Source organism: Pristis pectinata, chromosome 21 (genome assembly GCF_009764475.1).
Source record: "Pristis pectinata isolate sPriPec2 chromosome 21, sPriPec2.1.pri, whole genome shotgun sequence".
NCBI lineage: Eukaryota > Metazoa > Chordata > Chondrichthyes > Rhinopristiformes > Pristidae > Pristis > Pristis pectinata.
Window position 1 is genome coordinate 10,343,180 of NC_067425.1, and position 67,153 is coordinate 10,410,332.

The 67,153-nt window shown below is 39.8% G+C and overlaps 1 protein-coding gene across 1 annotated transcript; it reads left to right on the forward strand.

Annotated features, from left to right (window-relative positions):
• Nucleotides 1–21,562: 21,562 nt before the first annotated feature.
• On the forward strand, nt 21,563–56,324 carry LOC127581533 (spermatogenesis-associated protein 22). Its single transcript, XM_052036022.1, has 8 exons — nt 21,563–21,648; nt 24,404–24,535; nt 25,020–25,179; nt 33,858–33,959; nt 37,031–37,132; nt 40,644–40,941; nt 44,544–44,673; nt 56,245–56,324. Exons 1-8 carry the CDS (start codon nt 21,606–21,608, stop codon nt 56,322–56,324), a joined length of 1,047 nt encoding a protein of 348 aa, XP_051891982.1. The 5' UTR covers nt 21,563–21,605.
• The last annotated feature ends 10,829 nt before the right edge of the window (nt 56,325–67,153 follow it).

Here is a 67,153-nt window from a genome sequence, read left to right on the forward strand (position 1 = left end):
ATGGTGTGCAAGTGGAGGATAAGATGTATGTTTGTGATGGTGGATGGGGTGATAATCAAGCTGCATTGTGTGGGTAATGCTAAGCTTCTAGAGTGTTGCTGAAAATCCAACCATTTAGACAAGTGAAGAGTTTCCATCACATTCCTAACTTTTGCCTTGCTGGGGGGTGGGAAAGGCTTTAAGAGAGTGACTCAGTGCAGAATACTTTGCTTCTGATCTGCTTTTTGTAGCAGTATTTAAGTGGCTGGTCCAGTTAAGTTTTTGATCATTGGTGACTCCTACAATGTGGATTGTGATGAATCTAGCAATGGTTATGCTGTTGACTGTCAAGGTGAGCTGAGTAGACTCTCACTTACTGGAGAGAATCATTGGTTGGGATTTGTATGCCTTTTGACTTGCCAATTGCCAGAATCAGAATCAGGTTTATTATCACTGACAGATGTTGTGAAATTTGTTGTTTTGTGGCAGCAGTACAGTGCAAGACATAAAAATAAATATAAATCACAAAAGTAAATAATATGAGAGGAATAACAAAGTAGTGTTCATGGACCGTTCAGAAACCTGATGGCGGAGGGGATGAAGTTGTTTCTGAAACGTTGAGTTGCCACTTATAAGCCCAAGTTTGAATGTTGTCAATATCTTGTTGCATAATTGCTTTATTGTCTAAGGAGTTGGGAGTGCAGCCAAACAGAGAACAAACATCATCAGACATCTGCACTTCTAACACATGATGGACGAAAGTCATTGATGCAGCTGCTGGAGATAGCTGAGCCTGGGATGATGTCCTATCTGCAGAGAATCAAATGACTCCAACAATCACAACCACCCTCCTCTTTATTAGATATGACCCTATCAGTGGAAAATTTTCCAATGATTCCTACCTACCAGGGCTCCTTGCTACCACATTTATTCAAATGCTGTTCTGATTTCAAGGGCAGTTATTCTCACCTCACATCTGGAGTTCAGCTCTTTGGACCATGTTTGGATCAAGACTGTAATGAATTTGGAAGTTAGTAATCATCTAGGCAATATTGATTATTAATTGCCTCTTGTTAGCACTGTTGACAATCCCTCCCATTGCTTTGCTGATGATTGAGCATGGACTGAAAAGGTGCCAATTGACATTCACTGGTACTAACATCACTGAGCCTCCCGCTATTGACATCTTGGGGATACCATTGACCAGAAACTCAATTGCACCAGCCACGTAAATATTGTGACTACAAAAACAAGTCAGATATCCAGTGGTGAGTGACTCCTCTCCTGATGCTCAAAAGCTTTTCCAGCATTGACAAGGCACAAATCAGGGGAGTGATGGAATACTATCTGCTTGCCTGGGTGGATGCAGCTCCAGCAACACTCGAGAATTTAAACACCATTCAGGGCACAGATGCTCACTTGATTGGTAACCCATCCACCAATCTTATCCTCCACAACCAACTCAATGTGGCTTCAGTGTGTACAAAGTGCACTATAATTATTTGCGTTGGCTGTTCTGACAACACCTCCCAAACATGCAATCTCGACATCAAAAAGGGCTAAGGTAGCAGGTGCATGGGAACACCACTGTCTGAGAGATCCCCTCCAAGTCACGCACCATCCTGATTTGAAAATGTATTGCAGTTCTTTTATCATGAAATCCTGGAACTTCCAACCCAACAGCATTGTAGCAGTACTTTCACCAAAGGCAGTTTCAAGATGGCAGCTCATCACTACCCAGACCTGTAAGAGATGCAGGCTTACAATCTTTAACTTCAAAGAAAATATAAGTGGGCAACATTTTTAAAATATCTTTTGCTTCAAAACTAATATACTATTTGTTGTATTATTGAAATGAAAAATTACCCAAACATCCCCAAAGACTACCTGAACTTTTCTTCTTTCTTAGAATTATTTGCTTCGCAGTCCTTCCACAAGTGACTGTGAATTCTTAGCTTGATCCCGAGAGAGGCAAAAAGTTTCCATTTCAGGTTTGTGGTGCGGCAGCTGACTTGCTACCCCAGTTGATTAAAGTCATAAACATCTGCATTCACCTGTATATCAGACATTGGCATTGTAAGCTATTTAATAAAATGCTCTGCAATAATGTAAAGAATAACATAATATAAAATGTTTCCACTCGAGAATTACAATAGCCTTCTTTTTATTTGCTTTTCTTTAATGAACTGGATTAATTAAATTTCTGACCAGCAGGCATTTAAATGCTGGACAAGGTTCTGCAGCTACAATGACCCACTTCCCACTTGTTTACTGTCAAAACAACTCAATTTTTCTATTAGTTACCCTGCAATGTTTGGTACATAATAACATGGGGAATTAATTGCTTCATATTAAATGGAACTATATATGCCTTAAACACAATGAAAATATATTACATTGAATACACAAATAAGCATAAAATGAGTTTAAATAATCTTTAAAAATACTAATTGTTCACAAAATATAGTATTATGCCATCAAAATCAATGACTTCATAATTAGCTTTGGTGAAGTTGGACTAATTCAGGATAATTTCTAGGCTGTAGACAAATTGGTCATGTTCAGGAATCTTTTCCCCAAGAGAATGACAGTGCATGTACCTGCCATTAACTCTATTGAAAAGCACTTGAATCAATGCAGCAATTTACCAGAAAATCTCCATAGTGCTCCCCATTCAATAAATTGTTATGAATTGAACTTACTCATAAAAGTGGAATTGGAGAAGTGTTATCAAATATTACTTTGAACAGAAGTCAAAAGAATCCTCACAGCCCCTGCAGGGTAGATGTTGAGATGATGTTTCTCCTGACTGGAGTATCTAGAACCAGGGATCACAGTCTCATTTTGGTTGCCATTCAGGACAGAGATGTGAAGAAATTTCTTCACCCAGATAGTACTGACACTTTGAAGTTCTTTACCTAAGAGGGCTATGAAGGCTTAGTCTCCAAGTATATTCAAGACAGAGATCAATTTTTTTAGCTATCAAGGGAATTATGGGATATAGGTCAGTGAAAGAAAGCCGCGCTGAGGTAAAAGTTCAGCTGTGATCTTATTAGCGACATTGGCACAAGGGGCTGAAAGGCCTTCTCCTACTTCTTTCTCTTATATTCTTACCAACAAACTTGGCTTCAGACAGTAAAGTGGGATTGGCAACCAGTGACGGTTTGAGTTTGTCTACATACCTTGTATTTGCCTCCCATCTTTCCCCCTAATCTTCTTTCCCTGTGCCTATTGCCTTGCTAATCATTTAATATAATTTACTACTACCTTTACCACTTTCTTTTGCCTTGGACCGTGGTATCTCCTGTCTTCACTTTATCAGGGAACTTCTTTTGAGGTTTCTCCACCTGTCCCCCTTCCTCTGCATCTTAAGAACTACTTTATCTCCAAATATTCCATATTGATACAAGTCAGTCTGAAACATTAATTGTTTCTTCCTCCACAGATGCTGACTGACCTGCTGAGAATTTCCTGCATTTTCTATTTTTATTTCAGATTTCCAGAATCTACAATATTTTGCATTTGAATTGTTTATTATAATTGTTTACAAAAACTCATTCCTGAGTCCAGTTCACACCGTCAGGTTTGTAATCAATTTATGACTGTATAATTGTGAATATCATGTTGAAAGAAATATTTACAGGAGTCTTTGGCACCCAACAGTGTAATTCAGTGATAATCTGACCTGAATGCCTCTGGATATTGTTCTTTATTTCCCACTCAGCATTTTTCCTTTGTTACCAATTTGCAACAATTACCCACTCACTGGCATGCAACATAGATAAGACAGGCTACATATAGAAGTGACATATAAGCATTTGACGATTTATAACATTTTGCTGCAGATCTGCAGGGCAATAGAAAAAAGGATACAATATACCATACCTCCTCACTGGTATTAGATCTCACTAGAAGTAAGATACTGCTTTGGAATAGACAATAATTACAACTGTGATTTTTTTTAAAAAAATTATTTGTCCAGAATTTGCTGGGAAAATGACAATGAATTTTACGTACTTACTGTTATTGGGCCAAATTGTGATCATGATTCAAAAATGGAACTGCCAGTATTTAGCCACTTTCAGGCATATACATTATGTTGCTGACTTATGTGGCCCCACTGTACATCCCAAGCTGAGTGACAGATGTCAGTACCACTTTCAGCCTGGAGATGCTGAGATTCCCTTGCATTATGACTGAGTATCTGTCTCTGCTGGGCCCTAAATGGGGATTTCTCTTGAGCTGGTGAATAGGAAGGAAAATGCAAGATCAGTTATTTTATTTTAACTTGTTTTACTGTAGTTTATTAATCTTGATAATTATTGAGTGTTATGTTTTTTTTATTTTTAAAATGACTAATAATTTAACTTTCTATTTTCAAAAATAATAAATCATTTTTCAATTTAAGTTATTTTCCCTATATATCAGAGACATAAAAATTTTTACAATGTGTTGATAACTTTGATTTGCACGCACTTGAACCACTTTAGTACAGGCATGGGAAGGACATGAGGTGCAGGTCTGGTTGGCGAACTGAATCAAGCATAATTCAGTACATGATGTAAATTGAGGAGCAGGCAGCCCTTTCTTGGGAATCAGTGCAACATGTGTTGTGCCTGACTTGAGTCACTGGAGAGACACTGAAGCTGGTGATATAAAAGCCTTTATTCACCACTGCAGATCTTCTGGAGACAATCTAGTTCTCCTCTCCTCACACAATGTATCATACTTTTTGAACATAAAGACAATAATAAACGATTAGCCACAGTTTCAATGGGTATAACCACCTACTTAACTTTAATATTTTGAATAAGACAGGTAACTTTGCAGAATTACATATTTACACTGGTAGCACATCCTAACAAGCAGAACCTCTTTGAATATTCAATACTGGTGGCTGGTCCGAAAGCTTCTGAGCACAAACTCCAGACACCCAAAATATACCTCTTTTGTTACAGTGTTGAAGGATGGCTCCCTGAATATACAACTAGCCAGAATATTAAGTGACAAAACAGACATGTCCTGGACTGTGCATTAAGTGGCAGGATATGTCTTTAATGATGTGTTAATACAGGAGATGGTCGCTTAATTCCTTCGTCCTGAAAGTTTCAAAGACCACCAATTAACATGCACCTATTGTTCTCCCCTACGTAGTTTCAATGGTACAGAATCAGAATATCCCACATCCAATGATTAATCAATAGCCATAAAGTATCAGTTCAAGTTAAAGTGTGAACAGGTTTTATTTCCTGAAGACTGGCTCTCATTTTAATTACTCCGTAGTTATGCTATCCATAACTTCATAACTCTAGAATAATCCCTAACAACATGTGGGATGATTTGTGTTATCACACTAATAGCCTCACAAAATACTGATTTTTCCTTCAGTCTCCTTGTGGGCTTCAAGAAATTTACACAGTCAGAATGAATTAAACCCATAACAGAGAGTTAGGACTAGTGCTTAACAGCTGTATTTAGCTTTGGTGTCAAGACTTATGCAATAAAACCAGAAAATTTCTCAATGCTCAGCAAGTGAGGTAGCATCTGTGCTGAAGGAAATAGAGGAAGTATATCAGGGGAGACAAAGGACTGCAGATGCTGGAATCTAGATGAAAAACACAATGACGCTGGAGTTCGTCCTGCATCATTGAAGTATATCAGGACATTCACCTTTCATCAAAACTGGGGAAAGTTACGATTTAAGATGCAGAGAAAGTGGGGAGGGGAAGAGAGGACAAGAGGAAAGGTTGGGTGGAAGGCAGGAGAGATTAAACAAACACTGTTTCTGATGTACATAAATGACCTGGATGAATATGTTGATGGGTGGGTTAGTAAGTTTGCAGACGATACCAAGATTGGTGGAGCTGTGAATAGTATAGAAGACTGGCGACGGATATAGTGTGATATAGATCAGCTGCAGATGTGGGCAGAGAAATGGCAGATGGAGTTTAACCCGGATAAATGTGAAGTGTTGCACCTTGGCAGGACTAATGTCAAGAGGCAGTACACTCTTAAGGGCAAGACCCTTAACAGTGTTGAAGAGCAGAGAGAACTTGGGGTGCAAGTCCATGACTCATTGAAAGTGGCTACACAGGTAGACAGGGTGGTTAAGAAGGCTTAGGGAATGCTTGCATTTATTAATCAGGGTATTGAGTATAGGAGTCAAGAAGTTATGATGCATCTCTATAGAACCCTGGTTGGGCTGCATTAAGAGTATTGTGTGCAATTCTGGTCACCTCACTATAGGAAGGATGTTGAGGCTTTAGAGAGCGTGTAGAGGAGGTTTACTAGGATGCTGCCTGGATTAGAGGGCCTGTGCTATCAGGAGAGGCTGGACAAACTTGGGCTCTTTTCTCTGGAGCGGCGGAAGCTGAGGGGTGATCTGTTGGAAGTGTATAAAATTATGAGGGGCATGGATAGGGTGGACAAGCAATATCTTTTTCCCATTATTGAGTGATCCAATACCAGAGGGCATGCATTTACGGTGGGAGGGGGTAGGTTCAGAACAGACGTGAGGGGTACGTTTTTTATCTGAGAGAGTGGTGGATGCCTAGAATGCGTTGCCTGATAGGGTGGTGGAGGCAAATTCATTGGGGGCTTTTAAGAGGGGCTTGGATGGGCACATGAACGAGAGGAAAATGGAGGGATATGGGCATTAGATAGGAGGGAATAGCTATGTCAGCACAACATTGTGGGCCGAAGGGCCTGTTCTGTGCTCTACTGTTCTATGTTCTAAAAGTGACTGATAGTTCAAGGTGAAACAAGTTAGCAATGAGAAATGGAAAGAACCAAAAGGCTGGTCTGGAGGGGTTCTAGACTGGAGAAATCGAATCATTATCTGAAATTACCAAAGGAAGATCCTGTAAATGTAAGAAATCCAAATTAAAAATGCTGGAAATGCTCATTATCTAAAATTGTTGAAGTCCATGTTAAATCCAGGAGGCTGTACTGTAACCATGTGGAAGCTGATGCGCTGTTCCTTGAGTATGTGCCAGTTTTATCAGCATAGTTTTGGAGACGGTGCATAAAAGTGTTTAAGTGCAGAAGGTGGTGAATCTTTGGAATTCTCTACCCTGGAGAGCTGTGGAGGCTCGGTCACCTAGTTCATTCAAAACAGGGATCAATACAGTTCTGAATATCAGAGGAATCAAGGGATATGAAGATAGAGTACAAAAATGGAGTTGCGATATTAAGGCAGCCATGATTTGGATGAACGATGGAACAGAATCTAAGGCCAAATGGCCTACTCTCTTGTTTCTGTTCCTTACGTCAGAGAGCAACTGGCAGTGCAGAAGATTTAAGGCAACAAAAAGTGTCTAGACTCTTGTCACACCATTCGCTGTAGTCTTCTGTAACTTGAGTCAACCCCAGAAAGCACCAAAAGCATAGAACTAGATTGAAGAAAACAACCTGCAATTATGTATCCCTAGAAGTAGCAGGACAAGCCAATGTGGTTAAAAAGGCACACAGGATGCTCTCCTTTATTCACCAGGACTTGGAACATAAGACCAGTGAGATTATGGTAGATGTGTGGATCACTGGTTAGACCACAACTTGAGTACTTCATATAGTTCTGGTCACCACATTACAGGAGAGATTGCAATTGCACAGGAGAAGGTGCAGAGGGGATTTATGATCTTGCCAGGATTGGAAGATTGCAGCTAGGAAGAAAGATACGATTAGCCAAAATTGTTTCCTTTTGAACAGAGCCAGCTGAGGGAATACTTAACCAAACTGTAAAAAGTTATGAGGAGCCTTGATAAATAGCAAGGAATTTTTCCCTCAAACATTAGGGGTCATAGACTTAGAGGAATTGATAGATGAATTAGTGAAGAGATGAGGATTTATTTTCACTCAGATGGTGCTAGGGCTCTGCAGTCATTGTCTAAAGAGGTGATAGAGGCAGAAACCCTCATCACATTTAAAAAGTCTTTGGATGTGTATTTGAAGCACTGTGACCTTATGGGCTACTGATCTAGTTCTAGAGGTGGGAATAAGCTGGGCAGCTCTTTCTCAACTAAACCTTACATGATGTGCTCAAAGGCCTCCTTCACTGTCATAAATTTTTCTATGATTTTTCTTTTCTTCCCATGATTCTAAAGGGAGCAGAAGGAGAATGAAAGTGAGAGATGACAGGGAATGGATTTACGCCAGTGGACTGAACACAATAAATTGGTTAATTAGTTTATTATTGTCAAATGTACCGAAGTACTGTGAAAAACTATGTTTTGCATGCCATCTGTACAGATAATTTCATTACAACAGTGCATTGAGGTAGTACAAGGGAAAACAATGCAGAGTAAAGTGTCACAGCTAGAGAGAAAGTGCAGTGCAGGTAGACAGCAAGGTGCAAGGTCATATCGAGGTAGATTGTAAGGTCAAGAGTCCATCTTATTGTACCTAGGAACCGTTCAATAGTCTTATAACAGCAGGATAGATGCTGTCCTTGAGTCTGGTGGCATGTGCTTTCAGGCTTTTGTATGTTATGCCTGACAGGAGAGCAGAGAAGAGAGTGTCCTGGGGTCCTTGATTATGCTGGCTGCTTTACCAAGGAAGCAAGAAGTGAAAGATATATTGCATTTAATGATCATTTAAACTGTATTTGCTCTCCTCAATGAAAAAGAAACATGTAGAAGCAGTAACTGATGTGCACAAATTGAAAGTATATGTAAATCACTGCTTTACTTGAAACGAGTAGTTGGGTCAGGCAGTGGGAAAGAAGATGGATAAAGGCCACGTGGTTGTATGGGAATGTAATGTGACAAGGGGAGTGAGTACTGGTGGAGACGATGAACTACAGTATCACTGAGGTGATAATCCCTACAATGAGTTTGGAAGGTGTGACTGGTGGTGGCATTGCAGTACTAAAAACTGTGAATGATAATTTTCTCCACTCAGCTACAAAACAGCAACCTGCCCCCAGCCTTGCTGTGAGTTTCAAGGAATTGCTACATATACATTTGATACGAGCTAAACTCATACAAAGTTATAGCTGGCACATAGTAGTTGGTTAAAGATGTTCAAGAATTATTTTTCTGTTCTTTGGAGCAGTATTTTGGCATCTTTTTTCACTCCAGAGTGCAGCCAATTCCTCTGCAAATTGCATCACCAACATTACAGCACTCCTTCAGAATATTGTAAAAGACCATCAGCCTTTTGTAACTAACTATCTGGGTGGAGTCTTGAACTTGCAATCTTCAATATTAGAAGAGTGCTACCAAAGCCATGGGTGACAGAGTGCATGTGGCAAAGGTTTCCCACTCTCGTGTTTTTTTTTACTAATTCATTCACTGAACATGGGTTTCGCTGACAAGGGCAAGGTTTATTGCCCAGTCCAAATTGCCCCAAGCTGAGTGGTTTGTCGGGCCATTTCAAAGTTAAAAGTCAACTGCTGGTGGGTTTGGAGTCACACATAGGTCAGACCAGAAACAGATTTCTTTCTCCTGAGGACATTAATGAACCGTATGGGTTTTTATGACAATCCAGTAGCTTCTTGTTCATCATTATTGACACCATCTTTTTATTCCAGATTTATTTAATTACCTGAATTTAATTTTACCAGCTGCCATGGGGCTACTTTAATTCGTGTATATAAAACAGAGTCTATTTGTAAGACAGCAGGATTAGTTTCCAATGTGAGACTCTCAATAGAAAGTTAATTCACAAAGTTTGTTCTTGGCAGCGGAGCAAAACAGTTGCAACCATGGCAACTGGGAAAAAAATCTTCTTGAGGGAATAGAAAGAATAAATGGTGGACAAATAAAAACACAGATCCCCAAGTAGTTCATTGAATTTATCCTGTGGATAGCTGTTTTCTACATATCATGTGAAATTTGTGGTCATAATTGGTTTGATTCAGATGTGGTGTGATAGGGTGGCACAACAGCACAACTAGTCAAGCTGCTGCCTCCCACCTTTGGTGATCTGGGTTCAATTCTGACCTCTGGTGCTGTCAATGTGGAGTTTTCACATTCTCCCTGTGACTGCCTATGTTTCATCCAGGTGCTCCGGTTTCCTCCCACATCACCAAAGCTCGAAGGTTGTAGGTAAATTGGCCACTGTAAATTGTCTTTAGTGTGCAGATGAGTGGTAAAATCTGGTGGCAGGTGGGGTAGTTTATGGGAATATGGAGAGAATAAGTTAGAGGGAAAATTAATGTAGAAATGGGATTGTGCTGTGAGCCACCATATATCTGATGGGACTAACTGGCCTCCTATGTCAGAAGGAAATATGGAACATTTGGCCTCTATCCAAGTGGATTAAGGAGGAAGAAATGAACCAGTGTTCCCACAATGACCACAACTGGAATGGCCAAGGACCCTAATAACCAAGAATGAAAGACAGCTTAACAAGGACAGAGAAGCTGTTAGTGCACACTAGAAGGAGCACTTTGAAGATCTACTCAATTGAGATTCCACTTCTGATCTGATTCCATTTCTTGCCTCTATTCCACAGCATACTGTGCGGCCTGGCAAAAAGTTGAAAGGGCATACAACAACTGAAAAGCAGCTGTGCTTCCAGAGCAGATGAAATACTGGTGAAATACTGAAACATGGCAGAGAGGTACTCCTGCTGTGAACTCAGGACCTCATCTGGGAAGAGAAGAGCAAGCCACAGATCTTAGAGATGCTGGAATTGTGATCATCTTCAAGAAAAGAGACAAATCTGATTGCAGTAATTCTCCTGGTGACCTGTCACAATGAAAGTCATTGCAAGGATCCTATTCAATTGTCTCCGCCCAATGGCTGAGGATTTGATGGGAGAAATCAGTTTCCTCCCATCAACATAAACAGCAGACATCATCTTCACTACTCAACAAATCAAACCACTCTACACGGCCTTTATCAACCTTACAAAGGCAAATAAGAAGCTTTATGGAAAATCCTTCTCAAGTTTAGGTGTCTCAGAAACTCAATACTTTTCTATGTCTGGAACATGATGCGAGCCATGATCTAAGCAACTAATCCACTTTAGGTGACATTCCAGTGCAGACTAGGGTCAAACAAGGCTATACCATTGCTCCTTCACAATCTTCCTTGCTACAATACTGCACTTTACCTCTAACAAGCTGGAGTGGGGTTATTGAATAAAACAAGCAAGAAATTATTCCAGTATTGTCACCTTTACTCCAGAACCTTGGTCGTCACCCCACCCTTGGTCAATGAATCACACAGACATTTAACATACGCGCACTTGGAGACCAAATTCCAACAAGCTCCATGTCATTGATGACTTCCCCACCAAAGACTGGGTTTTACACTAAATATCCTGAAGAAAAGTTTCCTCTACCAAACCACCCCACCATATAACATTAATGCTCGACAATCAAAATCCATTGTGACACCCCACTAAATGTGGATCACACTGCATACTTTGGGAGCTACCTCTCCTGAGAAAGCAGAAATCACTGACTGAATTCACCTCCATATCCAGTGGACTAAGACCTCAAAAGTGGCACCAATCTCATGGTCTACCCTGCCTTCCTGTATGCATCACCAATGCTGTCTCTGCAAAATCCTTCAAATGCTTTGGCAGAACCATGGAGCAACATCAGCATTCTCTCCCTGACCAGCATCCCCAGCACTGAGACTCTGAGGAAGCTCAGCTACCAATGGTAGGTGGGCCTCATTGTCCACATGCCTAACATTGGAGGTGTTAGCAAGTGGTCTTCTCTGAGTTCCATCACGGCAAGAGATTTACAGAAGAACAAAGAAAACACTTCAAGAATATTTATAAAGTTGCCTTAAAAAATGTAAAATTTTTAACTGACTCATAGGAATCCCTAGCCCAAGATCAGTCAAACAGAGGGGTATCTAGGGAGGCCCTGAACAACCTGAGTCTCTACAACCAGAGGGCAATGGTGGAAGGAGTACAGAATCTCTCGAGTAGCACATCCACCCACCCCATCAAGCACTTCTGCTCCATCTGCAATAAAATCTGCAGACCCTGCATGAGACTCTTCAACCTCCTCAGAATCTATAGAACTGGAGTCGAAGCAAGTCACCGTCAGTTCTGATGGACTGCCTAAGAAGAGATGGCTCCTATCTATTATATACTGCTGGGAATAAATATGTTGTGGCTCTCAGATGAATTTAATTTTGCTTAATAATGATCCCTCCACAAATCAAATAATTGGTTAACCATCTGTTTGGATTCACACATGAAGGATGCTCACTTGGTTAAGAGGTGCAGAAGGTTGCCGAGTGCCCGTGAGGAACAGTATTGCCCATACTACCACCAATGACAGTGTCAATATAACAGTAATTTGCACTTCCATGGCACTTTTAACATAGAAAAATTGAACAAAGTACTTTGCAGAGTCTTATTTAGAAACAGGTCTGCAATACAAAATGAGTTATTGTGGGATAAGCAAAGGAGATGAGTTTTATGAGGAGTGCATGAATTTAAGTAGGACTTCCAGAGCCAGACCAGGAAGGATAATGAATGGTCACTGCAGTCCATCCAGACGCAGTTTGTGCAGATAATTATTTCATTCTTCCCAAGATTCAGCTGAGGGAAATTCAGCAAACAGGGTCATAAATGAGAGACAGTGGCCAAATCCATAGAGTTGGTGATTGGTGGGTCTGAACGTTGACAGCACATGGACCCAAAGGAACAGTGGTAACAAGGTCATAACTGTAAGCTTGATGCCATGCTTCAGACCCAAAGACTTGAAATTGGGGTGATCAGTATGGCTGAATCTCATGGTGGGTGAAAAATTAGAGATTAATTGTTGGTGTTGCTTATCTAATGATAGATAAGCATCACATTAAAAAAAAGGAAAACTTGTCTGACTGCATCAGATCATATTGTTTGAACCAGCCTGCAAATGATACACAATAGATTTGGCTGGATAACTCAACAGTAACTGATACGCAGAAAACAGATGCAAAGTACCCATTTGCTAAGCAGAGTGCATTGAACTCAAGTAAATGGAGAAGCTGCCCTTACAAAAAAAATAAGTGCTGAAACTGTGTCAGTTGTGTGATTATAAGTACAACTGGATGGTAAGGGTTGACAGCACTAGGATGATGGCAATTTTACTCTTTCCTTTCATAGAGCAGTTCAAGGTGAATGCCAGTGTCCTGCCCTGCTTCCATAGCTTTGTACCTTCATGTATCTCCAATGCTCATCCAATTATCTCCCTCAGGGATACAACAGTCTCCCTCAGCTTGGTGACAAAGCAGTCAATGCTGCAACAACTCAAAGAGAAGAAATCTTTCCCCACCACCCAACTCAATGACCATTTTAAACCGATGACTTGCCACATTCTTTCCCCAATAGCTGTGAACAAGTTTCATCACAGGAAGTCAGGCTACCTTGACACCTATTCAAGGTCTTTTTAATCTATTCAAGCAAGGGGAAATCTCATTCTCCTTCAAGATAAAAACACTCACTTAATGCAAGTATATGATGCTTCTTCCTCAACTTTTTGAAGGAGATTGTTAATTTTGAGTCAACTCCTGCTGAATTAGGCAACTTTTTTTAAATTCAAATCCACAGTTGATAAGAATTTTAGTGGAGTTGAACCTATGCATATTATTTTACAGGTGGCATTAAAATATTTTCATTCCATCAGTCCACTGCATTTGAACCCAGGGCCCACACTATAATATTGAGAAAAAAAAGCTTGGTTTATTATTACTTTTATTTTATTACCTTTCTTTCAGATTCACTTGTTCCAGGCAATCACTGTCACCTTTATGAATGTAGAAATGTCATCATCGAAAGATGCTTTTCCACCAACTGTGTCCATGCCAGGGTTGGCTTCACATAGGAGCCATCTACTTCTGTCGCACTAGTTTCCCATCTATAAAATCTTCCTCCTTGAGGTCTGTGTCTGATTTTGTTCTAAATTTCCCATCTATAAAATCTTCCTCCTTGAGGTCTGTGTCTGATTTTGTTCTAAGTGCTGTGTTTGAACTCGGAGTTTGTATTCCAATATTGCACTAGCGTGAAGAAATATATTCCTACCTTCTCCTCCATGCTTCTGGTACTAATTTGCAGTTTATCTTCAATGCTTTGTGTTCACCAACTTTTAATAATAATTTTTCACAATTTGGCTGTTAAATCCCTTCATAATTTGTTACAACATTGGCACCTTCTCTGTTTCTATGAATTCATTCCTCATTTCCCTACATAATTCTCATTCTTTTTTCTGAACTGAAATGCTTCCCTAGCTTTTAGCTGGAAGAATATCCCATAGGAACTATATTTTCTCAATATTATTGAATCTATGTTGCACTTGTTGATGGCTCCATCATCGTTTTCATATTAACGTGCCTGAAGTTACACAACAGTTCATGAGGCCTAATCAATGCTTGATATTTTGTTTTACATTCTTGTATTAATTTTTTTTGTCTTATTTGTGTGTTTTCCACCTCCAAACATGGTTATAAGAACCTGCATTCCTCTGCTACTGGGTAGGAAAGAGATTTGTTCTCAGGCCTCGTTTAATATTGGTCCTGAACTGTATTGAAGAAAGAGAGTGACCAATTAGGATGGCTTGGAGGATAGTTTTGTCCCCTTGGGCTTCTGTTTTTATTGTATTCTTTTCCAAGGAGAGGGGCTTTACTGGCAAGACCAATCTTTAACATGCTGTACAGAGGTGATCGTATTCCTGAACTGCACAAGCTACCTGGTACAGTGCAGGATCAATCCAGGTGAATCACGAGCTCCAGGGCATACACGACTTAATTGGGCATATTCTTGTGATCCACATTAAGCAGTGAGATGTGTCATCAATTTCTGATCTGTTCCCCTGCCTGCTTTTGCTTGTAGGTTATGATGCCTTTCCTTGTGGATTCTGACATGTTGCCAGTTAAATAATGCAATTTGATTTTTTTTTATTTTTGCCTTCAAATCCCACCATGATCTTGCCCCTCCTAATTCCCTGTTCCCCTCAGCCCTGTAATCCTCTGAGAAGTTGGTGCTCTGTTCCTGGCTATTTGCTCATCCCTAATTTTAGTTGCTCCACCATTAATGCCTTTTATCTAAAGCCCTAAGCTCTGAATTTCCCTTCCTAAACCTCTGCTTTTCTCTATCTCTTCCTTCCTTTATCATTGCTGCTTTGAACTTATTGTTTTGACCTTACGGCTAATGTACTTCAAAGTCACGTTTTGTTTGATAATGCTCCTACAATGCATTTTGGGACATCTTACTATATTAAATTGCTATATAAATGCAGATTTCTGACGTTGGTTGAGTAAACTCTCAAAGGAGACAGACTCTGCCCTCCTGGTTAAGTAGGGATACAATCTGAAGAGAGCACAAACAGGAAAAATGGAGAAAATAAATAAATAGAAAAATTAAATAGATGTACGTATTGGCACAGGGAAGTTTTCCACTGAGCTGAATCAGAGACCATTCAGACAACAAGCCACAGGCTCTAATTATTGCATTTGCAGTGCCTGTATGCGGCACCATCCCTCAGGGTCTCATTGGGCTGAAATCAGGTGACCAGGAGTTTGCATAATTACCTTAGAGACCCAGCAATTATGTTAAGTTACTGGAGAGTTCGCAGGTATACATTAGGCTACAGCCTTTATATCTATAAAGTGGCGAGCCTGTTGATTTAAGATCATATGTTCTTCGGGTGAAAGAAATGGTGAAACAGTTAATATAAATTGGCTGAGTAGTAACACAGATGATGGTTCCTTGAACCGTTCTATCAAAGCCTGGATTGTTCTGGCCCAAACAGATTGAATAAATGGCATAGATTATTTTGTGACCAATTTGCACCATCGAACTTGTCAAAAGCATTGTAATGCAACATACTTGTCCATATTTTTCACTTTTTCCAGACTGTTTTGGTGTTTCTTTTTCTTCTTTCATATAACAGAAAATAAATACATTTTATATTTAAAAACATCAAAATGGCTGCTGTGCATGAATGAAGGCTGATCATAGTGTCTAGCTCTCGCACAAATCCATACCCTGTAATTAGCTACAGACTATAATTAGAACGACTTTAATGCAGGGAGGTGCTGCTGAATGGGTGATAGGTACTTCCACTTAAGACTCTCCTCCTTCCACCCTCAATCCTTTTGTGGCAGTAGAGATTTTCTAATGTACATTGGCTTTGACTTATTTCTTTGAACTGAAGGACAACGTTCTCTACTCTGAGCATCACCGGTAATTCAACAAATGTTTAATCTTCTTCCTCGTATCAGCAGAGGTGTGGTATTGTGCAGTAGTTCAAAAACCAGCTGCAAAGTGGCTGTAGGGAACTCCAGTATTGCCTAACCCTTTATGTCTCCACCATTCACCCGCATGAATGCTGACTCTGTGTTACAGACAAAATGAAAATCAGAATACATGGTATTAAAACCTGGAACCTTGTTGCTTAGCACTGATGAGCCAACCTAACAATGCTTTGTTACAGCATAGAGTGTCTCTTGCTCGTGCTCATTTGAGGTTTTTTTTACCTTAATCTTTCAGTATTTTCTTTAGAATCAAAACTGTCAAGTTAATGATATAGACGTGCAGATAATTTGATTTCTATAAGAGTCATTCAGCCCTCTTCAGTATTAATCATGGTATTAGATTAAATTATTTTAATCTGGCCTCTACTTCATTGCATAGGTTATTAGCTAAAATCTGAAAGACTGAAACAGCATAAGAAACTCAGCTTAATACTGGTCTGGCCAATTTAAGATGTGGTCTGACATGACTGTGATATTTTCAAGTATATTGAAGGAAAAAGAATCAGATTGTAGCTGGAACGCAATATTAGTTATTTCCAATTAAGTTGAATAAGTAGCACTGTTCAAATACCAAGGTATGCTTTTTTGCTTCCATCTTGTGGTCATTTTAATAACACATCATTTATGATGATCCTTTTCTTACTATGGTTACATTTTCAAAAGAGCATTACTAACAAAATATTGGAAATTTAGTGGCTGAATTCCATTTGAATTTTCCTGAAGCATAAGTAATTTAATAGAATACCACCACTTAATGAGTTAATTGGATTCTTGTTTGCCTTTACCCATCTGGAACCTCGATGCTTGCTGTTTAAATCTTTGATTTATATTGAAGTTGACAGGCAAATGAATTAAACATTTTTCCTTATGACTACTGAGGCTACAATAGAATATAATATTTTTTTAAAACGTTGTGATTTTTTTGTGTGCAATAAGGTAAGGGGTGTTTAGTCTGGGCAATGGAAGACTGTTAATCTTTAGGCAAAAAACATGAGCACCAAGCAATCCAAACCACAAAGTAATACACTTCTATTTTACACTGATTACAAAAAAAGATGGATCTTTTTACCATTTCCCCAGTGATGTCCATACTAGGTTCTGAGTAACACATCCATACCAGTTCATGGCAGTCCTGTGCCAGCTGTAGATGAAATGCTAGAAAGTGGCATAACAGACTCCAACCTCAACACCACCCAGTTCCTCCATTCAGTTCCTTTTTCATCTCCACCCAAGTTTAAAACACCAACTATTGCTTGCCACATCCTTTAATCTTTCTGTTATGCTTTGAGTGTTAAACTAATTGATCCTTTCATAGCATAGTGTAGAGCTGGAGTTTTGGAAATTACAGACTCAAAGCCTTGTCCAACAAAATACAAGGGAACATCAATTTGTCATTGTCGAAAAAAAGCAGAACAAATTGAATCGTTCCAATTACACCACAATTAATCTACTCTGAACCACGTGAAATGGAAGGTATCATTGACCATGCAATCAAATGGCACTTATTCACCAATTATCTGTTCACTGATGCCTAGTTTGGATCTTGCCAGGACCATTCGACTTCAGACCTCCTCGTAACCTCAGTCCAAACATGGATCAAGGAGCTGAATTCTAGAGGTAAATCGAGAGTGACTGCTTTTGACATCAGGGCAGTATTAGACCAAGTGTGGCATCAAAAGAGCCTTTAGTAAAACTGAATTATATAGGCATCAGGGAGAAAAACTCCAATAGAGTCATACCTTGCACAAAGGAGGATGGTTATATGATTGTAGGAGGTCAATCATCCTGTTCAGGACATCATTGCAGGAGGTCTCAGGGCAGTGTCCTAGGCCCAACTGCCTTCAGCTGTTTCATCAATGACTTTTCTTCCATCATAAGGCCAGAAGTGAGGATGGTCATTGATGATTGCACAAAATTCAATTCTACTTGCAAATCCTCAGCAAATGAAGACATCGGTACCTGCATACAGGAAGACCTAGAGACCAATCTCCCATAGTGGCAAGTAATATTTGTGCCACAAAGGATCATCGCTTACAAGAGAGTGTCTAACCATCTACCCTTTTGATTTGTAATGGCATGACCATCAGAATTCCCCCACCATCCTGGGTATCACTATTGAATAGAATCACAATAAGATTAGCTACATGAGTACTGTGGCTAAAAGAGGAGGTCAGAAACTGGGTATCCTGTGGTGGGTGATTTACCTCTGGCACCACAAAACCTTTTTACTATTTGCAAGACACAAGTTAGGAAAGTGATGTAATACTTTCTACTTGCTCGGTGAATGTAGCTCCAATGGTCAAGGCCCCATCCAGGATAAAACAGCCTGCTTGACTGGACCACATCTATCACACTAAACATTTATTTCCCCTGTCCACCAGTGCACATTAGCTGCTGTGTGTACCATCTACAAAATGCACTGAAGCTACTTGCCTCGACTACTTTCACATCACTTTCCAAAACCATTACCTCTCCTACCAAGAAGGACGAGGGCTTCAAGTGCACGGGAACACCATCACTTACACCATCCTGACTGAGAAACATATTGCTGTTCCTTTATTGTCCCTGGTGCCATATGGTAAAATTGACTACAGCAACTCAAAGTGTGCTCACCTTCCTAAGGGCAAATAACAATGGGCAATACATTGCTGACATTGCCAGCAAAGCCCAGATCCCAAACAGTGAAAACATCTTTAGAAATGGTCATTATCACCAATTAGAAATCTTTATTGTACCGTAAACAACAGGTACATTTACATCCAAAATATTATTTGTACAGATACTAATAGACCAATTGAAACTTCCAGAATATTTTCTGATTTTCTCTCAGATCTCATTTTCTTTATTGTGAAAATATTTTTTGCTATGCAATTATTCATTTTATTTTAAATGTTTAAAACAAATGGCTCACCTTCCTAGGATAAACAAATGAACGCCTGCAGTGCGTTCCGTGACACAAAGTGTTTGCATCAAGTCACCTTGAAAGCAGACCCAGGCAGAGCTCCGGGTTGAATGACGTCAGACCCTGGAATGTCGTCCGCAACGCGCTGACGTCATGGGAGGAACGTCCGACTCCCGCCTCGCCCCGTCGTGTGCCAGGCGCCATTTTCCTCCCCTTGGCGTGTGAGGGGAGAGGCTGGAGTTGCGTGGTTTACCTCAGCCACTTCAACAGAGGCAATTATTTATAAAAAGGGGCGAAGTGCCACCATAGGACATTTTACCTTTTTATTTGGAAGAGCACAAACATCTGTGCTGAAGGTTTGTAAAGTGTTCTGTGTGATATTTAGGCTTGCCCACCAAGCTGGTTTGGGTCCATGTGAGTGCAGGAGAAAAATAGTTCATTGTATGTACTTCTGTGTTTCTGAGGAAAAGGTGCTTGAAAATGGTCTCAGTTAGGACTTGGCTGGATTTGACCTCAGTTCCCATGGATGTTTTTTCTCATTTCTTACCTTTGACCCATCTTCCCCAGTGGATCTGCCCTCCCCTGCACCTGCCCATCGCTATCTCTTACCTGCATCTACGATGCCCTCTACCCTGGGGGAAAAAACTGTGACCACCCACCTTATGAAACATCAACAACTCCTTTCCTCCCACAGATGGTGTTTGACCCACTGAGTTCTTCCAGCAGAGAAACAAAGGACTGCAAATGTTGGAATCTTCTTGCTCTCTTTTTTTTCCCCTCTCTCTTACCTTTGACCCATCCCCCAGTGGATCTGCTCTCCCCTTCTCCCCCACACCTGCCTATCACTATCTCTCACCTGCATCTACCTATCACCACCTTGTGCCCACCCCACCTCCCCTCTTTTGTCTGCCTATCACTGCTCTGCTTTTCCCTCCTATATATTGGGCTTCCCCTTTTCTTATCTTCAGTCCTGAAGAAGGGTCCTAACCCGAAATGTTGACTGGCTGCTTTTCTCTACGGATGCTGCCTGGCCTGCTGAGTTCCTCCAGCATCATTGTGTTTTTCATCTAGATTCCAGCATCTGCAGTCCTTTGTTTCCCATGGATTCCTCACAAGTGAAAGGGTACTGTGTCTAGGCTCAAGGACAACATCTATCCTGCTGTTATCGGACTCTTGAAGTGACCTCTTATACAATAAACATGAATTGTTGATATCCCAATCTATCTCATTGCACTTTATTTGTCTACCTGCACTGGAGTCTCTCTGTAAAGGTAACACTATATTCTGCATTGATGTAATTATGTGTGGAATGATCTGTCCGGATGGCGTGCAAACAAAAGCTTTTCACTCTATCTTGGTACATGTGACAATAAACCAATTACCAAATGGCATTACCAGCTAGTTTTCTATTTAAAACCCAGGTTTACTCCTTGTCCTAGTCCATGTTGTTAATGAATACATAAGTCTACAAGGACCATTAAACACTGGCAATAAAATAGGTAAAAAGATGTTTCTATCCTATTTTAGTTGCACTTGGCAAGTATTCTTCCCCTTTTGAGTTTCCTGTTCTACCCACTGACCTTTAGCAAGGTAATGAAGAGTTTGCAGCAGTTCTCTGCTCGAAAGCTCCTATGCAGAGTGTAGTAAAATTTTGGAAGCCAATGAGAATTGCTTTAGGACCACAACTACAGACTCAAGCAACCTGTGGTGGAAACTACTGGAGCTCTGTGCCCCTGATACCAAATCATCAACCCTTTAATTCAAATTGGGGGTGAACTAACCAAATGAACTTGATGGAGCAGGAAGTGTGCAACTTTACATATCTGACCATTACTCAAGGTAACCTCCTGCAACATCTGATATAATTTAGTTATATTTGGGGCTCACAGAATCACAGATACTGCAGGTAAAATTTGGACTAACAGAAGTAAAATGATGATCTCTATTCATCTGATGTTGGGAGGTTATTAACAGGTTACTGAGTCTGTCAGATTTAGACTAATTTTCCAATGACTTGTTTTATTGGTTTTTCATGTTCAGCGAGCAGAAGATATGTGCTGACAAATTGGTTCCTTGTGTCAGTTTGATCTTAGTATTGATGGGCTTAGTGGTGTGACGAATAGCTGCAAAACTTTAACTGGCCTCAAAATGCTTGGGTGGCAGGAATTACTTTATAACCTTGTTCTCTTTTGGACAAGGCATGTTTTACTCTTTGTACTAGGTTAAGGAAATACATTACTACAATCTAGGTAACAAATTATTATATTTTCTTTCTGAACATACAGGACTTTGAAAAAGTATCTTGATGTTACATCCATGTGTTTTATCCAAGTCCAAAGGAACTTTTAAATATTAGTAATGATCAGAGTAAACTATGGTGTGTTATTTTATATTATGAATTAATCAGTTCAAAAATCATACATTAAACCTTCATTTTTACTATAGTCTCCATTAATGTTGGTTTTCTATCCTGTAGATTGCTAATATATGACTGAAGCTTATGACATGGAGATTTAACCATGAAGAGAAATATTACTGAAAATTCAACACGAGCTACAGCAGGTACTTTTATTTAGCGAATTTTCAACTGAGAAAAACAATCCTATTTGATGTATTCTTTACAATCTTTGATGTATTGTTTATAACCTTACAATCACATTTGATCTAATCTACCTTAAATCATCATCTATTGATTGATTGATTTATTCCTTCCTTCATTTTTGAGTCAAGTACACTAAACACTTATCTCAAGTACAGACTGGGAATTTGCTTGTGTAATAAAATTCCCAGTGATGTCTTTGGAGTGACTGGGGGGGATGTTTTGCCACACTGTCTAGATGGTGGCCCAATAACTTTTTTATGCCTTCCTGCGGAGGAATCCTCATCATTGATTCCTTTTGATTTTGATTAAAATCTGAAACAGTTATATGACCGGTCCCAGTAGGAAAGCCACAACCTATCACGTTTTGATACAGTGTATTGGAGACTTTGTTACTGATATACTGTAATAATTAACTATTTTTGCACCTGTACTTAGTTAACGTATGTTAACATGTACAAGTTACACTTGCAAGATTTAAGACCATTCTGTTCTTATGTAACTAAGTTTACTTATTTTAGATGAAAAATACAAACAGCAATCAACCATCCTGCTATCAAAGCACAATGTTGCTTTAATACTGGAAATATAAATCAATACTTTAAATTATTTAACGTGTGGATTCCCTGTAAATATTAGAGCACTAAGAGGATACTGTTAATGTAATTTATTCTGTATCCTAAATTATAACAGACAATTTTAAAACATTGACAAATAAAAATAGAAAATACTGGGGGAAATCTCAGCAAGTCAGGCAGTATTTGTGGAAAGAGAAACGGTCAACATTTGAGTCTGTAATTTTGATTTTTGCCTTTGTTGGACTGTTGTCCAAGACTCTCATGACCAACACTCTCAACAGTCTGTAGATGTTTATGAGGTGGACTCTGTAGAATTAACTATGTTGGAATTGCTTTTGAATGCCGTGGCCCTAGCTGATTGGTTTGTCTGTTTTCAAGGCTGCTAGTTGTGAAACCTAGAGCTATGTGCTAATGAAATTAGTAGAAAACATCCAATCAGAAGGGGTGAGAGAAAGAGAACGAGAACAAATGCTGGAAATTCAAAGCAGATCAGATAATTTTGTGGACAGAGAAAAAACTGAGCTAATAATACAGATGTCTACACTTTTAATAGAACTAGCCATTTCTGACAGAAACAAGAAAAGCAAATTATATAATTTATTTTTAATTTCATATTGGATACCAACGTGTAACTGAGGGGAATCATGCTGAAGGGATTTGACTTGAAACATTAACTCTGTATTTCTTTCCATTGCTGAGTGTTTGTAGCATTTTCTGATTTTATTTCAGGTTCCCAGTGTCTGCAGTTTTTTTTTGATGTTTTAATTGTTTTTAATGTAGTTGGTTGAGGGATAAACATTGGAATGGACACCAGAGAATTCCTTGCTCTTCTTCATATTGTGTGGTGGCAAATTTTATGACAATGTGAGATTGTAGTTGGAATGTTTTTTCAACTTCTCATCCAAGAGGTGACATGTCTGACAGTGTAGTATACCTTCACTAGAAGATGCCCACATACGATGATTATACAGAAGTGTATACCTTATACCTTGTGTTGCTGGAGTAAAATTTGAAATATGAAATTAGAGTGGCACGCCAAAATGAAGATTGAATTAGTTAAAGAATGTCAGTTCATGTCACAAAAACAACAAAGCAGTAGATGGATTAGGATAGAATTGCATAACATAAAGTTAAATGTACTGAACCTGCTTAGATCGTATTTACGATCACACAGAAATAAACATCTCTAGTCTCTATGTTATGGAGGTTTGCATGAACATGATGGGCCAAGTGTCTCTTTCTGCATTGTAAATTTCTTTAAAGAGACACAGGAGAAGCTACAAAGAAATTATACACCTATGATACTACAAATGTAGAGTTATACTTCTTAGGAAAGATTGAATAGGCTTTGTTCTGTAGAAATCAGCTTGACATGATAGAGGTCTCGAAGATTATGAATATGTTTTATGGACTACATTGCATTTGTGGGGAAGACCAGATCAAGTGGGCATAAATGTAAGATAGCCACCAGAAAAAAACTTGGGAGTTCAGAAGCTCAGCTTTATTTACCTAGAGTGGGTAAAAAGTGGAACTCACTATCACAAGGAGTATTTGAACTGACGAAGATAGAAAAACATATTAGGGAAAATGAAAAACATAGTAGGGGAAAATGAAAAAATAGGGGTATGTTGATGGGATCTGATAAAGTGTGGGATTAGTCTCCTATGGAGCATTAACACCGGCATAGACCTTTTGAGCTAAATGGCCTGTTTGTGTGGTAAATATTATACAACTTCATGCATTGCAAACTAAATATTGGTGGTTTCCCCTTAACATTTAATATTATTTTAATTAAGGTTCAGCTAAAGAGACTTCAGTCTGAAATGTTAGCTTCCTTTCTCCACAGATGCTGTCACACCTGTCTTTGAATAATTAATGAGTTTCTTTTGAGTGATCTTTGCTCCATTCATTTTGTTTAGTAAGAATCTTATTGTTTCCAAGAGCCCACCTCCAAGCTATGTCTTCTTATTGTCCATTTGAAATATTTTCAAACTATTTTAGTTTGATATTTTTGTTGAAAGGCTTAGGGTATAATGAAAGCAAGTTTTGGCCATGTTTGACAAATTTCTCTATATTATTTACATATAAATTACTTGTAAGTATGGAGATTACATTAATTTATTTAAATTGTATTTTTCAGGATGTCTTCCTGTATTACTATTCAACCAAAAGAAAAGAACCCGATTGCCATTAACTTCAAATCCTATGGAACATGAGTCGGGCTCCAGTAGCATTTTTCCTACATCAGAGAGTTTTGATTCACCACCTGCAGGTAACTAAGTTGATTCCCACCCAAACTTTGGCCATGTTGTTATGCTCTTCTTGTCTTAATGGAAATTTCTTCAATTGGGACAATAACTGCCCATTATTTTGATGGCTTACAAATCCTTATCATTGCTTCTCTGAGCATGTTTCTATGGGAAATATGGAGGTGCTTAAAATGGCACTTTAGTATTGCTTCTGTTTTCTTTCTAAGCAATGGGGAAATGTAAAGTTTCCACGTAATGTCATTTACTGCTAAATTTGGAAAACCACCCTAAGAAGAATCAGGACATATTTTTACACTATCACAATTTGGCTGTTTAAATCTAATCAATCTTTTTTGTGACGGCAAACATTTTTCATTGTTGGCCAGCAAATGTTACCACAAAACTATGCTAATTAAACAGATTTATCTAATACTATTGAAAAAAATATCCTTTTTCTATTTTACATCTTATGGAAAAGTTTGACACATTTATTTGTTAAACTTTAAGGCAACAGAGGACTGATGCAAAGCAGACCACAAATCAATCAGACAACTGTGCAGAACAATTATGAGGCCCAGTTTCAGTATCGCAGTAAGAGGAACAATCTGGACAATACAGGCAGTGGGATGACACCTGTGCCAAATTCAGCAAAAACTACAAAAACCAGGTAGGTTATACAATAGCTAAGGTGTGTTAATTTTGAGGCTCTCTGTGTTTGAATTGCTTTAGATATAGGATCTATTTTAGATTAGAATTCCCAAAGAACATGATCAATAGTAACCTTGAGAGAAAAGAAAATTGATTTTAAAGACTTACAATTGATTTCAGCTTGTTTTGACTTATTTCTGTTTTCAATTAAAACATAAAACATTAGATTAATTTGATTGCTGAATCCATTTGGGGATGTAAGGCAGACTAACCAGCCTGTTAGCATGATATTGTGTCTGTTGCAGTTTTTCCTGTAGAATATGAAAACATAATTTGCTTAATCACGAACGAGGGATTTTATTCTTTGTATACTGCAAACTTAATGTTCTTTCCAATTGCCTACTGGTGGATGAGTGAAAAAAATTATGCAATGATTCACAATGAGTGTAATGTGATCATTTACCTGCCTATTTTCTCTATTCCTGTGGTCTGCATTTTGTTACACATTTACAACTGAGGGCTTGCTAAGTTTGAATCTCCTTGACCATGACTTCTATTGCTCCAGAACAGCCCTAACCAAATTCACAAATGACATTCTCTGTGATTAGGTGATTGTGGTATCCTTGCTTCCCTCTTTGACCTCTCTCCAGCTTTCCATATAGATGACTACACCACACCTTTACAAAGCCTCTCCTTAATCCCCATCTTTCTGGGATAGATCTTCCTAAGCTTCCACTTTTATTTTAAAAGCAAAATTTTGCAGATTCTGGGATAAAATGAAACATTCTGCAAGTACTGAGTAGGTCAGGAAGCATCTCTGGAGTGAGGTATAGAGTTAGCATTTCAGGTATTTTCATCAGAATTTTTATTTGTTTAATCATTGTCGTTGGCAACACCTTTTTCTTCCAGCCCCACCTGCAATTGTGACATACAGAGATACCCAAAGATTTACCTTTGGCCTCTTTTACTTTTCTTAACCTTTATGCATCTGAAAACCTGACACCAGCTTCCTTTAGTGGTCTAATACCCAGCTCTCCTCTCTGTGAGTTCTGATTCCTGCCTCTGTGCTGTCAGAATGCTTTTCTGTTATCTTGCTCCACTGATTCATAACCTCCTTCAGATGAACATCAGACATTTGGAAGTCATCATTTTGAATCCCAGCCACAATTTGGGTCTCTTGCCAGTGACTTGATTTCTTTTGCCTGGTCATTATCAAAGATTGTTCATGTTTTTGGTACTTGTTATTACTTGTGCTAAATTTGCACGATGCTGTTCTTTGACCTCTGTAATGTGGCCCACAACTATATTGACTTCAGTGTGTTTCCTTTGGTAAGCAAGTCTGTTGTAACATGTTTTACTCATCACTAGACTGATGAAACAAATGACCTTGTAACAATCTTGATGCAAAAATGTAATATTATGGTTCACAAATACAGATAAAGTATCCTTATCTTTGTGGTAGACCAAGTCTGGAGCTTGTGCTCAATTATTGCTGCTTTTGCTGCTTCACTGAAGCATAGATGTTGAAGGCATTTAGGATATGCTTGTGTGTGAAGACTCAAAGTACTAGTTACCTATCATTTTATTCTCACTGTTGTAATTGCTTTTCTTTATGCGGAGCAGTTCATTGTTGTTGAGCTGTTGGTGGCAGGGAGGAAATAGTGTCTGCCAAACAAAAACCTCGCGTTGTAAAAATGTAGAATGGGCTAATGTGGAGAAGTAATGAAATACAGAAAAGTTAAATGCACAAAAAAGGTTTTAGGTGTGGAGCCAATTTTCCCAAACCTGACTTGATTAAGTAAGTTGTCACACATAGTTTTCAGATTTCTATACAATGTTTTCCCAAACTTATTTTGAGGGTTATTTGTGATATAGAATTCTGTAGGATAAATCCAGTCAAGTGATCTGTGCCATTAGAGTTTTCAAAAATTTCAATAGATCGCCTGTCTTTGAGGCCTTTGGCCTGGCTACAATTAGCAGATAAGACAAAATAACAGTCAGGGTTATATAAATATGGTATTGGAGAAAACACACAAATACTTTGTCCTGAAGTTAGTCAAGTGACAGAAATTGTGAAACCTGCAGGCTTATCTTTGCAGTAGCTTTGTGGAATAACAAAAAATGAACGTAGATTGGATATTTGAAATGGAAAGTTTTGGATGAAAAGTAAATTGTCATCATTCATCAGAAATGCAAAAGAGCTTTTTTTTTAATCCTCTACTAATCTGTCACTTTGTCATTTTCACATTTTCACTGGTTTAGTTCTTTGGCAGTCTGTACTACATTTTGCCTGCATTTTCCAGAAGTATCATTCTCTCTGACTATTTTCATAATAGGCAAAATGACACTGTGATCCAGTTTGGGGTTGAGTGGTCAAGTGTAGTAATTTTATGCAGTTTTCTTTCACCCAGTGAATACAGAAGCAAATTTCTCAATGAGAATGTGAAGTGAAGAAAATGCAAAAGAAATTCAACTTGCTTATTTTATTTTAATAACTAGGGTGTAGCGGTTGCTACCGCGGAATAAAACAAGACTCTACTCGGAGGATTGCCAAACAGAACTGGTTTATTTTCCCGCCTTGCGCGGGCCTTTTAAGGGAGAATGTTCCCGCCCAAAAACAACCGGTAATGACGTAAGTCCTACGTCATCAGGACTTTCCCGCGCGCGGGTTCTCCCCGTCGCTCGGAAAGACGAGGCCCGCCGCCATCTTGGGCCTCGTTGCTCCGACGCCGCGCGACCCGACTGCCGAGCCGGTTCGCCCGACTAGACGGTGAGTCGCCACACAACCCCCCCCCCCAGAACCGGCGATACAGTCCCCAAGGTCCGTGGGCTGTGCCAGCTGCCGCTTAGGGGGGCGGCCTCTGCGTCGCGGCGTGGCAACCTCGACAGGCTGTTGCAGATCCAAATGGGCCGGTTTGAGGCGGTCCGCCGTGAAAACCTGTTCCCTGCCTCCAATGTCCAAAATAAAAGTGGATCCGTTATTGCGTATGACTCGGAACGGTCCCTCATATGGTCGTTGCAGTGGCGCCCGAGGTGTGCCCCTGCGAATGAAAACAAACTTACGGTCCCGTAGTTCCTTGGGCTGGCAGGATGGGGCTTGACCGTGCCGTGAGGTGGGAATCGGGGCCAAGTCGCCAAGCTTCTTGCGCAGTCTTTGTAGGACTGCTGGGGGTTGTTCCCCTTGGTCCCGAAGGGCAGGTATGAAATCCCCGGGGACAACTAGTGGCGCCCCGTATACAAGCTCAGCTGACGAAGTGCGGAGGTCTTCTTTGGGGGCAGTGCGTATGCCGAGCAGGACCCAAGGCAGCTCGTCAACCCAGTTAGGACCCTTCAGGCGAGCCATCAAGGCCGATTTCAGATGGCGGTGAAAACGTTCCACCAACCCGTTTGATTGAGGATGGTAGGCCGTGGTGGTGTGCAGCTGCGTCCCTAGCAGGTTCGCTAATGCAGCCCAGAGACTGGAAGTGAATTGGGTGCCTCTGTCTGAAGTGATGTGGGCCGGAACGCCAAAACGTGAGACCCAAGTTGTGAGCAGCGCCTGGGTGCAGGAATCAGTGGTGATGTCAGTCAGGGGGGTTGCCTCAGGCCACTTTGTGAACTGGTCCATGATGGTAAGGAGGTACCGGGGTCCTCTTGAAACCGGCAGAGGGCCCACGAGGTTGACGTGTATGTGGTCGAACCTCCTACGGGTAGGCTCGAACTGCTGTGGTGGGACCTTGGTGTGTCGTTGGATTTTCGACGTCTGGCAGTGCGGACAAGTCCTGGCCCACTCACTGACCTGTTTGCGCAGGCCATGCCAGACAAACTTGCTGGCGACCAGTCGGACAGTAGATCTGATGGACGGGTGCGCCAACCCATGTACCGAGTCGAAAATGCATCTCCGCCAGGCTGCAGGGACTATAGGGCGGGGCTGACCAGTCACAACGTCGCAAAGTACGGTCCGCTGACCTGGACCAACCAAGAAATCTCGGAGCTGCAGACCCGAGACTGTGGTTCTGTAGCTGGGCAGTTCGTCGTCGGCTTGCTGTGCGTCAGCTAGGGCCGTGTAGTTGACACCCAAGGATAGGTTGTGGATGGTCAGTCTGGAAAGTGCATCAGCAACGACATTATCCTTTCCGGAGACATGTTGGATGTCAGTTGTGAACTCGGAAATGTAGGATAAATATCTCTGCTGACGAGCTGACCAGGGATCGGAGACTTTGGAGAAGGCAAAGGACAGAGGCTTATGATCGGTGAAAGCAGTGAAAGGCCTGCCTTCTAGAAAGTATCGGAAATGCCAGACCGCCAGATACAGCGCTAGAAGTTCCCGATCAAAAGCACTGTACTTCAGTTCGGGCGGTCTAAGGTGCTTGCTGAAAAATGCCAAGGGTTGCCAGCGGCCTTCGAGTAGCTGTTCCAGTACCCCACCCACCGCGGTGTTGGACGCGTCTACCGTGAGGGCAGTCGGGACGTCAGTCCTGGGGTGTACCAGCATCGTGGCATCTGCCAGGGCGTCTTTGGCCTTAACGAAAGCAGCCACAGCCTCGTCAGTCCAGGTGATGTCCTTGCCCTTACCAGCCAGCAGCGAGAACAGAGGGCGCATGATACGGGCTGCTGCAGGGATGAAACGATGGTAAAAGTTGACCATCCCAAGGAATTCCTGTAGGCCTTTGACTGTGTCAGGGCGGGCAAAATGGCGGATAGCATCCACCTTGGTGGGTAGGGGTGTTGCCCCATCGCTGGTGATTTTGTGGCCGAGGAAATCGATAGAGTCAAGTCTGAATTGGCACTTGGACGGGTTGATCGTGAGGCCGAAATCGCGGAGGCGGGAATACAGCTGGCGGTGGGAAAGGTGTTCCTGGCAGTTACGGCTGGCGATCAGTATGTCGTCCAAGTAAATGAACACGAAGTCCAGGTCTCGGCCTACCGCGTCCATCAGCCGCTGGAAGGTCTCTGCAGCGTTCTTAAGGCCGAACGGCATCCGAAGGAATTCGAACAGGCCGAATGGGTGATAATCGCGGTTTTGGGGACGTCAGCCGGATGGACCGGGATTTGGTGGTATCCCCTAACGAGGTCCACTTTGGAAAAGATGCGGGCCCCGTGTAAGTTCGCTGCGAAGTCCTGGATGTGAGGGATGGGATAGCGGTCCGGGGTGGTAGCGTCATTCAGCCTGCGGTAGTCGCCGCAGGGCCTCCACCCTCCGGTGGCTTTGGGGACCATGTGCAGGGGGGAGGCCCAGGGGCTGTCTGACCTGCGAACAATCCCCAGCTCCTCCATGTGACGGAACTCTTCCTTTGCCAGGCGGAGCTTGTCTGGAGGTAATCATCGTGCTCGGGCATGAAGGGGTGGCCCTGTGGTAATGATGTGGTGTTGTACCCCATGTGTGGGCCTAGAATTTGTAAACGAAGGTGCCAAAATCGATGGGAATTCGGCTAGGAGCTTGGCGAAATCGTCGCCAGAAAGGGAAATGGAGTCCAGGCGCGGGGCTGGTGGGCTGATTTCTCCCAGGGGATAGGTCCGGAGAGTGCTAGAGTGAACTAACCGCTTCCTTCGCAGGTCGACTAACAGGTTGTGGGCCCGAAGGAAATCGGCTCCTAGGAGTGGTCGGGCGACGGTGGCAAGAGTAAAGGTCCAGGTAAAACGGCTGCCACCAAAGTGTAATTGAAGCGTACGAGTGCCGAAAGACCGTATCGTTGTACCGTTGGCAGCATTGAGTAGAGGACCTGGTGGCCTGTCACGAGTGTCGCGGCCTGTCGGGGGCAAAATACTGACCTCCGCTCCAGTATCAACGAGGAAACGCCGTCCAGATTTCTTGTCCTGAACGAATAGGAGGCTCTGTCGGCGGCCAGCCGCCGTAGCCATCAGCGGCGGTTGGCCCTGGCATTTCCCTGAAACTTGCAGGGTGGGTGGCATCGACGGGCCTCCACACCCCACCTCTGATGGTAGAAGCACAGCTGGTCACCCGTGTCGTCGTCTGCGTTCCTGGGGCGTGGTTGCTCGGTTGCTGGGGCCGGGCGAGGCGGGCGTTGGGCTCGCGGCCTGGTGATTTGACTAACGGACGAGCCTCTCTCGCGCTTGGCCCTCCACAGGACATCTGCCCGGGCAGCCACCTCACGGGGGTTGCTGAAGTCGGCGTCAGCTAACAACAAGTGGATGTCATCGGGGAGCTGTTCGAGGAAGGCCTGTTCGAACATCAGGCATGGCTTGTGTCCCTCGGCCAATGCCAGCATCTCATTCATTAGGGCTGATGGGGATCTGTCCCCCAGGCCGTCCAGATGAAGCAGGCGTGCAGCGCGCTCACGACGGGAGAGGCCGAAGGTCCGAATCAAAAGGTCTTTGAAAGCCGGGTACTTATCTTCCTCTGGAGGCGACTGGATGAAGTCTCCAACCTGGGCGGCTGTCTCCTGGTCCAGAGAGCTAACCACATGGTAGTACTTCCTGGAGTCGGAGGTGATCTGCCGAAGGTGGAATTGCGCTTCGGCCTGGTCAAACCAGACGCTGGGCCGAAGTGTCCAAAAGGTGGGCAGCTTGAGGGCCACTGTGTTGGCTGCTGCGCTGTTGTCCATTTCGCGGGTCCAAAAGCCGTTTGGACCGTCGGGGTCACCAATGTAGCGGTTGCTACCGCGGAATAAAACAAGACTCTACTCAGAGGATTGCCAAACAGAACTGGTTTATTTTCCCGCCTTGCGCGGGCCCTTTAAGGGAGAATGTTCCCGCCCAAAAACAACCGGTAATGACGTAAGTCCTACGTCATCAGGACTTTCCCGCGCGTGGGTTCTCCCCGTTGCTCGGAAAGACGAGGCCTGCCGCCATCTTGGGCCTTGTTGCTCCGACGCTGCGCGACCCGACTGCCGAGCCAGTTCGCCTGACTAGACGGTGAGTCGCCACAAGGGGAATCTTTGTGCCAAAGTTCTCAACACATTTTTTATAGTTCACCTTGGGTTGCCTTATGAAAGCTGACAACCTAGAAGTTCTTCCCTGTAGTACAACTTTCTTTGTGCTATGCAAAAAAATTTAATCAAAAATCAGATGCTTCTCTGCTCTTATTCAACATCAGATTGATTCAGATGCTCTGTGTGTAAGACATGCTTACATATGGAACTATCTGGACAAGCATAAAAGTGTCAAATGGAACTCAGTGCAATTTCTGATACCATTTATGCCAAATTAATTGTGTATAGTTGGCCTAGAAATGGCCTAAGCCATTTGTGTAGAAGAAGACCTTCACAACGCAAGTGAGGAAGTGAGGCATGCTTTAATGTAACTCAGAGGGACTAGACCTGAGGAATCTGGGATGTGTATCAGCCTGCAGGTTGTTACTCAGGTTTTCCACCTGTATCTTGCTGTTGGTTTCCTTCATATCACTCATTACTGGAGCCCCATCTGCACCTTCCAGCAATTGTTCAGAAACTTAACCCCTGTATTATCTGATTATGACCATTTCCCTAAAGTCCAGAGCTGATCTATAAGGTCCCAATTCTACTCTTAACTGAGACTTGCAGAGCTAGTTTTGAAAAGACCTTTGGACACTTTTTTCAGTATAAAGCCTGATTGTAAAATATTGTAGTGGAGAGCCAATGCACGAAACATGTTGACTCCAACTTAACACATCTGTCCTGTCACAAAACAATTTCTGGGGCATCATATTTTGTATTATTCTACCAACTATAATGGTTAAGTCATTTCAACATCATTTACTAGGCACTATAGGTTAAAGTAATAAAAGACAGCACTAGATTGGCCAACAAACAAGATTAAAATGGAGGCAGAAACTACAGACTTTTATGATCAGACGACATAAATATGCATAGACTATATTGAATCTGTTTATATTCTGTATATGTAACATCTGAGGAAGAAATTAAGATATGGTTAATGCTGGGCTGGATCATGTGTCCCCTGACTGGGTGGCCACGTTTGCCGTATTTGCTAATTTCACGGGTGCACTTACTTGCTGCTGCATTATGAGATGGGCAGTGTTGGAGGCCTCCATTCCATGGCCCTTCTCTGAAGGAAAGGGGTCAGTGAGTAATGACTAGGTCTCAGATCATGGAACCTGGGGCCCAACTCCAGCATTGCCCTGATGGCTATAGGCAGCTTGCTGCTGTCAAAGTCATTCACATTCTAAAATACTTAAACACAGTTGAAATTGATTAATTTTTGAAAATAATTAAAAATAAAAAGCTGAAAACTTATTCTGGTTAAAAGCAATTATACAGTGAAATTAAAAAATGAAGTAAAACCTTAGCTAAACCTATTTTAATGAAATTTGGCAACCTCACTCAAATGATTAGAGTTACTACTTGCACTGCCGGCCATGGTTGGCATAAATCTAAGGAACCAGATGCAAAGTGCATCTAACTCCTTAGATGAATACATTTGGGAGCCACCACTGGACTTGGTGGTAAATCCAGTGGCACAGAAGATTAGATGAACTAGTAGCTGACATCCAGCATGTCTCCGACTCCAGGGCCAGAGCATGCAAACATAGAAGTCAAAGGTGTCCTGAGCAGTGGAGAACGAAGCATAATCTGACCTATTGAAATTGGCAGTTACTATTTCAGATTTGTTTAGTACCTTCATTTATACTCTGCCTCAGGTTTTGATAAATTTGACTGATAGTGGGAAATAAAATGAACGACTTTGAGACTTTTTTTTCTTCTATACTTTTACATTCTAACAAATTAAGTGTTAATTACTTAAAATGCTGCCTTTTAGCCAACTTCAGCAACAAGTACTACAACGTGAACAAATTCAGGAGTACAGGAAGTTTTCCTATGGATCTAATGTCGAAGAGCAAGATAGTAAAAACAGCTGGAAGTAAGTGAGTTAAATTTTCATGTTATTAAGTAGACCATATCAGATGTTGGCAGAAAATTTGGTGTTGAATGTCTTACTTATAGAGATATAAGAGATTCTGTCCCTTTGAAAAGAATGGTCAGAACGTAGTCCAAATGCTGGAAATGGATTCCACTGTCTTATGTCAGTCATTGTATATTGTCTTTAGAAGCAGGTGCTTTGGCATTGAGTTTGGACTTTATCCTCCAAGGAGTTGATGACAACATGTTTTTCCTCTTGCAAATTTTACAAAGGTGGACTTTCATATCTTTTTAGAATCCTTATCTATTTTTGGCAGGTATTGTAGCTTGTCTTTTTTATAAATTAGTGCAGCTAGGCAATACATTAGCTATTTAGTTATGAGGATGTGCTTATAGTGTCCTACATAAATACTTGGTCTGAACACAGGTGAAATTTGAATCAGTTGATTAATCTATGTCACTTCAAAGTGATTTTTTCCAATTGATTTGCTGAAACATTGCTCTTCAGATTTCTTTTGGAATATATTACAAAATGGAACAAAATCAAGGGTTCAAATAAAATTAAGGCTTGAGCAGCTCTGTAACCTTATTCAAGGTAATGCTGGTTTTAATTTGTTTTATTGAAATGATTATTATATCATCATAAGAAATAAAGGCAGGAGTAGGCAATTCAGTCTCTCGTGCCTACCTGACATTCAGTAAAATCATGGCTAATATTTTACATCAGTATCACTTTTCTGTACTTATTACATACCCCTTGAATATACTCAGTGACTGAGACTTCACAGCCCCCTCGAACAGAGAATCAGTACACCCTAGGTGAAGAAATTTCTTCTCAATTCCATCATGAATGATTGACTCTTTATTTTGACACTGTGACCTGCAATTCTAGACAGGGAAACATAATCCATGTCAAGTTCTGTAAGAATTTTATAGTTTCAGTGCAATCAACTCTTATTCCTCTAAATTAAGGAGACTATAGGCTGCAAATGTTTAATTTCTCCTCATAAACCCATTGCAGGAATCAATCTGGTAAATTTTCACAATACTCATTATTTCACAAGTATGTTTTACCTGAGGTGGGGAGACCAGACCTATACACAGTATTCCAGTTGTATTTTCACCAGGGCTCTTTTTAAATGGAGCAAGATGTATCTACTCTTGTACTCATACCCCTCTTGCAATGAAGGCCAGCATGCTGTTTTTACTCCTAAAAATGCTTGCTGTTTCTGCATGATAAACAACCCGCCAAGTTCCTCCAGCAGTTTAAACAGCATCTGTGGAGGCAAAGTGATATTTCAGGTTGTGACTCAGCATCAAGACTGAGTGTGGAGGGAAGAGAAACAGTATAAAGGGGCAAGAAGGAGGGGTGAAACAGGTCTGTAGATAAAAGGTGGAATTGGGTGAGGTGGTGGATAATAGGCAGAGTTAAGAGACAAAGGCTGGTGGTTGAGAGGTGGAAACAGATAAGGAAAAAAACAAAAAAAACAATGGGCAGATGGAGCCAGGTTGGGAGAGGAGAGGGTGAAGGGGGAGACAAGTACTGGGAGGTGATAAGGGAGGAATGATGGGCAGATTGAACCAGATGGAGGAAGTGGTAGGGAAGACAGGCCAGGGGAGAAGAAAACCGGGTAGCTAGATGTGGGTGATAGGCAGATGGAAATTGGAAAGGTGAATAAAGGGAGAGAGAACCTAGGTGGACTGATAGGAGTGGGAAAGGAGAACTGAGGGTGTGGGTTTCTGAAATTGGAAAACTCAGTGTTCATACCATCAGGTTACCCAAGTGGAATATGAGGTTCTGTTCTTCTAGCTTGTGTTTGGCCTCACAGTGGCAGTGGAGAAGGCTAAGGACAGACAGGTCAGTCTGGGAATGGGAAGGGAAGTGACATGCAAAGAGAAACTCGAGGTGGCCATTGCAGAGAAAGTGCAGATGGCCACAAAACGATCGCCCAGTCTATGCTTGGTCTTGCCATTGTAGAGAAGGCCTCATTGAGAACACTGGAAGCTATAGATAAGATTGGAGCAGGTGCACGTGAATCTCTGCCTTATCTGGAAGGGCTGTTTAGGTCCCTGGATGGTAGTGAGGGAGGTGGTGTAGGAGCAAGTGTTGCACCTCCTACAATTGTAGGGGAAAGTACCAGGGAGTGGGGAGGGGTGAGTGGACCAGGGAGTCATGGAGAGAGTTGTCCCTGCAGAAAACAAAAAGAAGATATTACTGGTGGTAGGATCCTGTTGCAGCTCTTTTTCTTTACTTCAGGTTCCAGCATCTGGACACCATCTTTCAAACTATTTATAGAATACAGTGTTTCTATTTATTCTACCAAAGTGATGACCTCACATTTTCCACGTACATCTTGCCCATTCACAACCTGTCAATGGCTTTCCGAAAATTTTCTGCATCCTCCTTTAGCCTACACTTGCATTCCCCTTAATATCATTAACAAACAGATGTTAAAATTGTCTGCAATGTTGAAAGATTGGAAGATATTTATTCTTAAAGCAATGGACATTGCTGGCTAGACTAGCAGATTGTCCATCTCTTGAGAAGGAGGTGGTGATCCGTTAGTATATTACAAGTGTTATCACTGACACTGCTTTATATAAATGCAAATTGAATGGCCTGTGTAATTGTAGTAAATGTTGACAGTAAAAGGCTGGAACAAATGATTTTTTTTAACAACAGATGGTGAATATGCTTTCTCTCAGCATCATACGGCAGCAAGACAGAGTTTTATATTTTCTGTTCTAATTAGGATTTAGATTATCTTGCAATATTTATATTAAAAACCTATTGCCTGATATGATGGATTAGGATGGTGCCATGCAGCATGAGAAGCCTATCAATAATTTCTGAAGCTCGAGATATATTGGTGCTTTGGAAAACGTGGTGTGTGATGTTTTTGATAATACATACACATGAAAGTACTTCTTCAGAGTTTCTGTGCAAGGGTGGTCATGAAAGACAGTAAACTGCCAATGGCATGATTTATTAGTAAGTGACAGGAGGATTATTTCAGTTGGTAAGAGAATGTCATAATTAAGGTGTTAATCACACAAAATGCTCATTTGTAGCCAGATTCAGCAACAAGTACCTCAACGGCAACAAAGACAGGAGCACGGGCAATTTTTGAGTGGATCCAACACCACAGGGCAAAACAATAACACCACCTGGAAGTAAGTTAATTAGAGAATGTAGCTGATACCTGTTAATATTATTTACTTTTTATTTTACTTTGGACAAATTGAGCCATCCTTTGACAGGAATGAGAGCTTATAGGCTTCACATCTTTCTGATGTGAAGCAATGTAGCCAAGGGGTTGTTCCATCATTTGAAAGATCCTATTACTGTATCCCATCTGAAGTGGTTAAGCTTACTGTGTAGATAGTGAATTTCATTTGCCATCTGAGATGGGAGTTTGCTTATGCTAAAATAAGCATGAACATTGCTACAACATGTCTGTGTTTCTATCTGAATACATTCTTTATGCCTTAAAGAGAGTTTCCAAGATCACTCCCAATTTCCCTGTACCCTCGTGATACTAAACCAATGAGTTCTCGAATGGTCTGGTTTTGATCCATGGTTATTTTCCTACATTTCAATAGTGATAATATTTTAAAATAATTTACTTGTGCTTGAGGTACTTAAGACATTTTGAGATCTATAAGCTTCTGTGTAAATGCAACCTAATTCATTCTTAACATTTAGTTTGTTTCAACTGAGTCACCAATAGTGGCATTGTATTGACTTTTGCATCCCTGGACAGGTGATGGATACCCCCATTGTATTGTATTTGGTCTCCTGTCACCTTCTTTGGGAATTTAACTGTGTAATTTGGGTGGTATAAGAATAAGTAATTGAAAGAACTGCAAACACTGGAAACCTGAAACTAAAACAAAATGTTGGAAAAACTCAGCAGGTCAAGCAGATGATGAAGGATCATTGACCTGAAACATTAACTCTTTCTATCTCTCTGCAGATGCTACCTCAGTTCTTTCATCACTTCCTGCTTTGTTTAGTATTGGGATCAGGTTTGGCTCTAAGAGAGAGCCACTTGATAGTCATGCAGACTGGACGTATGCATAAAATACCTGTAGAACTGTACCCCAGAATGAATCACAGGCTTTGAAAGAAAAAGTTGCAAGAAAAATAAGGATGTGTTACATGCTGAATGCAGTAGGATGTAAAGTTATGTATCCAGTTGCATTCACCATGTTGCCTCAAGGCTAAGTCAATTGAAATTGCCAAAACTGAGATTAATTTTAGTTAGTCAAAGTTATTAAAGGATATAGAATCAAAGTGGCTAAATGGAGATAGGTTACAGTCTAGCTATCATCTAAATTGAAGATGAAAGTGCAGGAGGGTTAGATGGTTTCTTCCCATGTTCCAACATAAGGTTCAGCAACATTTTAAATAATGGCTTAATTCTAGCTACATTGTCTCTGTTGGTACTGTTCACTTTCCAACATTAGCATAAGTTTCTACAGCTATTAGAAAGAGGGAATAAAATGAAATAAAGAAAATCTGTTAGAAATATTCGTATCCAATGATGCTTAGTAGGATTATTAAAATGTGCAATGGAAATGCATTGACTGCGAAAGGATTTATTCCCTGGGTTGCTTTGTGCTCAAATTATTTGGTTGCCTCACGTATTAAATATTTTGTTGTCCTAAGCAGTTACCCCCAAACCCTCAGTTTAATTATAACAACTCACAACAACTCAGCTGGGGAGGGCTGTAAGTGGAGAGAACGTTACACATTGCTTTAATACAGCTAAACTGTGAACTAAAATTAATTACCAATTCCAGTCAGCAAGCTTTATTTCCATGTAACAGAGAAATCATGGACTTATACAACACAAAGAAGCCATTCAGCCCATTATGACAGTGCTGTCTCTTTAAATAACCTATCCATTTAGTCTCAAGCTTTGGCTCTTTCTCCTTTTCATGCATATCCCCTTTAAAAGTGACTGCTGACTTGGTATTTGTTTCTGTCCTTCTGGTTAGTGCATCACTTAATTATGTAAATAATAAAATTTGCCTCATACTCTGGTTCTTTTGTTAATTATTTTAAGTTTGTGGCCTCTGTTTACACATTCTCTGCCATAGATCAATTATTTATCATAATTTTGATCATCTCTATTAAATCTTCTCAACTTTATCTGCTATAAGGAGAGCAATCCCAACTTCTCTCCTCCTCACTTAATTGAAATCCTTCATTCAGGGTACCATTCGAGTAAATCTATTCTACATCTTCTCAAAGGCCTTGACAATCTTCAGAAATTATGGTTGGCAGAATTGGACAAAAAGTACAGCTGAGAACTGACCAGTGATTTTTTTTATCTAAAGATTAAACATCTTCTTTGTTATTTTACTCTGGTCCTTTATTTATGAAGCCAAGGATCCCTTGTACTTTTTTTAATAACCGTATCAGCTAAAGTTGCCACCTTCAGAGATTTCCAGCAAGTTCTTGCAATACCTTTGAATATTTCTTCTGAAGTTTGTCTAAAGGCAAGTAAAACAGAAAACTAAATGTTAGCAAACACTATTTCTTTGATTTAAAGTAGCTAAGTGAAAAGTAAATAAGAAAGTGGGCATATTTTATTCAGAGTACAAAAATACTTTGGGGACAGTCTTCCTGCCTGCCAGGCAACTTTGACTGCGTAGTGCCACTACTATGCCCTATAGTGAATCATGATCAACAACCAGTGTTGACTTTGTATGATGTGAGTGCATTCCCAGGAAAAATGGAATGCTTAACTCTCATTCTGATTTCCACGATTAATTATTCTATAGTGCCTTTCAGTTTGGTGCAATATTCACTTTGGAAATGTGATTGTGCATACTTTTCAGATAAGGGATATGCCATTTGAGGTAATCGTGCTGTTTAGAAACAACCAATCAAGTCGGTCAAAATTGCCCTCAGACTTAAAGACTTTACAGGGCTGAGTTAGCGTAAGCTACTCTGTGTAAAGTTTTCTGACATTTAAAGTATTGGTAATCCAGTTGTTTGGTTATATTCAGAATTGGAGGAATCTGTTCATGTATGTTTCTCTCTTGCACTTGAAGGGGAAACATAGGACATGGTGATGCAAGGAAGTTATCTACAGGAAGGAAAAAAAGTAATGAATCTAAATTGTTGTTATGATCATTCTTGTGGCTGGGGTTACAGAACATAATTGATGATATAGACTTTTTTCATGACGGGGGAACAAAGTAAGGAGGAGTAAGTAAAAGGAAATACTCTTACATAATTGCTGTTTTTATCATAGTGACACTGGGAGACAGGTGGTGGGAATATGATACTTGCGAACGATTTAGATGATTTTCACATTTCCTTATATGAGAGTAAGTTTATTTAAATTATCAGTTAAGCACACTCTGGACTTTGTGCTTGAACTTTGCCTGTTTTGCTTCTGCTTTATTTTTGGCTGTTTAGTTGAATTATGTAATCTTCTAGCTGGTCAATGGTTCCACTGTTTGTTTGTTTAGTATTCTGTGTACAGTAAAGCAAAGTCCCATTGAGTTTTGTCTGCAAGAACACACAAAGATTGTATTGAGATTTTACTGAAACCTTCTCAAGAAAAATAGTTTTCATTGTTTGCAAATTCAAAGTTGATCACATTTTATTGCAAATAAGTTTTTAATTGTTTATATTGTCTTCTAACTTGAGTTCTTCAAATTTTAGCACAGGTGCTAAACAACAGTTGGGAAACATTTGGAAAGAAAATAGTAGGCCTTTAACAAATGAAGTAAAGGAACTTGGATCTACTACTGGCACTAATCGTTCACAAATGAAAATCATAGATACTTTCAGATCACGTGTGTCATCTGACTCTTACAAAGCACAGACAAAATCTTATCAACAAATGCATCAGAAGTTCAAGAATTCGCCTCAAAATATAGCAAGCAGTAGAAATTGTGGTCAACAAAATCAGTTTACTGAAAATCACTTTGTAAATAATCCCAGTGATGGTGTGGATCAGGTACATTTTTCATAAATATTGCTTAAAGTGATTTTGTCTATATTGAATATGTAGTTTGGATATTTTGATTTGCTTGACCAGGATACAAATTCAAATTTAAAATCAGGTCATATAGGATCTTTTCACCTTCCAGGAGAGATTTAATGTTGAATAATGACCTCGCATTATTTTGGTGCAGACACTCTCTGAGGTATATGTACATGTTCCCATGTGGCTCTTGTGCACCTCCTAATGGGTGTTGATAGAGTATTATTGGTGAGGATTCGGTCTTCAGATTTGTATGACTTTTGGGATATTGTTTTGGGGATTTGCAGCGCTTTAGGTGCACATTGGATTGTTAAAAGATGAATTGCAGAAATACATCCTGTGTTTCCAAATTGATTTCGTCAATTGATAAATAACTTTAAATTAGGTCTTTCATCTTATTTCAGGTTTTTTTTCTAATTACTGCACCGTTTTTAATTCTTTCCATGCTTATTTTGTGTGTTTTGCTACTGATGAAATATTTAATTGCTCAAGTTTTCCTTGATGCATTCCTTGTTTCAGCTTCCACAACCTCCCACAAAGACTCACAACATTCAATCTTCTGTACTTCCAGCACTTGACATTCAGTTCCACATTTTCAATGCAGTTTTAGTCTTTTTTTTCAAACATTGTACTTCTTTTCATTTATATGAACTTGAATCTTTAAAAATCTTTTCTTCTTGTTTGCATTCACTTTAAATCCCATCATGCTTTTTAAAATCACTTTATTCTCTTTCTTTCCTTTTGGTTTGTCCTCTCTGCCATTATGTCTTTCAGTTTGTAATTGTTCATTTTGACATCGTGAAGCATTTAAATTTAAACACAAATTGATGTTCATTTAGGTTTTAAATTTGAAAACAAAATGCTCACTTTGATGTAGATTTAACTTGGAGCCTTGTCAGCATAAATGGGAACTCATCAGACTTGATCCAGGGCCTCCAGTAATGGATGAAGATGACCACTACTTCAGGGCATTCAGAGTGAATTATTGCCGAAAGGTTGTCCTCTGCATGTTCACCTTTTACCAAGTGCCCTGATACTTCCAGTATGGCGAAACTTGTATGCCATTCTGCAGTTGCAATTATTTGCATCACAGCATAAACATGATGGTGTGTTGAGTACCAAGTGACCTGTATCTTCAGCTTTACACGTTTCTGCTGCAGGATCAGTTTGACAAAGCCCCAGGGAGTTCCTGAACCAGCCCTGTGTGGCAAACTCATGTACTGCAGTGGAGGTTTTGCCAGGTTTCTAGTGAGGTTAACCATGAGCAAGAGTGCATGAAGCGCAAGGGGCAAGAGTGGAATACCTACAGCTTAAGGTTCCAGTCATTTCAGTTTAAAAAAAAGCTTTTAAATGTGACTCAGAATAAAATCTCATTTCCATTCAAATGCTGTCAATGTTGTGGATGTTGAAGTAGGTTTGCAGAGGGATGAGGCTGCATTTTGTAAGCAGCATACTTGGAGTTCTGAGTGTTGACCAACCTGGGCAGTATGGCAGAGTGAAAATGTACTGCTGCATAACAGAGACAGCAGGGGTTGGGGAGTTGGGGGGGGGGGGGGGGGGGAAGGGAGGGAGGGAGGGATGGGGAGATTGTTCACACTCTCTCCCTGATCACTACCCTAAAATTAAATTTGCTAGGCTCCTATCTTAACAGTGGCCCATTATTGTAAAATTTTCACCCCAACTCCACTGCGCAGAATGAGAAGCCAGCTCCAATATTTCATTGTCCCCAGGGAGATTACCAATTCCATAAGCAGAAACAAACAGTAACGGCATGGTAGTGTAGCAGTTAGTGTGACGCTATTACAGTGCCAGCAATTGGGCTTCGATTCCCATCGCTGTCTGTAAGGAGTTTGTACGTACTCCCGTGTCTGCGTGGGTTTCCTCTGGGAGCTCTGGTTTCCTCCCACATTCCAAAGACATACGGGTAGGTTAATTTGGGTTTAAAAAATGGGCGGCGTGGACTTGTTGGGCTGGAAGGGCCTGTTACCACACTGTAAATAAAATTTTTTAAAGAATTTAAAAAAAACAAAAATCCCTATCTTTGTATATATTGCTTGCCTACAGAGTGCTTATTAATGTTTTCTAAAACATTGGCCCTTAATGAACTGCTTGTGGTCATGGTGCCTTTCCACATCTGCCTTTTAATAATCAGTATGCTCATTTTTAAAACTGGAGGCATTGTCTACCTACTATTATCTTTGAAGGTAATGCATCTTTCTTAAATTCAGCACTCTTGATTTGGGTCAGTTGATTTCTTTGTTAAAAAACTTACTTTAATTTAGAAGTGTTCCTAGATTTAGTAATTTGATAGAGAATTACATAGAAGCTACAGCTATGTTAAACAAAAAGGATTATGTACCTGTTGTAAGCATTGGTTGATAATGGCAAAGCAAAAGAATGATAAGCGTTTTTAGAGCAAGTTTTTGAATTGCAGAGCTGGTTTTCCTTGATAGCCAGAGGGTTATAATAACATTGGGAAATTCCACACCTCACCTAAAGTAATCAATTCTGAGTAATGGTAATGAGATTGCCAGTAGGAATTCTTTTGTTTGCCATTTTAATGGAGGAAGACAAAACAGAGTACTATAGCAAAGAGATAATGGTGAAACCTGAGAAGAAAACACTACAAGCTACCATTCTCCCAAATTGACTGAGAAGAGTGCTTCATCAAAGAAACTTTACAGGCTGAACAGTGATAAAAAATTACTTTTAACCCCTTTCCACAAGTGCAGCTGGTGTTGGTCTCCCAGCACTGCGAGATGTCCGTAGGGGAATGCTGCCAACTGGCACATTCCAGGCTGCAGGAGTACGTGCTGAGGGACGCACTGAAGCTGGGTGCAGCCAATGCAAAGGCTCGGTGGGGAAAGACTACAGTTTAGTGTTCTTCTGCCACTGGAGATGGAGGGGCGGGGTCAGACGAGGAAGCCCATTAACTGGTGTGAATATGGGATTGGGGTATCACCCCAGGGAGCCACATGAGTGGCATCGGTGCTATGATTTACGGAAAAAAAGGTAACACTAATGATTGATCCGTACACGAATGTAAAGGTTTGCATTGTTTTATTGTTGTATATAGTTTGTTTTTTATGATGAATAAAGTTTATTTTGGTTAAAAAAAACAGTGCCTCAGTTTAAAAATCCATATCCCTTCTTTCAAAACCCTTCTTGAACTCATCCTCCCCTTTCTCTGTATAATCCTACAGCCCTGCAAATGTGCATGGACTCTTAATCCAATTTTGGCCTCTTCCGTGTCTCAATTTCCATTGCCCCTCCAGTGCCTTCAACTGCCTTGACTCAGCTTTGGCATTCCCACCCTAAAACTCTACATCTTTAGCTATTGCTGCTCCTTTTAAAGTGCTCCTTAAAATGTACTTCTTTGATGAAAGCATTTGATTACTAGCTCTTTTGTCTCACTATGTTGCTCGAGTCCCACTTTCTTTGATAAAGTTCTAGTGCATTATCTCAGGATGATTTATTGTGTTGAAGGCAGTAATTAAGTACAACTTGTTTACATCATCAATATTTGTATTATAACTAATAGAATAAGCTGAACGTTTGCTTTTATTTATAAACAGAAGTCAAAACCCGTTCAGATGAAATTTACACAACCAGATAATTCATTACGTGTTGTGACTACAACTATAGAAGGCATGAAACACTGGACTCAGTACAGTGACAGATTTGCATTGCTATTTGAGGTCTTTGGTATGTTCACTTACCTATGTTTCACTCTTTGTAAATGCATGATTACTTTCTATATTAATGTTATGCTCAGATTTAAATGTCTTTAGGTGCCAAGTGAAAATATCCAGTTTGCAATTCTTTATACTGTGAACTGTTATCATTCAGAAATTTAATCCATATTCACCAGAAATGGACAAGAAATGGGCAGCACGGTAGCGTAGCGGTTAGCATGACGCTATTACAGCGCCAGCGATCGGGGTTCGATTCCCGTAGCTGTCTGTAAGGAGTTTGTACGTTCTTCCGTGTCTGCTTGGGTTTCCTCCCACATTGCAAAGACGTATGGGTGGGTTAATTTGGGTTTAAAATGGGCGGTGCGGACTCGTTGGGCCAGAAGGGCCTGTTGCCATGCTGTAAATAAAAATTAAAAAAAAATATATATATTAAACAATGTGATCAGATGTGTAAAATGCATAAACTATTTGGTATAATGAGCTTTTGAGTCAGGCAATATTTTGCCATTGAATCAAGATTTGTATCACTTGGGTGGGGTTGGGGGATGGTGGAAAACAGAATACTAGAAATACTCAGCAGGTCAGACTGAGTCCGTAGAGAGAAAAATAACTTGCTTTGATTCAGGATCTATTACAATTAGAGTGAATGAAATGTGAGATGCTTTCTTTATTTGGTTCTCCACCTTTGCTCCATCTGTAAGGGTGACCATGAGTTTCTAGTTGCTTGCCACTTTAATTCTTCATTATGTCTCCCTCTGACCTCTCTACCTTTGGCCCCCACTACTGTTTCAACAAATCTCACTACAAGTTTGAGGAACAAAACGTCATTTTTCAAGTGGGCAACATTACAGCCTTAAGCAGTTTATACATTCTCCCCGTGACTGTGTTGGTTTCCTCTGGGTGCTCTGGTTTCCTCCCACATTCCAAAGACGTACGGGTTAGGAAGTTGTAGGCATGCTATGTTGGCGCCAGAAGCCTAGCGACACTTGCGGGCTGCCCCCAGAACATTCTACGCAAAGATGCATTTCACTGTGTGTTTCGATGTACATATGACTAATAAGGATCCCTCTCCCCTCCCCCTCTCCCTCCCTCTCTCCCCTGGACACAACTTTGTATTCCACAAATTCAGATTGTTAATTGTTCTAGCCTTACATCTCAGTATGTTTTCTATTCTTCAAGTAACTTCCGATTTCATTCATCTCTTCCTGTTTACACCATTCCCCAGACATGCTTTATGTTATCCACTAATCTTTACCACCCTCTTACAGCTGGCACCATCACCACTTGTCTCATTCAATTAATGGTCCCTACTCTATCATAGATCTCTTTTGTTTCCTCTCTTTATTGCTGCCCCCATTTCACTCTAACTATAAAAACCATACTTTTCCAAGTTTTGATGAAAGTTTATTAATCTGAAATGTTAACTATGTTTCTTTCTCCACTGATGCTGTCTAATATGTTGACTATTTTTACCATTTTCTGTTTTTATTTCAGAATTTTATTCTGCAGTATTTGATTTTGGATTTCTTTTGTTGGTCTTGTCTACAAATTTCTTGCAAAGTCTGCTTTATGTTGGGTTTCTGCATACTATAAGCCACAGAAGCTAAGAGTATGTGGGTGGTTAGAAGCTGTGAATACGTTGACCTTGAGAACTTGGATAGATATTTAACATGGAGTTACCTTTGACAATGGGGAGGGAATAACAATAAAGGCCCTCCCAAACCAATACAGGGAATATGTTTTGTGTTTTACATTTGGAACATCTGAAACTTTTAGCAATGTATAAAAACAGAAATGAGCTTACAAACTAGATATGATGATCACAACCATTTGTCTTTGTGATAAACAAGAAGCATGTACTGCTGCCTAGTATTGAACGGATCAAAAAGATTTTCAATCCTTCTGAAATTTTGATTTTAGATTTGAGTGATTTTTTTTTCACTTAGACTTTCTTGGTTGAAATTTATTTTGAGTTTTAGGCTGAAGATAGAAATTCTTCTCAGCACTGTCAACGACCTCATTGTTGTTCCTGTCAATAAATAAAATTGTGACAGTTTTATTAGTGACAGCTATTATAATGTTGTTTAAAAGTCCTATGTTCACCCCTTGATTAATGCTCATATTTGAAGTCAGCCATTGCAATATTGGTAGCATGATATCTGATGTTAACGTCAGATAAGGGAGACAGATAGGGAAGAAAATCAGGCTGTATTTTCACCCTTGATAAGCCTGTGGCTCCTACCAGAAAATGTGTGTACGGATGCCAATGGAGGAAATGAATGTCCTTAACATTATGCCATAATTCTTTAGTTTGTTGATATTCATTGTAGCTCGATACCTGAAGTTCGCTATTTTCAGGCTTCCATTGTTTATGGAACTGCACCATAATGCAAGTTGTTACCTTGAAGAGAGGATAGAAGAGTACTGAGAAGTTGAAACATTTGTCACAAAGATTTATAGTTTGTAAATTAAGTAAAATTTATTGCTACTGTGAAATGCTTTAAAGTTTCAGAGAGTTTGGCAAACATTGGTGTCCATCAGGGTATTATGGGCCTATCTCTGATTTTTCTATCTAATTTTGAAATCAGCACTTATATAAATGTTATTGCAAAACTGTAACAAAATAATTATAGGCTATAAATGGTGAACCATTCTCATCAGGTTCAAAAATAACTTGAGGAAGTCAGATTTGTTAACCAACAGTAGATGGCGCAAAAATCTAGACTAAAGTATAATTCTTGAATGCAGTGAAATGCAGGAGAGTCCTGGACAATAAAAGATGCAGTACTAAATAAATTAGCTATGGAAAGGACATGCAAGGATATTATTTAGACACACCAATAATTAAAAAATCAAAATCAACTGTGATTCCCAGTATTTTGAGATTAGTAAATTGTTCAGATTAAGAAATGTAATGCTCACTGAGTGCCAGCATCATATTGTAGTTAACGTTCAAGAATATTCAGTGGTTTTTGGATCCATATTCCAAATAGGAAACTGCTCCCACCTTGATGTGGCAAGAAAATTTATTACCAGTTTCTAATTGCTTTTGAAAAGCGGTGTTGAGATATCTTTTTGAATCACTGCAGTCCTTCTGGTGAAGTGCTTTTATGCAGGGAGATCCAAGATTTAGATTCGGTTTTAAGGAAGTCCCCTTCCTCCTTGGTGGTAGAGGTTGTGGATATTTGAGATTCTTTTGTAGAAGCCTTGGCAAATAACTGAAGCACATTTTGATAGTAGCCTTTATTGCAACCACTGTGCGCCAGTGATGAAATGAGTGAATCTTTGGACAAGTGGTCTGTTTTCTGGATTTTGTTGAGCTACTTGAGTGTGTTGTTGGATCCTAACTGATCCAGGCATATGGAGAATATCCTATCAATCCTGAATGTGTTTTGTATTTAGTGGGAACACTTTGGTATGTCAGGACTCATTACAGGGTACAGGTCCTTCCCAGGTTACTGGAGGGTTCCGTTCCTGTGAACTGCTCATAACCTGGGCAGTTTCCCAAGTGCTCGCTCGTATGTATGGGCGGTACATAAGTTGGATGTTTGTAACTTGGGAAGTTCTTTACCTAGTTCTGACCTGCTCCTGTATCCATGATGTTTATGCAGCTGGTTCAGTTAAGTTTCTGGTCAATGGTGACCTCTAGGAGGTTAATAAAAGGTGACTTGTTTGATGGTAATGGCATATGAGGTTTTTCTTCTGTGAGGGTTGTGAGTTTTTGGAACTCTTCTTCAAAGCAGATTCTTTGAATATTTTTAGGGCAGACATAGATAGAATTTTGATAAGCTGGAGGGTGAAAGATTACCACGTGGACTTGAGGTTGCAATCAGATCAACAATGATCTTATTAAATGGCAGGGCAGGCTTGAGGGGCTGACTAGCCTAATCCTACTCCAAATTCATATGTTTGTATGTAGTGTGCATGGATTTAGCAAAGCATTTTACAGGTTCTCACATGGTAGACTCTCATTTAAAAAGTAACTTGGATGTGTATTTAAAGAGCCCCGATCTGTAGGTTATAGACCTGGTGCTTGAAAGTGGGATTTGGGTGTGTAGCTCTTTTTCACTCGGCACTAACATGATAGGCCACAAAGCTTGCTTGTCTCAAATCTTCTATGATTCCTCAGTGCAAGTTATGACTCTAACTGTGGAGAGTTTTACCCTTGGTACCAATGAATTTAGTTTTACCAGGGCTTCTTGAAGGCACACTTGGCCAAACATTCCTTGGAGGCCAAGGACAGTCATTCTTATTTCACCTTAAGAATTCGGCCATTTCATCCATTTTTGTTCGATTGTTCTAAAGAGATCAGGGGACAAGTGATCCTGAAAATCTCACATTTTGCATTAGTGTAAAGCTTATTGTTGAGTAAGTGCCATTTCATGGCTCTGTTGATGACACTTTCTATCACTTTGCTGATGATTGAAAGTAGACTGGAATAGTGGTGAGCTGGATTAGATTTGTCCTGCCTTTACAAGGACAGGACTACATGCATGGTTTTGCACATTATTGGCTGTTGTAAGTGCACTCAGGATGTTACCTAGTGCCAAACCTTTTATTGTATCCAGTGCCCTCAGACATGGAGTGGATCAAATTGGTTGAAATCTGACTTCTCTGATGATGGGGCCTCAGGAAAAAGGCAAGATGGATCATCCACTCAGCACCTTTGAGTGACTGTGATTGCAAATCCTTTAGCCTTTTCTTTGTCACTCATGTGTTGGACCTTGCTATCATTAAGAACTGGGATATTCTTGAAGTTTCTTTCTTGTATCCATCACCAATCTCAACTGTGTGTTTCAGGTCTGCGGAGCTTTAATCTTGCCTGCCAGTTGGGAGATACTTTACATCTGACTATTACATGCACCTTCTACTGCTTTGCAAACAAATAGTCTTATTTCGTAGCTTAACCAAGTTGGCACCTCACGGCCAGACATTTTTACATTCATCAAATCAGTATTGGATGCGTAATTTTGGGAGAGCCAGAGATATGACAGGCTATGATATAATAGATTATAAGAGAATACAATTTGCTGCTGCTGATGACACACAGTGGCTTATGGATGCCAAGCTTTGAGCTCTCAGGTCTGTTCTGAATCTAAGCCATTTAACACAAAAGTAGCGCTATATAACACAATGGTCTAGAGGTGGGACTTTACAGATACCATGCTATGGTCACTCCTGCCAATATTGTTTTGGTCAGGTGCATTTACCAATCTCTTGGGAAGCATTGAATTGCTCTAGAGTTCAGTTTCACATCCATGACATTTATTGAAGGTTGTATACCTGGCAAAGAATGGAGATAAGAAGCAGTGAGAGCACAGAGAGAAATAAATATGATTTCTTTTTTTCAGGCCAGGAGAGCAGCTGAAGAACAAACAGAAAAGCTGAAGGTAATCATCAGGTCAGGCAGCATCTATGGAGAAAAAAAGTAATTGACTTGAAACATTAACTCTGTTTTCCTCTCCTCGGATGATACCAGACCTGCTGGGAATTTCCAGCACTTTCTGTTTTTATTTCTGATTTCCAGCATATCCAGTCTTAGTTTTTCAATTAAAATAGTCAAAGATAGCAGTAGGATATACTTAAATGAATGTTTCAAATATACACAAGCTGGATCAGAGACTGGCAATATTATTGAGGTGGAAGAAGATGGGATGGAGAGAATGTGGTTACCGAAACTCAGCTCGGGGTCAAACGTGACCCAGAATAATAGGTAACTACGAGAGCAAGAAGTGGTACAGCAATAAACATGAGAATAGGTTCAGAGTTCAAACCAGCTCTAAAAATGCTTAATTTCTCAAATGTCCTACTTGTGATAATCCAAGCTGGAGAGAGACCAAAGATATGATGAAAAGGAGTAAAATGAATAAGAAAAAAACAAATTTGTACATGTGCTATTACATTTTTTTGCACCTAATGATGAAGTTACCCATACTTCATTAGTATTTAATTAGGTTCATTCTCATCAGTAACTTCAGTTTTGCATAATGAAGATAGATGAATGGAATTAAGTAAAATGGTAATTGCATTATTAACCATACTAATTTCAAAATGTTTAAAAGGAGGAATTATACTCGTCAGAGAACTGCTAAATAAAAATGTAATAAGTGGATGTTTATTAAGGGAATAAAAGTCTTGAGGCTGCTAATATTTGACAAGTTTACAGATGGTTGCAATTTTTATGAGCAAAAACAAATCAGTGAATCAGATTTGATGTGACTCTTTGTTAAACTATATTATCAATGGCAGAGGTGGTGTTCTCTCTTAGATAGCCCTGAGGATTGAGGATGATGTACTTCCACTCTGGGTTCAGGTAGCTAATGAGGTCAAAGTGGACCTGCAGTCTTTGCCACATGTGGAGCAGGGGGTGCTTGATAGGGTGGGTAAGTTCTGTTTACACTGGGCTTCTGTGTATCCTTGAAGAATGGGCTCATAAGGTTCACAATGCCATCCCAAAAGTTTCTTCTCCATTTTTGAATAATTAGGGACTAGAGATTTCCATGAGTTGATCCTGATGTTATTCTTTTCATTAAGCCTTTAGAGGCTTTGAGAATCTCCTTGAGCCTTTCCTCTGTACATTCACTAATCTCTTACCATGATAAAACTCAGAGTGACTGTTTTAAGAACAGAAACATAAAATGCTGGACGAACTCACCAGGCTGAGCAGCATCAGTGGGGAAAGAAACAGAGTGACCATTTAAGATCAAGGACCCTCCATCAGAACTTGAAGAGTAAGAAGAAAATTGTGCTTTAAGTTGCAGAGAGGGAGAGAGTGGAGAGAATGGAAGGAATGACTGTGATGGATTGTCAACAGAAGGAAAAAAAATGAATCAAAGTGAAACTGCTGTGTCTATGGAGAGGGAAAAAAATGGTTTTCTGAAAATTGTTAAAGTCAATATTAAGTCCCGGTAGTGTAATGTATAATACAGGATTTTGTGGAGATGGCATTGGTAGTATCTCTCCAGTACTTTGAAGTTCCTGCTGTAGGCTGTCCAAGTCTCAAATGTATAGGAGGCCAAGGATTGCTGCTGCCTAGTAGACTGCTGCCAGGTCTGAGGTCTTCAAGTGTTCTTTACCTTGGCTGGCCAAAGGCTATGCTGAGGTACTGAAGATTATGGTGAATTTCATTCTTTGATACCTGACTGTATTGAGAGTGGCTCTGGATGTGGAAACAGTCTACGTTTTCCAGGATTTCTTCATTAGCCTTTATTATCAGAGGACAATGTTTTACAGCATGGACAACTGGGTAGAGCACCTTTGTTTTGCAGATATCAAGTGCAAGGCTCATTCTCTTGTATGTTTCGGCAAGTGAGTTGAGGGCAACTTGGAACTCAGCCTCCAAATATACACATAGGCAAGTGTCATCTGCCTGCTGCAAATCAGTGACTGAAATTGGAGTGACCTTGATTCTGGAATGGAGGTGATGTAAGTTGAAGTTCCCCATTTGTCCTGTAGATAAGCTTCACTCCATCAGGAAGCTTGTTGGAGGTGAGGTCCAGCACTGCAGCACGAAAGATCGACAGAAGTGTTGGGGCATGATGCCCCCTTGCTTGACAGCAGTCTGCACAGATTAGGTCTGTTGTGGCCTCTTTGTCACCATGAGCAGATGCAAAATGGAGATGGGCAGCCTTATCTCAAAAGGATGCTACATATTCACTCCCCATTGACAGATACAAAGGCTTTTGAAAGGTGAAAAAATGCCGTGTGTAGTAATTGATGCTGCTTCCTGCATTTCTCTTGGAGTTGTCATGCAGTAAGCAGCATTTTCACCATGATTCATGTAACTGTTCTTTGGCCTCTGCGGAGAAGACAGTTCAGGAAGATCCTGGTTATGGCTTTTCCTGTGGCAGACATTAGTTCTTAGTTGTCACTGAAATTGGATTTGTCTCTTTCCTGAAGATGGTCACAATTACAGCATAAGCTAAGTTTTCCATGCCCAATGGTGGTTTACAGGCAAGAATGATATTTCCTTGGAGCAGACTCGATGGGCCGAATGGCCTGCTTCTGCTCCCTGCTTCTTGTGATCTTGTGATATAACATAGGATATGTGTAAAGGGTCATCTTGGTTCATATCTGAGTTTTGTCTTATAGTTTGGATTCGAAGTTTGCCTAAATTGTCCTAGCTTCTAAATAACCTTACCCTTGAGAAAATTCATAAGAAGTTGAAACTTTACACCAACTGAATATAGTCACTTTATTAGATACCAGTAGCACTGAAAAAGAATACTCTGAGTGAATTAGTTTTCAAGCTGTCGAATCTCTTGGTGATTGTACACCTTTCTGTGTACAAATTGGCTGCCACATTTGCAAGAACATTTAACAATAGTTACAACAATTTGTTGGCTGTGAAATATTTGGGACCACCTGAGGATTTGAAGGGTGCTAAATGAATACAGATTTGTTCTTCCTGTCCATCCCTCCCTATGCTTTGTTTCTGGAGTAGCCTTGAAAAGGAACAGTGTACCTACAGTGATGTTCCTCAGAATGAATGCCATATAATCTTGTACCCTGTGATATATGATAGATCTAGCAGTTATTTTACAGGCAAGGACCCTCTTAATAGTTTCTTTTTTGCAAGGGTTCTGGGGATGGTGAGGGTTTGGTGGTTCAGAATGCAGTGAACAGAGAATGTCAGTGGCATGGGGATTCGAGGAGACTAGTTGGCGGAATTGTGAAGGTTGCATGTGTCAGGTCAGCAGATCAGTGGGTGGGCAGCAAGTGGGTCAAGAATTATGACTTTCAGAAGGTGATTGGAGTCACCCTAGAGGAGGAATTATCTACATTAAAGGGAAACTGTCAAAGGTGATTTCCAGTGCTGGCCTTGGATCTGCCTTTAAGACTCCCTTTAAGTGATGCAAAAGCAGGTTACACTGCTTTACTATGATGGTTTGTTTCATGTGAGTGGACAGTGTAGGCAATTGAGATGCAATTAAATATGTCAGAAATTATGTCCAAGCATGTGTTCCATACTGTTCCATAGCATTGCAAATGTCAGGGACCTCCAACCAAGCATTGGCATGTCAGATGCAGGGAAGACTCAAAATGAAAAATCATGGAGCTTGTACACAATAATACTTAAATTTTCGTTGAAATTAGATTGCCTTATAAAAAAACAAAGGGTCGTGCAATCCAGCTTTTAAGCATATATGTCTCTTTGAGCCGAAGTATCATCTAGAAACGATTTCAGGGTAACCATTCAGTTTTGTCATTAAGTATCTCATTAACAAGAGAGCTTATTAGGGACAACAGAGCATCATTTTGGAGCTGTGTGATTTGTGGAGAATGTTTCTCATTATTGTTCTGGTGTAAAGGCCTAGGTCCAACGAACCATCTGGGAGCAAACCTCCTACTTCCTTCTGTCCAAGGTAGGAGCTTTTCAAAGACAAGGATAGGACTGGTCCTCTGGTTGAGATTCTAAATTGGAGTAAGGCTAATTTTGATGGCATCAGAAGGGATCTGGCAGGCATGGATTGGGATAGGCTGTTTTCCATCAAAGAGATGCTTGGTAAGTGGGAAGCTTTCAAAAGTGAAATATTGAGAGTACAGAATCTGTATGTTCCTGTTAGAATAAAAGGTAAGGCTAACAGGTTTAGGGAACCTTGGTTATTGAGGGATATTGAAGCCCTAATAAAGAAAAAGGAGGCACATAGTTATAGGCAGTTAGGATCAAATGAGGCATTTGAGGAGTATAAGAAATGCAAGAGAACACTTAAGAGAGATATCAGGGGGGCAAAAAGAGGACACGAGCCTGCTCTGGCAGACAGGGTGAAAGAGAACCCCAAGGGTTTCTATAGCTATATTAAGAGCAAAAGGGTAGCAAGTGACAAAATTGGTCCTCTTAAAGATCAGCATGGTCATCTATGCATGGAGCCAAAAGAAATGGGGGAGATCCAAAAGAGATGGGGGAGATGCAAAAGAGTAGTGAGGTCATGGATTGTATCAGGATTATGGAAGAGGAGGTGCTGGCTGTCTTGAGGTGAGTGAAGGTGGATAAATCCTCAGGGCCAGACAAGGTGTCCCCTTGGACCTTGTGGGAGGCTAGTGCAGAAATTGCAGAGGCCCTGGCAGAGATATTTAAAACGTCCTTAGCCATGGGTGAGGTGCCAGAGGGCTAGAGGATAGCTGATGTTGTTCCATTGTTCAAGAAAGGTTCTAAGAATAAGCTGGGAAATTATAGGCCAATGAGCCTGATGTCAGTTGTGGGTAAGGTATTGGGAGGTATTCTAAGGGACAGGTGTATAAGTATTTGGATAGACAGGGCCTGATTAGGGATAGTCAACATGGCTTTGTGTATGGTAGGTTGTGTCAAACCAATCTTATAGAGTTCTTCGAGGAGGTTACCAAGAAGGTGGATGAGGGAAAGGTGGTGGATGTTGTCTGCATGGACCTTAGCAAGGCCTTTGACAAAGTCCCGCATGGGAGGCTGCTCCAGAAGGTTAAGTCCCTTGGCATTCAGGATGAAGTAGCCTATTGGATATAACATGGGCTTGGTGGGAGAAGCCAGAGAGTGGTAGTAGATGGGTGTCTCTCTGACTGGAGGCCTGTGACTAGTGGTGTGCCGCAGGGATCGGTGCTGGGTCCGTTGTTGTTTATCATCTGTATTAATGATTTAGATGATAATGCAGTAAACTGGATCAGCAAATTTGTGGATCACACCAAGACTGGGGGCATAGTGGATGACAAGGAAGGCTATCAAAGCTTGCAGCGTGATCTTGACCAGCTGGGAAAATGGGCTGAAAAACGGCAGATGGAATTTAATACAGACAAGTGTAAGGTGTTGCACTTTGGGAGGACAAACCAAGGTAAGACTTACACAGTAGGGCTCTGAGATGTGCACTAGAACAAAGGGGCCTGGGAATGCAGATCCATAGTTCCTTGAACGTGGCGTCACAGGTAGATAGGGTTGTAAAGAGAGCTTTTGGCTCTTTGGCCTTCATATATCAGGGCATTGAGTACAGGAGTTGGGATGTTATGTTGAAGTTGTACAAGACGTTGCTGAGGCCGAATTCGGAGTATTGTGTACAGTTCTGGTCACCTACCTACAGGAAAGATATCAATAAGCTTGAATGAGTACAGAGAAAATTTACACAGATGTTCCTGGGACTTGAGGACCTGAGTTACAGGGAAAGGTTGAATAGGTTAGGACTTTATTCCCTGGAGCACAGGAGCATGAGGTGAGATCTTATAGAGGTATACAAAATTATGAGGGGTATAGATAGGGTGAATACATGCAGGCTTTTCCCCCTAAGGTTGGGTGAGACTACAACTAGAGGACATAGGTTTAGGGTGAAAGCTGAAAATATACAAGGAGAATCTGAGGGGGAACTTCTTCACTCAGAGGGTGGTGCGAGTATGGAACGAGCTGCCAGTGGAAGATGCAGGTTCAATTGTAATATTTAAGAGAGGTTTGGATAGGTACATGGATGGGAGGGGTTTGGAGGGATGTGGTCCGGGTGCAGGTAGATGGGACTAGGCAGAAGATCAGGTGAGCATGGACTAGATGGGCTGAAGGGCCTGTTTCTGTGCTGTAGTATTCTATGATTCTATGCCAACCATAACAGAGATCTGCCACTTCCTGCAGACGGAAGTCCAGCTGCACACCTTTACCTGGACCACTCTGCCCATGGAGGTGAAAGTCACTATTGCCCTGAACTACTTTGATCCCTTGGTTCATCCAGCTGATATTGGCTGCTGTATATGCAATACATCACTGAATTCATGCATCACAGAGGCTTACTTCTTTGGAAGAGAGGAACTCGTCTTTCTCTGTGATCAGAAAGCATCGTGCAGCATGAACACGTGAGTTTGCCAAGATTGATGTGTCTCCAAAATTTCAGGAATTGAAAGACGGCATACATTTGGTGCTAAGAATTCCAGATGTGAACCTGGAGCACTTTTTCCACAGAAGAAGCTGAAGGGTAGCATGTGGATGAGAAATAGACAAGAGCTAAGGATGTGTGAGTGAGAGGACAAGACATTCATTTCTTCCTCCACTCTGGTACTCTGGCTGCAGTGTGTACCATCTACAAAATGCACTGCAATTACTCACCTAGGCTTCTCTGACAGCACCTCCCAGATCTGCAGTCACTTATCAAAAAGGACGAGGCGGCAGGTACATGGGATCGCAACAATCTATGGGTTGCTTTCCAAATCATGTACCATTCCTGATTTGAAAATATATCTGTTCCTTCATTGTCACTTGGTTTAAATACTGGAACTCCATACTCAATAGCAATTATGGGAATAACTTCACCAGATGGAATACAGCAGTTCAAGAAGGCGGCTCACCACCACCACCACGAAGGAAATGAGAGATGGGCAATGATTGCTGGTTTGTTAGTGACACCAACATCCTGATAAATAAAAATTGTTGAGTGTGCTCCAGAGGCTGTGATAAGATTTACTCCATTATGTGAGAGCTGTTAGTTTCTCACTGCCAGATCTGCCTTAGAAAATGGTTACTCTTATGGCCAAATAATTTACCTTTGGTTTCCAATGCTGAATGATCTGTTTTCCATATTGAGCATCTGTTTACCTGTTTTATGCACTTCATTCATTCAAACAACTATAAATGGAATCAATATTTATCTGCTCTGTCTTGTTTCTTGGGTTGTAAATACATCCCATTTTAACTTGTATATTTGTTGCAAATGAAGATTTTAAACATATTATTAAATACAGCTTCCTTGAAAGAAGCAAAATCAATTATTAATGAATAAATTCAAAGTGAGTAACTAGTTTTTAGCATAGTAAATTTCCACCTATTTATATCTGAATAATCATTTCTGTTTATAGCTACTCTAGATTCTGCAGTCATATCTGGAGAATATTGTGCTAAAAGTTTTCTTCTGAGAGATAGAAAAGATTCAGTTCCATGTGTGTTCTATGAAACAGTAAGTACAACACTCCATAATGTTAAGAGATACTAGATTATGGAATTTCTTCACGATCGTAAATCACCTCTGGTTCATTAGTGTCCCAGCTGCACCCAAGTGTTCCCACATTTTTTTTCTAAATCAGTACATCTTAAATGCCCAGAACCACAAAAAATAAAATAATAAGACCACTGATTGCATATGAAATTTCAGTAAATCAGTTAAAATAACTGGGGAACAGGAAGGACACATAGAATAATAATGAGACCTTTTTCAAAGGGGAATCCATGTAGACTATATTTAGAAGAACATATGAGAAATGGAAAGTGAAGAGGAACTCATGAACTATAGGTAACAAAGGGAGGGACATCTGAAATAAGACAAACTAAATTGTATCCAAGGAAGTAAAAAGCAAAGTGATGTCAAAAGTAAAAAAAAATGCAAGTAAAATCAAATGAGAGCAATTGGGAATAGTAAAAAGTGAGAAGAAGAGAAACAGAGGAAGGACAACAAAGATGTGTTTTCTATAGAATGTTCACAAATGAGAAAAAAAACTTTATCTTGGGGCCTCCATTTACAAATGTCCTAGAGTGCTCCAAACAAGCATTAGCTGACAAATTTTGAATGGGAGCCATTTAGGGAGAATATTGGTTGGTTTATGAAAGAAATTTTAAGTAATATCTTTGAGGAGAAACAGTGGTAGAAAGGAAGTGGAAAATTAGGTATATTCAATGGAGAGTCTATAAGATCTCTACAAGCACAAAACAAAAAAGCTTCAGACGAAATAAAAGTATCCATTTGATCAGTTATCAGTAAATAACTTAATAATGAGAAAGAAGAAAAGTGGTAGGAAAATATGCTGCAAGAAGAAACAGCTGAGAAAATTGTAACAACATGTTACAAATATGATCAGCGAGACAAAGAGAGACTTGGAAAAAAAATCATAGCAGTCAAGAATAAACAATGGACGGGCACAAATTAATAAATATTCAAAACAAATGCTTCCTCCGCGTGTTCACATGGGAATATATGAACAAAAAGCTCTAACTAAACAAAGCTATTCTAAAAAAAAGGGATGGAAGTCCTTGAGAATTTAATTGGGTTCTAAATGACTATATCCTAAGAAATAGATACAAAGTAGATTGATGACAAAGTTCTGAAAAAAGCCAGGAAAAGATTTGTGAAGCAACGGACATCATTATGAGGGAGTAATTGGGCATGTGGGAGGTGCCAAAAAAATGAAAACAGACCAAACAGTTCATGTAAAAAAAATTGGCCTTGAATTTCCAAATGGTGGTGAGCTGCCTGCACTAACCATAGCATGGTAAGGAAGAATCTACTTTTTGTGGATATGTCAGTGCCACTTTCCTGATTGAAGCTGTCCCAGTTCTTAATAGTGGAGGTAGGGTATGTCTTAATGATGCCACGATGAGGGGCTTTGTCCAAGAAACAACTGAAAATAGTTTATAGTTGCAAACATTTCCATGCAAAATCTGGGCCGGAGACCTTGAAAAGCAACTGTATGATAATCTAAGAGATAACATAGATTCAGAAGATGAAGATTTTTTTCTGATTAACCTCCTCATGAGTGAGGTACCAGAGGACTGGAGGATAGCTAATGCTGTCCCCTTTTTCAAAAAGTAGGGATAATTAAAATGGGCTTCATCTGTGGGAAGAGAAACAGGCCAACATTTCAGGATGGAGATCCTTCGTCAAAACATTCTGACTGCTGCCAGAGAAGGTGTTGGAGGTAGATCCAATTACAACATTTTAAAAGGCAACTTGACAGGTACATGGATAGGAAAGGAATAGAGGGATACAGGCCTAATGCAGGCAAATGGGATTATTGTAGATAAGCATCATGGTCGGCATAGATGAGGTGGGCTGAAAGGGCCTATTTCTGTGTTGTGTGTTTCTATGAATCTATGAACAACTTTGAGAAAGGACCCAAGTGCACTTAATATCAATGAAATTCCACATGAGGCTAGTAAAATAACACAGAGCTGTGAAGATGAAACATAAACCCTAAGTGGTTTAGCAAACTAAATGGACCCAACCAATGAAGAATAGCAATTAATATGTTGAACTACGTATTCATAACTGTAGAATGTAAGTCAGAGGAGAGAATAATCTTAACAATTTACACCATTATAGTCAGTGTTTTGAATGCTATATCCAGTACTAATTCTGACAAACAACAAAGATGTTGAACGCCTGGAGGCAGTACAATAATGAGCCCTGAAGATAATCTCCATTATGAGGGGTATACAATATAAATTCAGTCTCGAGAAATGATCCACTGGAGAGTTGATCTTATGTTAGGACTGTTAAGGAATTAGAAGAAGTTAATACTTTAACTTAAACTGCAGGGTTCAGAACTGAAGCAGAAAAAGCTACTTTGAGGACAGATATCAAGACATTATCCTCCTTACATCCAGTGATCAATATCCAGGTGCAGTGGTAGAGGAAAAATCATAGAGTCATACAGCATAGAAACAGCCCTTTGGCCCATCTGGTCCATGCTGACCAGGATCCCCATCCAAGCTTGTCCCATTTGCCAGCGAATGACCCATAACCTTCTAAACCTTTCCTATCCATGTACCAAAAGAAATCTTCAATTATTTACAAAATAACTGGATGATGTAAAGGGCTGTGGATATTTAGTAGTTCTGAATTGGGTCAATCAAATAATCACCTTCATCCATAATTTTCTTGTGACCTGAAATAGAGGGAGTGGTTACATGTAGAATGTATAATTGTAATTTTTCAACTAGGCCACTTGGTGGAGCATTCTACTGCTGGAAAACTGGGTGTCATAATGTTTTCTGTCCAAGTGGATCCTTAGTTTTTTTTAAATGTTAGGATATTTATTATAGTCTATAATTCTATTTGATTTACCATATTTTTTTGATGACAAAGCTTGTGTTCAATGATGTACAGAATAATGATGATAGGCCATAAGTAATTTTTCAGTCATTGCCAGCATCAAATGCTTACATATAATGTGTGCTAGATTTATTTTAGAACTCTTACCAAAGGCTCCAGTGAGCAATATTTCCACTTTGATGTAGCAATTCAAAGTTATGTAGTATTTACATAACCATAACAAATCTTGATCACTTCACTAATACCAGCAACAAACACTTTGTGTCTATTTGTACATTAAATGACAAAATAAATGGCTATTTGGTTTTGTGATGGTGATTGGGCATTTGCTGCTTTTGCATGCTTTAACCTCGGGTTTATCCTTACCCCCTTTTCCTATCAGGAGGGTTGATTTATCAAGAGATGTAATTGAGAAAACTCCATTAAAGTTAAAGCTATTAATAACTTTATATAGGTCAATAGAAGTAGAAATGGAAGGGTTAATTTTCTATGAACTGCATTTTTTCCTTGGGCAAGTATCAGTATAACGAATGATGCCGTGTAAAATCTACACAGTATTATTAATTTACAAATGATAAAAAAATCAGGTAAAATCCTCCACCTGATAATTGGTAGAGTGAACTCAATAATGTTCTTTAAATGTAGGTGCAACTTTTTTTACACAACTGCCATCCTTTTGCCAAATTGATGTCAGATTATTGTAGCTTGGTTCTGCAGACCTGAGGGTTGCAATACAGTTTTTTCACCATAATTTGATTTCACTCTAGTTCATATAGGAGGTGTGAAGAGAGATTTTCTTATCAAAGAAACATCTGTTGGGTAAAACTTGTCAAAGCTTATTTGTGTTTTGTGTTGTATTCTTTGTGTTAAGGGAAAAGAGAAAATAATGTTAAAAATAGCTTGAAGAGTAACTGACTTGGCATTAAAAGTTGCTGAACACGTAAGACACCATAAAGAATAATGACACGTAATATACTCAATGCCATTATTCTTTATGGTATTTTAACAGAGGCATTAACCCAGTGCCTTCATTAAAGTACTATAAACAAAAATGTTATTATAACATGTAAAGGGATTTTCAAGTAATATCTTTGACATTTACTAATAGTCTCATTCATATATTATTAAAAATCTTACAATGATGCACATTTTCTTTCCATAAATCTTATTTTCATTTATCACTAATTTAGATTCTGTTTTTCTGTCGGCATTTACCATGGTAAATTAAGATGTCGCCATTTCTCATTTCAATTTGCTATGTCATCAATCATTGTGCAGTTATGAGCTCGGAACATTTAAGTAATTCTGTTCAAAGAATTTCTGAAATCTCACTCCTGACTCAATTGAAATCTTAAATTTATGTAATCTTATTATCAGTTGACTGGCCATCATAATAGGAAAAATTAAAGAGTTCTTTCCCTTAACGGCGAAGGTATTTGTTCTTCCTCAGCTCACTTATCAATAATAAGGAATAGGCAAAACAGGCAAAATCATAATGTTCCTTAGCATAATGAATTCTGACATTTCAATAAGCTTTAGCTTGTTTTACTTTGATTATAATCAATGAAAATAATCTCAGGAGAATGCTTTTCATAACCATCTGACCTGTTTGCCATGCCAGTTTGAAAAAAAAAGACAGTCATACTTGATAAATTGCTTTTTCTAAAGTTCAGTGGAGTTGTAGTAATTGGCCTTGATTTCACTAGCACAGGTCTGCAATCAGGTCTGTCACCAGCAATCACTGCACTCCTAGACACACCTGATCTGGGCACAAAGGCCAACTTGCCTGCGGGAAGCATTATGAAGTGATAAGTCTCTGAGTAACTGCAAGGTCACAAACAACACAGTGGAAAACTCGGCTCCTGAAACTCCTTTGACAGCTGTTATTGCTGGTTGGCCTTGCCCCCAGCTTTACCAGCTGTCAAAGCTATCAGTATAATAAGTATTTCTCTTAACAATTAGAAATATGTAAAAGCTATTAAAAATTGTACAGAGAATATTTTAAAAATAAAAGAAAATGAACTAGAATTGCTAAAAATGCTTTTAAATGTATAAAAATTAAACAAACATGAATAATTAGCAAAGAACTTGTCTCCTGCCCTCTCTTCTTCGCAGTGCTACAGTCTCTATTGAAAGTAATTGGATTCTGTGCCAGGTTTAATCTGGCACTGGATCAGACTGTTGATCCCCCAGCATAAATTGCACAGGAATTTAAATTTGACCAGCTTGTTTTTGGGGTTGGGAAGGAGGGCATGTTAAACACACATTAACACACCTCCATGACTTCCTTTTTTCTCTTTGTCCACGCCCCTGAGCACAGTAATCCGTAGTGAAGGTATCACACTCTAACAGTAGCTTGGAGTTCAGGATGCTTCCATTCACATTCTGTGGACTCTTAGGTGGCAGATAAGACCAATGTGGGAACCACAGATACTGTCGTTGGTTGGGAAGTAGTGATGGGTAGTTTGGTTGGTGGTGTGGACCTCTTGCTATTTATGTTAGGCTTCTGTGTGCTCCTGATGAATGGACATCCCAATTTTTTTTTCTTCATTTTGAGCAGTCATGGGCCAGGGAATCTTATGGTAGCCAGTCGAGATGTTACATCTTTTCAGGTTGGCTTTGAGAACGTTCATCTGGTAATCTCCCTGGTAATCTCCTGTTGTGATTAAACTTGGATTAGAGTTCCTGTTTCAGGAATCTGGTGTCAGACAAGTAAACATTGTGGCTTGCCTGCCCATGGAGAAAGCTGAGAGTAGTTACGACTTCATTGCTGGGAACTTTGACCTGGGAGAGGACACTGACTTTAGTTTGCTTATTCTGCCAGTGGATTTCAAGGATTTTGCCAAGACAGGATGTATCCAGTGCATTGAGTTGCAGGTAGCTATGGGTCCCAAGAGTGGAGGAGGTCTAAATGCTGTCCAGTAGACCATGATCATTGTGCTGGGTATGAAGTCTTGATCTTCAAGCACTCCTTTTCCTCAAATAGCTAAAGTCTGTGTAGGCACATTAATGACTCCCAAGGTATTGGAAGTGGTCCACTTAGATTTTATGAGATTTCATATTATTCTTAAAATCTGCATGATGGTTTTATCATTTTATAACTGTGTACTAGCAACTTAATCTGAATTTTATTTAACCTCCATTTATTTTCTAATGAATAAATTTAGCACTTGAGAGTTGTTTCTATTTTGACTTTTGGCTCTGTTGCTATTAGTATTAATGTTGGTGATATTTGTAGTATGCCAAGCATCTTGAAATTTTTCCCGTTGAATGCTAATATGATGGTTGATATTGCCAAGTCTTGTATTTATTATTTTCAATAGGACCGTGACCTTCCAAGACTAATCAGAGGGCAGATACACAGATGCATGGGCACCTATGACAAGAAAAGAAATCTTTTTAAATGTGTCTCTGTCAGGCCAACTTCAGCTGTAGAACAGAAAACCTTCGCTGAGTTTGTCAGTATAGTAGATGCTGAGATGACACAGTTTGTTAAGGCTCAAAATGAAGTCTGAGTGCTGTTTTATAATATAAGTTTGTTTAACTTGAGAGACTGAAATGTCTGCAAAAATGTTGTTTGGAATATAAATTTCACACTGTTTAAAAAATCTTAATTTCAGAATTGCAACTGTAGATTGAGTATGTTGTGAATCCACAGGTTCCATGGAACATTTAAATTTGTTTTAAAATTGAATTTATGTATACAGAGCCATTTGTTTTCGGTAGATTTTAAGTGCTCATTTGATTCCAATACAGAGTTCTTCAAACAAAAATGTTGGATTCAATATGCTAAAGTATGATGCCTCTTGTGCACATCCAATCAATTTAGAGAACCTGTTACTTATCAGAATACTATTTTTGTTTGCCTGTATATTTCCAAAGCATCTAGCTGAAACGATACACTTAGAATATAGTTTCAAAGACTTTTTTTTCCATTAATTGTAATTTGGAAGAAGTTATTCAGAGGAGCCAATAAATCTCATGTTTTGTCATCTAGGTTTTGGGATTTTATTTCTGCTATGTATATGTAATATGTAATAAGTGCTGTTGACAGATTTTTAAATTTGCCCATTTCTTGTGTTATTGCAGATACTGTCAGTGAGCTTCATACCAGAGGATTAATGCCTAGGATAATATTATTTTAGGATTATTGAGCAGTAATCATCATTTAGGCACAAATTCTTCATTTTGTATATGTGCCGCATAAAAACATTCAAGCAAAAACACCAAAACAAATTATGCATTTTTCCTCCATTTTACACATTTTGGAGTATTTTCAGTAAAAGCTACTTCTCTGCTAAATTTATGAGCCTTTGCTGTCACTAAAAAAAAGGCCTGAGCTACAAAATAATAGTGATAAACACTAAATTCAGTATTTATGGTACAACTTATCTGTTTTGTAAATTTTACATCAAGATCAATTAACACTTTAAACTAACAGCTTTGTGTTGGGTTAAATAGCAATCACTTCTTTTGATTTCCCAACATAAGAGTTCACCAGTTCTACTGGGATGTCAAGGGGACCTCAAGTAGAAAGGGGAATCTAGGAGAGGAACTAATTTAGTTGGTGTTATATGCTAGTGGTGGTGTAGTAGCATGTACTTCAAAAATTTTGGTCAAGGAAAGATGAATTTTCAGGACAGAGCTAAAGACTGGTGATATGTTCAGCAAAATGTTTGGATTGAGAGAAGAAATGTAACGATAATTACCTTTTACATAATTCAAAATGAGACTGTTAAAATTGGGAGGGCTGATTAGACTTGAAGTTTTGTACATCTTGTGCTTTATCAAAAGAGGTATGACATGAGATTGGTTACTAGTCTTGAATGATAATTGGGGAGAATTGTGCAGGGGACTATTCACATTTCACAAGGCCTACTCCAGACAGTTCAATTTGGCAATGGCCATAGAGCCAAACTGAGAGAGGAAATTATTTTAAACATAGTGAGCGAGTCAGAAGGGGTGTTGAAAATGTTATGTGATGCCTTCTGATAATAATAGTTTTCAGTCGAGTATTTTGTTTGTAAGGGTGAACTTCTGCTTTCCCTTTGCCATAATAAACACAATCTCCAACTTGTACCATAATGTCTGGATCAAGAACTAACTTGGAGAAAAATGATCCCCTGTTACATTAAGGTAGCTATGCACCAAATGCATATTACTACCATTTCTAGTACTCAGCTTTAAATATGCTTTAATGTAACATTCAGTTTGCTGGTAGTCAGAATGTAAAAGTGTTTTCAGTAAGACTGCTGTGTGGGAGAGCTAGATGTGTTAAACTGTGGTTGGCATTTTTGGCATCTCTTGGATCATTGAATTGTTCTGCAGTATAAATGGGACAGTTCTATTAAAGATGATACAACATGTTCAGATGTTAAATCTATATTACAACTTGGTTTAAATGAAGCACATTTCCGGAAATGAGATGCGATTATGTATGATTCCAATAATGCAGCCTCAGTAATGTGATTTTATGTCATGGTTTCTTCATAACTACAACTTGCAGGATCTCTAGACTAGTGCTTCGTGTTCAGTAATTCATTTCTCCAGAGAGGTACGATCAGTAATTTCTTTCAAATCATTTTATGGTAAATCAGTCATGCTTATGACGTGTTTCATTTACTTTAAGATAATTTGCTTAAAAGGTTCACTTTTTAGTGAATGTACATTATTATCTCTCTGATTTATTGCCATTTTTGAGTCATTTCATCTAATGTGATAGTCTGTGCCACTACATTGCCCTTCTATGGATGAATGTGCTTAAAACAGTTACAAACTAAATAAGTAATTTAAACTGACAGGATTTTTTAAGCCTCAAACCCAGTTGTAATAATAGACATTGGAGATTGGTGGATTACTGAAAATAGATGACTTGTGTTTTGATTGACATGATGATCTTTTGCTTGTGGCATCTTTGAGTTATGAGATTGGTTGCACTTGATTTATTTTTCCACAGTCACCTTATATCCCCTATTGTAATAGGAATTTTGTTAAATAATTAACCGCATATCGGGAGAGTGAGATAAGTATTATTTAACAAAGCCTACTGTTCAGTCACAAGCTATAGAAACCTAGAGATTTACAGCACAAATAGAAAGTTTGGCCATTGTTCCTTTGCTGGAGCAATCTAAGACTAATCCTGTTGGCCAACTCTTCCTAATTAGCATGCATTTTCCTCTACATCAAATACTTATCCATTCTTAAAAACATCAATAGTCTCTGCCTTTTTTTGTAACGAACAGTCCAAGCTGCAACAATCCTTTGGGTAATATCACTGGGGCACAAAATGTGTCCTCAGTCAAATATCTTAAAGTGGCTTATTTATTAGTGGCTTCATGTAACTGAAATTCAGAACAAGAATACAACGTGAAACCACTAACGTATTGCATGCTTAATGCATGTAACCAAGCACCCACTTTTACTTCAATTTTCCCAATGTTTGACTTTCTCACTTAGTGTTAATTTTAAGTAGATATCTTTGCCTCATTGTTGATTTTCCACAAGGTTAAATTATCCCCACTCACTATCAGATATCTTCGCAATTTAAAAACCTTGATTAAATTGCTTTTTTAAACTCCCCTGTTACAAAAGGAATAGTTCAAGAATCACAAATCTCTTCACATGGTTATATTTCCCTCTCCCTGGCATCATCTTGGCAAACTTCCTGTACACACTATCCATGTCTCTAATATTCTTTCCTTCAGTATTTTCCATGTTTTCTATTTTTGT

What these genes read in the sequence shown, in the direction of transcription:
- LOC127581533 (XM_052036022.1), top strand. Translation starts at nt 21,606, where the DNA reads ATGAAGAGAAATATTACTGAAAATTCAACACGAGCTACAGCAG. An exon ending in TTCAACACGAGCTACAGCAG is followed by an intron (nt 21,649 to 24,403) that starts GTACTTTTATTT and finishes TGTATTTTTCAG; the next exon opens with GATGTCTTCCTGTATTACTA. An exon ending in GCAAAAACTACAAAAACCAG is followed by an intron (nt 25,180 to 33,857) that starts GTAGGTTATACA and finishes GCTGCCTTTTAG; the next exon opens with CCAACTTCAGCAACAAGTAC.